Source organism: Castanea sativa, chromosome 4 (assembly GCF_040712315.1).
Source record: "Castanea sativa cultivar Marrone di Chiusa Pesio chromosome 4, ASM4071231v1".
NCBI classification, from domain to species: domain Eukaryota; kingdom Viridiplantae; phylum Streptophyta; class Magnoliopsida; order Fagales; family Fagaceae; genus Castanea; species Castanea sativa.
The window spans coordinates 16,448,734-16,520,822 of NC_134016.1; the positions used below are offsets into that span (position 1 = coordinate 16,448,734).

Below are 72,089 nucleotides of genomic sequence, written 5' to 3' on the forward strand. Positions count from 1 at the left end.
TAGAAAAAAATTAAGAATGAACCATATTTTCATTAGCCAAATAAGATGGGAGGGGATCCCATGAGGCGCAACCAAAGTCTTCATTGCCAATACCACCAAAAGCAAAGGCATACCACGGAGGACTGCAGAACTTTGTGGAATCACCTAGAGCAACTGGTTCGTGGTGGTAAGTTAAAGCAATTTTTGTATCACCCCAATGGGCAAGAAGGCCAGGCAGGCTCAAGAGCTCAAAGAGATGCTTCTTCTGGGTACAACTAGCGTTATTCTTGCCGCTTTGGGAAGGACTGGTTCCCACCCCTCTAAGGTACTATCCATAGCTCAACCACTCACAGAGGACTCGTCCCTTGAGCCGAAGAGGAGAAAGATGGAGGTTCGACCAGCATTGAGTTTTTCTAATGAAGATAAGGTTAGAACTATGCAACCGCAAAACGATGCCCTGGTGTTCACTCTTAGAATATGGGGCTATGATGTGAAGAGGGTGTTAGTGGATTAGGGCAACGGTACAGAAATCATGTACCCTGATTTGTACAAGGGGCTAAAGTTGAAACTTAAGGATTTGGCATGTTATGATTCACCTTTGGTAGGTTTTGATGGGAAAGTTTTTATCCCGATGGGTCAAATTAGACTACCGGTCCAGGCAGGTTCAGAGGTGGTCGAGGTGGACTTCATTGTTGTGGATGCTTACTCCCCCTATACCGCCATTGTGGCGAAACCCTAGTTCATGCCATGGAAGTCGTTTCTTCCACTCTGCATCTGAAAGTGAAGTACCCATCAGGGGACTGGGTTGAGGAAGTGGTTGGAAGCCAATCTTTGGCTAGGCAGTGCTTGGTGGTTGCAATTAGGCATCAGACTAGGATAAAGTCCTCGGCCTCTGCTGGAGAGGGCTTATAGCAACAAAAAAATTTCAGTGTTATTTATGGATGTAGCGATGGAAGGGCCAAAGTGCAAGAATTTAGAAAAAATTGTTATAGATGATGATACAAAAAAGTTTTTCCAAGTCAGAGCTCAGCTACCTCCTCGGGAGAACGAGGAGCTGATAGTGTTTCTTAAGAAGAATATTGATGTGTTTGCATGAAGTGCTTATGAAGCTCCTGAGGTGGATCCAAACTTCATTTGCCATCATTTAAATGCCAACCCAGCTATCATCCCCAAAAAGCAACAACCTTTGCGCTTATCTAAAGAGCATTTTGATGCTGTCAAGGAGGAGGTGATCAAGCCCAAGTAGGTTGGGGCTATTAAGGAGGTGTTCTACCCTGAATGGTTGGCCAATACGATGGTGGTGAAGAAGAAAAATGAAAAATGGCGATTTTGTGTAGATTTCACAGATTTGAACAAAGCTTGCCCCAAGGGCCCCTTTCTCATGCCTCGAATAGATCAGTTGGTGGATGCCATTGTAGGCCATCCTCAAATGAGTTTTTTAGATGCCTTCCAAGGGTACCACCAGATACCCTTAGTTTTGGATGATCAAGAGAAGACAACTTTTATTACTCCTACTGAAAATTACCACTATAAGGTGATGCCATTTGGTTTAAAGAATGCAGGGTCTACCTATCAGAGGATGATGACCAGGATGTTCAAGCCACAACTAGGAAAAAATATTGAGATTTATATAGATGATATGGTGGTGAAGAGTAAGGTGAAATCCAAGCACGTTGGAGACCTTGGGAATATTTTTGAAATATTGAGGAAACATAAGCTGCGCCTTAATAGTTTACAGCCTCCTCGGAAACCCAAAGAAGTTCAGAGATTAACAAGAATGACGGCCGCCTTGAATTGATTTATCTCTCAGTCAGCAGATAGGCGCAGACCTTTCTTCTAGTTGTTGAATAAGTGGAAATGATTTGAATGGACCAAGGAGTGTGTCCTAGCCTTCCAGCAGTTGAAGGAATACCTTTCTCGGCCACCCATCATGTCCAAGCCCGAGGAAGACGAGGTCCTATTTGCTTACATTGCTGTAGCTCCCCATGCAGTAAGCTTGGTACTAATACGAGTTGATGATGGGGTGCAGAGGCTAGTCTATTATTTGAGCAAATCCTTACATGAAGCAGAGGTTCGGTACCTACCATTGGAAAAGGCCATATTGGTCGTGGTGCATGCTACACGTAAACTCCCCCATTACTTCCAAGCTCACACGGTGGTGGTGTTGACTCAACTTCCCCATCAATCCCTATTTCGTAGAGTTGATTACACAGTAAGGATTGCCAAATGGGGTACAAATTTAGGGGCTTCGATATCAAGTATATGCCTCGCACCTCTATTAAGGGCCAAGTCTTTGCGGATCTAGTGGCTAAGTTTGCTAAACCTCCATTAGAAGAAGAAGGAGAAAAGCATAATGGTCTCCTTACAAGAACCTCTATCCTAGAGAGTGTATGTTGACAGTGTTGTTAATCAAAGAGGATCTGGGGTGGGGCTGGTTATGGTATCTCCTAAAGGGATCGTTATTAAGAAATCCTTGAGGTTGGGTTTCTCGGCAATGAACAACGAGGCTGAGTATGAAGCTTTGTTGGTGAGAATGGCTATGGTTCAGAAAATGAAAGGAAAAGTGGTGGAAGTGTTTTCAGATTCAAGGCTGATTACTGGACAGGTAGAGGGAGAGTTGGAAGCCAGAGATCTTAGAATGCAAGAATACTTAAACCAAGTTAGACATTTGCAATCAGGGTTAGAGTCTTTTGTTTTATAGCAAATTCCTAGGAGCAAAAATTTGCAATCACGCTGACAACCTCCTCCGCTCATATTTTACCTCGGGTTATCCTGGTTGAAGATTTATATAAACCTGTTGAGGAGAAAGGAGAGAAGTTCCAGGTTCATCAAATTAGAGTGGGACCTAGTTGGATGGATCTCATAGTTTTGTTCCTAAAGAGTGTCATCTTGCCCAAGAAAAAGGGGGAGGCAGATAGAGTGCAAAGAAAAAATCCTCGATTTTGGCTATCCGAGGACCAAAAATTGTGCTGTGTATCCATCTTGAGGCAGTAGAACCCCTCCTAGAAGAGCTGGATGAAGGGATTTATGGAAGTCATATAGGTGGCAGGTCACTATCTCACAAGGCCCTTACTCAAGGGTACAGGTGACCAGGTTTGCAAAGGGAAGCATAAGAGTACGTGAAGAAGTGTGACCAATATCAGAGATTCGCTCCAAACATCCGTCAGAGATTCACTCCAAACATCCATCAGCTAGGGGGTGTTCTCAATCCTCTGTCTAGTCCCTAGCCCTTTGCTTAGTGGGGGTTGGATATTGTGGGGCCCTTCCCAAGGCAATAGGGAACAGGAGGTGGCTTTTGGTCAGCACTGATTACTTCACTAAATGGGTTGAAACTGAGTCCCTTGCGAACATTAGAGATATGGATGCCAAGAGATTTGTGTGGTAAAATATTGTCACTCGGTTTGGGATTCCTCACACTCTCATCTCGGACAATGGGCTTTAGTTTGATAGCAAGGCTTTCATGAGGTATTGTTGTGAAATGGGTATTAAGAACAGATATTCAACTCCGGCTTATCCCCAGAGAAATGGGCAGGCTAAAGCTATGAACAAAGTCATAGTAAACGGGCTCAAAAAGAGGTTAGACGATGCCAAGGACAAATGGGTGGAAGAGCTGCCATATGTTCTTTGGACATATCGGACTACTCCTAGTAGGTCCACAGGGAAAACTCCATTTTCATTGTCTTATAGGGCCGAGGCTGTAATTCCTCTAAAGACTAGATTCCCGACGCTGAGGACAAGCTTGTTCACTCTGGATAGTAATGATGGGTTATTAATGAGGAGTTTGGATTTGATTGAAGAGCGAAGAGAAAATGTCATGGCTTAGTTGCCATATTATCAGCAAAAGCTTAAGCTAGGGTACGACTCAAATGTGAGGTCAAGACCATTAGCTCCTAGAGACTTGGTATTGCAGAAGGTTTTGGGCACTATGAAAAACCTAGCATGGGGGAAGTTAGGGCCCAATTGGGAAGGACCATACCGTATCACCTCAATGGCTGGTATAGGTGCATATTTCCTAGATGATCTAAATGAAAATGTTGTACCACACCTCTGGAATGTAAATAACCTATGAAAGTATTACTATTAATGAAAGGAATTTCTGTCATATTTTACTTATGACATTATTTGTTGTATTGATTACCTGTCTAAGTATTAAACAGAACATTGGTCGTGCTTGGTTTCTCAGACCACATACCTTGAGTAAATTAATACTTCTTATTATTTGTCTAAGTATTAAACAGAACATTGGCCATGCCTAGTTCCTCGGACCACATACTTTGGGTAAATTAATACTTCTTATTATTTATCTAAGTATTAAACAAAATATTGGGCATGCCTAGTTCTTCGGACCACATACCTTGGGTAAATTAATACTTTTTGTTATCTTCCTAAGTATTAAACAGAACTTTGGTCATGTCTGACTCCTCAGTCCACATACATTAGGTAAGTTAATACTTCTTATTATTTGTTTAAGTATTAAACAGAACCTTGGTCATGTCTGGTTCCTCAGATCACATACCTTGGGTAAATTAATACTTCTTATTATTTCTCTAAGTATTAAACAGAACCTTGGTCATGCCTGATTCCTTAGACCATATACCTTGGGTAAATTAATACTTCTTGTTATCTTCCTAAGTATTAAACAGATTCTTGGTCATGTCTGGCTCCTCAGATCACATACCTTGGGTAAATTAATATTTCTTATTATTTTTCTAAGTATTAAACAGAACCTTAGTCATGCCTGATTCCTTAGACCACATACCTTGGGTAAATTAATACTTCTTATTATTTGTCTAAGTATTAAATAGAACCTTGGTCATGCCTAGTTCCTCGGGCCACATACCTTGGGTAAATTAATACTTCTTGTTATCTTCCTAAGTATTAAACAAAATCTTGGTCATGTCTGGCTCCTCAGACCACATACCTTGGGTAAATTAATACTTTTTATTATTTGTCTATGCATTAAACAAAACTTTGGTCATGCCTGGTTCCTCGGACCACATACCTTAGGTAAATTAATACTTCTTATTATTTGTCAAAGTATTAAACGGAACCTTGATCATGCCTGGTTCCTCAGACCACATACCTTGGGTAAATTAAAACTTCTTGTTATCTTCCTAAGTATTCAACAGAACCTTGGTCATGCTTGACTCCTCGGACCTCATACCTTGGGTAAATTAATACTTCTTATTTTTTGTCTAAGTATTAAACAGAACCTTAGTCATGCCTGGTTCCTCGGACCACATACCTCAGATAAATTGATACTTCTCGTTATCTTCTTAAGTATTAAACAGAACTTTGGTCATGTCTAGCTCCTCAGACCACATACCTTGAGTAAATTAATACCTCTTGTTATCTTACTAAGTGTTAAAGAGAACCTTGGTTATGCCTGGTTCCTCGGACCACCTACCTTGGGTAAATTAGCACTACTAGATGTTTAACTAAATGCTAAACAGAACCTCAACCATGTCAAGTTCCCTGAATCACATGCCTTGGGAAAATTAGTAACCAATCTATCCTCATTGTGGTAATTTAAGAGAAGGGAAAAAATTGTGCATCACTTAAAGCATTTGCAAGTATGTCCACAATCAGTTTATAAGCTAATTGTCATCTATAATTCCTTAAATCTACTACTAAAGGGAAGATTATGTGGAACCATGGATGGATGGATACTCCACCATTCTCTGAGATCAGTAAAAGGTCCAGTGATATGCAGGGTCCCTTAAGTTAATTATGCTTAAGGTATGTTTTTTAAGTTAATGGTATATTTTGTTGAGATTATAAACTTGGATGGTTCTGCCAGATTTGTTATTGATTGTATGGGATGTGGCAACTACATTATCACTTATGCAAATAACTAAATCAAGTTATATTTCGTTTTTATATTGATTAAATATGAAGTAAATCAGAAGCTATGTTAGGACTCGTATAAATATCACAAGAGTAAAAGAAAAGCTCATAATTGTCATTAAGCTAATCCTTAAGAAAAAGGCAAATTGATTACAAATTTTGGAAACAAAGGCAATAGTAAAAAAAAAAAAAAAAACTATTCTAAGAATAATTTGATCTTGAGTACAAGCTTGTCTTTCGCTGGGGCCTTAGCAGGCTGGGCAGGGGTTGTAGTTGAGGATGCTGGATCTTTATCCTTGAGGTCCTCCTTGGTAGGCATAGGAAGAGTAGCCAGGACAATCTCCATGTTGTGAGAGGCCTCTTTCTCCTTGGAGCGGTTCTTAAGGGCAGCTAGAGGCTGGGTGGCATCAGGGGCCACTCCCATGGTTATGTCAGCTTCCTCTTTAGCAACTCCAGGCTGCCCTGTCTCTCTAGAAGGGCTATCAGAAGAAAGAAGGGCCTTGGCCGGGCTATCCTTGCCAGTATTTGCCTCCTTTGAGGCAGTGTCAGCCTTGGAGCCCGAGGAGCTTGAGGTGCGGATGGCAAGAGGATAGTATACACTCTCTGCCTTCCTAAGGGCAAAGGAGGCCTCAACCCTAACTTGGTTGAGGGCGTCATTCCACACTTGGAGGCAGTAGTGTCTACATACCTCCGAGACCTCAGCCTTGGGCCTTCTCAGTCTCTGCCACTCCCACCTCATAGTTGTCCTACTCAGCTTTGTCCACGGCTTTCTCGGCCTCCTTTAGCTTCTTTTTCAGAGCCTTTATATTTTCCTTGAAAACAGCCAGCTCCTCCTTGGCCTGACGCAGTTGCTTGCGTTGAGTCTCTGCTTGGTTCTCTGCCCCTTGCAGAGTAGCTTCAACACTCTTCCTAGCTTTGTCAGCCTCAGTGAGTTGGGTATTTAGCTCATAGATCCTTTTCTCCGCCACCTTGAAGGCGTCCACAGCAGCTATACGCCTGGCTCCTCATCTTTCATCTGCCTGTGGGTATTGGTCACTATTTCCTTAGCCCTATACATAGCTTGAACAGCCTTTCGAGGAAGAAAAAGTGCAAATGTTAGAGAGAGCAAATATAGCTCTAAAAAAAAGAAGAAACAAGCCAGTTAGTGGAGTTACCAGTGCAAGGTCCCTTTTCAAGCTGAGGAATACCTCATGCTTTCTCAGTGACCTCAGATCGACCATGTCCCTAGGCAGCAGCAGAGCCTGTTCCACGACATTGGCCATGTAGCCAGTCCTTCCTTCTTGGAACTCCCTAATAGAGGCGTCGACGGGCAAGGGAGCTCCATCCAACACTATGGCAGGAGCCAAGGCTAGAACCCCGACTTGGAAACCGCTTCTCTTATCCACAGCCGTCTGCGTTACTCTAGCTTGTTTGGCCCTCTTTTAGGGCTCAGCCTCCTTAGAGGAGTGGCTTTTTCCTCCCTCCACTACCTCTTTACCTCTCTGATCCCTCGTCCTCTTAAGGTCAGCAGGGTCAGGTCGGTGAGCTTAGGTGGATGGAGGGGTGGGAGGTTTGGTTTGGGCAACCTTTTTTGCCACATTGCTTCCTACTTGGGACTCTGTCAAGTCTCGAAGGCTTGATCAGGTTTTTCGCTGCAGAATCATAGCGTCCGGGATGGTGGGATCTTCTTGGCAGGGAGGGCGATACTGTACCGTATCGGCCGGTGCATCGGTACAGGTACACCCTCCATTCCATATCGAGAAAAATACCGGGCGTACTGGCCGGTAAATGAATACCGGACCGAAATTGTATTCTTTTTTTTTTTTTTTTTTTTGTAATTGTGGCTGTTTTTTAAGGGGAAGATAGTAATTTAATTCCTAATTCTAATCCTAAAAACACTATCCACCCAATTCCTAATTCCTAATTATCGCAGCCCTCACTCTCTCGTTCTCACTCTCTCTTCAACAAAAAATTAAAAAATTAATTTACATCAACAAATTCTTCGAGTTTTACATTGCATCGAGGTCCTTGGTCGAAAGTCGGAACTGGTAACTTTCCTTAATTTCCTCCAAAAAAAAAACCCTCTGTTTGCTTTTATGTAAATTAATTGTAATATATATAGTATCTGGAATGTATGTGATGAAATTTTATTCTAGGAGTTTCGAATTGAACTTGTGTTTAATATGATTTGGTTCTGTCATTTTTTTTTTTTTTTTGCTTTGTTACTGTACGATGAACCCTTGGGATGTCAACTAGTTAAATGAGTTGCTTTTTTTTTTTTTTTGGTTTTTAATGCATGTGAATGACATAATGTGTAAAAATCTATTTGGGTATGAGAGATTGTTTCATAAAATTATTTCATTTTTGTGGTTCAAGCATTTTTTTTCAATGCCTAATGCTAAAATCTGCTTGAATTTTTTCTTTTCATACTGTATCAGTGCTGGTCAGCGATATCTCATGTTGAACTCTAACTAGATACATAAATCTGTAAGGTTAAAATTAGTTAGTGTTGTTCATTTTTTGATGAGAAAATGGGAATGTAAACCTCTCAAAGGTATATCCGTATATGTTGATGGAGAGACTCTAAAAGATGAAGTGGATTTGGGGTATTTTCTCTATCTAATAGAATTCTCATTTAGTTTCCCTCTTCTTCTTTTTTCTTTTTTTTTTTTTGTATGCAGCTGTGTTTACTCTTGGTGATCTTTTTCTCTCTCAGTTGCTCTATGTCTCTTTATCTCTCGGCCAATTTGTCTCTCACTCTCAGGTAAAATTTTGCCTTAATTTTTGCTGTGTGGAATTATATTTCATGTGGAATGGAGATTCAGATGATGTGATAAATAACAAATTGATTACTGTGTTCATGAATTGTTGTTTCATTCTTGATTTTGGTTAGCTTGAGATATTGGGATAGTATTAGTAATTTACAACTTAGTATTATTATTAATAAAAAGGTAACTTAGAATTATTAACAAAGAACTAATGGTATATATGCAGTGTGAATTATAACTGAAAATCAATCAAGTGTAGCATCTGGCCCGGTTGTAAGATCCGAGGATCCAGCATGGGCTTATGGTCGTGCTGTGCCGGATGCGAGAAATAACACCCAGTGTATTTTTTGTTCTAAAATGATAAGGGGGGGAGGAATTACTAGGCTCAAGTATCATTTAGCTAGGATTTCAGGTGATGTTGAAGCATGTAAAAAAGTATCTGAAGATGTAAAATGGCAAATGAAACGGTTGCTTGAAGATTTAAGAAAAGTAAAAAGAAAAAAAAGAAGAATTAGTAAACAAATTGCAAATCCCTATGATTTAGAGGAGGATGATGATCATCATCATCATGATGAAGGTAATAATGATAATGAGAGAGGGGGTTCAAAGAGTCATTCTTCAGTTAGTAATTATAACACCAAAGGGAAAGAAAAAGTTGGAGAAAGGTCCAACATTAAATCCTTTTTTACTCCAAGAACAACTCCTGGTTTTCAACCATCTATAAAATCTTCTTTGGCCTTAAAGCAAATGGTTGAGAAGGCAAGAATGAATTTTGCAAGCTGGTGGTACCATGTTAATATACCTTTCCTTGCATCTCGCTTTGTGTATTATCAAGAAGCTATAGATGGTATAGCAGCTATTGGGCCTGGTTTTAAGGGACCTTCTTATCATGACTTGAGGGGGTCTTTATTACAAAAACATGTGTGTGAAATGAATAATTATCTCTTTGATGTAAAAAATGATTGGAAAGTTTATGGGTGTTCAATAATGTCAGATGGGTGGACAAATCAAAGGAACACTCCAATCATTAATTTTTTAGTGTATTGTCCAAGAGGTACCATGTTTCTTAAATCCCTTGATGTGTCAGGCCTAACAAGGGATACATATACATTGTTTAAGTTGTTTGATAAAATTGTTCAAGAAGTTGGGGTTGAGCACATTGTGCAGTTCGTTACAGATAATGATTCTGCTTACAAGTCTGTAGGAAAAAAGCTAATGCAGAAATATGGGTCATTCTATTGGTCTCCTTGTGCAGCCCATTGCATTGATTTAATGTTGGAAAATTTTTCAGATAGGAGATATTTTCCTATCATTCATAAAACCATTCAAAAGGCTAAAAGGATTACTAAATTCATATACAACCATGGCAAGGTTTTATCTTTGATGAGAAGTGACGTCACTAATGGTAGGGATTTGATTCGTCTAACCATCACAAGGTTTGCAACTGAGTTTTTAAGTCTTCAATGCTTGATTAAGTTCAAGAAAGAAGTTAGGCAAATGTTTACTTGTGATCAATGGGTTGAATCTCGATATGCTAGAGATGTCATGGGAAAGGAGGTGGCTGCCCTTGTTTTGGAAGATAAAAAGTTTTGGTTACAATGTCAACAAATAATGAAAATTAGTGAGCCTTTGGTTAGAGTACTTCGTCTTGTAGATGGGATGAAAAACCATCAATGGGATACTTGTATGAGGCAATGGATAAAGCAAAGGAGAATATAAAAGCAAGGTTGAAGAATAAAATTTATGCATATATACCATTTACTAGTGTCATTGATGCTAGGTGGGATAAACAACTCCATAGTCCATTACATGCAGCAAGTTGTTATCTTAACCCTAGAATTTTCTTTAGGCCTTCGTTTAAAAAGCAAAAAGAAATTACAAAAGGCCTACTTAGTACCAATACAAGGTTGGTTTCTGATCCTAATGAGCGAGACAATCTTAATTCTCAAATTGAAGCATACAAAAAGGCTTTAGGTGACTTTGGAATGCCTATGGCAATCCGCCAATGTGAAAAAATAAATCCACTTATACTATATGTATCTATAAATATATATATATATATATATATATATATATATTTCATTTGAAAGTTTGTTATTTGCTTTGTACTAAATTAATACTTTCTTTTATTTTTGGAAGTTGCTTGGTGGGAGCAATTTGGAAATAACACTTTAGAATTACAAAAGTTTGCAATTCAAGAGCTAAGTCAGTGTTGTAGTGCAACTGGTTGTGAAAGAGCTTGGAGCACATTTGAGTTTATCCATTCCAAGAGGAGAAATAGGGTTGAGCATAAACGTTTGAATAACTTAGTATTTGTTCGTTATAATCTATTGTTACGAGAAATGTATGTTTTTAAATATATTCAATTTTTATTTTGAATGATTAGAAAAAGTCATTAATGTATGATATTGATTTTGGTAGGAACATTAGAAGGACAAAGGATTACTTGGATCCTATAAACCTTGATAATATTGATTTAATGGAGGATTGGATAGCTGAGGAATCTGAATTTTTGTTACTAACTGAGGAAGATGTGAATTGGGCTAGCATTGAATAACCATTAGCAACAATGAATTTGGAAGATGATGATAATGATGATGATGATGATGATGTTGTTCTTGATGAGGATGATGGTGACAACAATGTTGTGTTGACAAATGCTAATACTCATGTATATTATGGTCCTGATGTAGATCCTTTTGATGGATGGGAGTAGATGATCCTATGCAATTTGTGTTAACTTAATTATTTGTATTATTTATTTTCTTTGAATGCAATGAACAATTAAGTTTTTTGTTTTTTATATTGTGTTTTTTTTTTTTTGTATGCAATGAACAATTGAAGTAATGTTTTATTGTAAACATGAGGTAATGTTTTATGGTAAATAGAGATTTTGTGTGTGTGTGTGTGTGTGTGTATTAAATATATAAAATAGCGGTAAACCCGAAACGGTACACCGGTATTGACCGATATCCGAAATATATCGTACCGATGGCCAACCCAGTATAGCCTCCGGTACAGTATTGATTTCCTTGCTTCTTGGGCGTGACTTACTTGCGTGAGAGGAATGTGGCTGAGGTCACCAGCTAGAATTTCTAGGGATGAAGGTTGGTTGAAAACTTCAAAGTCATCTTCGAAGTCTAAGACTTCAACTATCTCTTCCTTGTCCTCTTCCTTGATGGTAGGTTTGGATGGGGTGGCCTCCTCGGCTGTATACTAGAGCGGTAGGGGTACCTCTAGAACACCTTCTAGAGTAGGGCCTGGATTGGGGAAACCCGGAGCTGCAACATTTATGAGGTGTAAGCGCTTGTCTTTGGCCTTGATCACACACTTCGACGCATGGAAACTAGACGAAAGGGGGTTGTAGCCGAGGATGAGGTGGGCTGCTCTTAATTGACCGTCACTGTGAACGAAGACCTTGGCTTTAAGTATTATGTCTAGGTTTGGCTGGTTGACAAGATTTAGGTTCGGAATAGTGGCATACTTATCTGCAAAACCATTAAGAAAAAAAAATTGTAAAAAAAATAGCATAAATCAAAGAAAAATTCAATTACCAACATAAACAAAGAAAAATGGGTACAGAAGATGTCAAAGAGAAAAAATGGGTGACTTTAAAGTAATAAACCTAGACCTAAAAACCCCACTTGGTGTCCCATCTCTTGTCGGGCAATGGAGGCTATTGTGCCACTCCTATGAGATGATTAGAAAATCTTTGTTCATGCCTTTGTTGGACTCAAGGAGGCATGAGATGAGCCTAACCTCAGGAACCCTAGTTTTTAGGTAATATCCCTGCCCTTTTAAGTGGTGAAAGTTGTAAATCCAGTTGACGTCATGATGGGTGAGGTTTAAGCCCATCTTCTGGTTAAGGGCGTCTACACTACCTAAAATCCTAAACATATTAGGGGCACACTGGGTGGGGGAAAGCCTATAAGCTATGAGGAAATCTCATGACTCTACCCGTGGAGATTCTCATCCCTCCTTCTATAAAGGCACTCATAGGGATTATGACTTCTCCCTCCTGCCTCATGGTGTGTTACTCTCCCTATTTGCAGTACCTAATGAAAACCATTGGTGGGATTCGGTATAGAGCCTTGAAACTCTCTAGACCCTCTGGGGTGTCTACTAGGTAAGCAAATCTCCCCATGTGCAAAGAAAATTGAAGAAACTAAAGAGACGAGATGGAAGTGGATAGGCCGAGGAAGAGAGAGATCTAAATAAATTGGAAAAAAGAAAGGACCAAAGAGATGAAAGAAAGAAAAGATTGCTAAGAACAACTTACGGGAAGGAACGAAGGCTCCTCAAACTAGCTTTTGAATTTTAAGAGTGCAAAAAGTGAAGTAGATGAAGCTTTTGAACAGTATATATGAGAGAAAAAAGCAAGTGGGAAAATTCCCGCTCTAGTTCTCGTAAAAATCTCCAGCCATTGGATCCCCATCGTATTGTAGAACGTGAGGAACATGGAGCCGCAGGAATTAATTGCATGCGCGTCCCGGATACTGAAGCATAAGGAGCGTGCTTCTAGGCAGTTGAAAAGACACCTACACAGACAGAAATGATGTGAAGGAATAGCAAAATTGAAATTATGGTGTCAAAATCCCTTTCTTTTCCGAGGAGCAAAAGAAGGAAATTTTAAGGGACTATTGTAGGAATAAAGGGTCCAAGAGTATATATTGGGTCGTGCGCCTTGTCCGAGAACGCTTAGTTGTCCGATGATAGATAGACGATAGGGAAGACGTAAGAGTCAGAGCGCCACGAACAAACTATGACTGCGAAGGTTTAGGAAGGTAGTCTGAGGAGGAATGCCTCCTCAATTAAGCAAAGCAGATGTCAGAAGGATTGGTCTGCTCTTAAGGGCAACACTTTGAAAGGTTCTACTGATAAGGATAAATATCAGGGAAACTTAGGACAAAGGGAAGCTAAGAAATATCTAAGGGAAAGCTGTTACCACTGTATTGAATGTCCTGCAGCTAACCATCTGGCTATATTAATGTGAAGCTAATACCTGAATAGTGGCAAGCAGCCTTACAGCTACTCCTAAAGACTTCAAGAAGGTGTTGATGAGACAAGGATCAAAGCCAACAACTTGACCTACACGTGAACAATGGAGATGAAGAAGATAAGGGTATATAATAGAGAAAGAAGCCCCTTACAAGAGGAGCTAGCTGAGAATGGAGAGAAAAACACTGTAGTAATAAGAACTGGACTTGTATCCAAATTCAAAAGAAATATATACAAGAACTAGATGATTTTCTTTGGGTAAAACCAGTTTATTCTTGTTTTCTTGTCATCTGGACCTACTATAATTGTTATATAAATCATTAAAGTCTAGTTTTCTAACTCACTCTCTACAAATTCATTGTATTAGACTCTTTGGATTTAGATCTTTTTACCATTTGGGCTTAGGAACCAATATATATATAAGGGTACTTAAATTTCATTAATATGCCTTGGATTAATGCTAACAAGATTAACATATTTCAAAACCAACCAAACTATATTATTTTAATCTAATTATAATATATATATATATATATATATATATATATATTTTAATAATAAAGTGACCACTTGCACTGCACTTTGTCAATGACGGCAACTGGTCTTGCTGGAAACTTCCTACTCATTATTAAAGATTTAAGTGCTTCACACACTCCACTTTCGTGATCAATTTGTTTTCTTTTTCTCTAGTAAAAAAGACATTCTAAAATTTTCGTATCACATTTTATTTTATTTTAACTGAATCCTTTGTCCTTTTAAGGTCAAATTGTAAAAGAAGTCCTAGGTTTAGCGTTTAGGTCCATTGCAAACAGTCCTGTGCTTTTAATTTTGTGTTACTGACCCTCACTTATCAAAAATAACAAAATTGATCCCTCAATCATATATTTTGTGAATAATAGTAAGTTAGCAGTAGCTAATTGAAAGTCACATCAGAAAGAATACAGGCCACCTGAAAAATGTTTGTTTAACCAATACATTATCTATATCTCCATATATATCTAAAAGTGGAAGCTTAATATTTATTATTGTTATGCCTTTTTTTTTTTGAAAAATAATTACAACATGCTACTAACTCCGCAATTCGAACCATTTCTCCTTAGACCCTTAAGCACTTTATACATGGAGAGGTGTCAATTCACCCACAAGACCTTTGGCATTTTTACGCCTTTGTTAAGTCATATCATCTACCTATTTTCAACCAAATTTATATCAAAATATAATCTTAATTATGTATTTAAATGTCCTTGTCAACTATTTGAGTAATATCAAATGCAATTTTGTGATGAATTTTGATTTTCATAGTAATTTCCCTTAAGAAAATGATAAACAATATATTTAAAACTTAAAGAGTTTAGTTGTATTAGAAAAAAAAATTAAGAAAAATATAGATTACATAACAATCAAATACATAGACGGAGCCACCCTCGGACAATGGGGGGCAACAGCCTCCCACCCCCCAAATGTTTTTTTTATTTAAATTGTTAGTGTGTGTGTATATATATATGTATTAATTTTAGCGATTTTGTTCTATAAAATTACATTTTTCCCTCTTTAAATTTTTTTGAGAGTAATGCTACAATAAAATAAAAAAAAATAAAAACCCAAAGCAGCTAAGAATAGAGCCTTGAGTCCGAAGTGATAGCAAAGGCGCCCCTAATGGAATTTTTTGCAAAACAACACCATTTTACTAACAATTTTGTTAGTTAGCAACGTTTACAAATTATTTAGAAAACTAACATCTTGAGTTTCTTAGACCTGAGTTCACTGTAGTAACTAAGTCTTAGAAACTCGAATTCCACGGGCTGGCAGAGCTAATGTGGATTTTAAAATCTACGTGGAAATCAATTTTGTAAGACTCAAATTTCCTACTCTGAAAAACCCAAGAACAAACCCACTATCTACTTCCTTCCTTCTTCTTCTTCTCCAACCCAAAAATCATGATCTTAGAATCGGCACCAAAGCAGCTCTTAGAATTAAAAAAATAATAATAAATAAATAAAGGTAGAATCAAAGAAAAAGAGAGAAAGCAGAGATAGGCCTACACTAAGAAGAACAGCCACCTTCCCAATTGGGAGAGACACCGCCGATTTGCTACTGAGATAAGAACAGGTGGGTGGGTTTGGTTTTGTGGTGGGTGGGTTTGGGTTTTGTAGGTGACTTCACGGGGTGGGTTTGGTTTTTCCGTGGGTATGGGTCTCCTCTTCTTCTCTATGGCTATGAATAGTGTTTGTTGGGTTTTGGTTTGTAGGTTCCTATCGGGATGAGGCGGTGGTGCAATTGTTGGTTTTGGGATTGTGAGTTCCGATCTATATGAGGTGGTGGCATGTTTGTTGGGTTTGGGTTTAAGTTTTCGGGGTTTTGATTGGTATGAGGTATTACGTTTGGGTTTGTGAGGAAGGTCTTGATTGGAACGAATCAGACCTGGGTTTTGCTAGAGTGGCTCAAATCGGATCGGAACTGTGAGGAAGGTTTTGCTGGAGTTGATTGGATCGGATTGGACTTAAGAGGAGGAAGATTTTGCAAGAGTTGGTTGAAGATAAGAACTGAAGGGACGAAAGGAATTCTATGAGGAACTCGAGTTCCATGTGGATTAAAATTCCACATCAACATGGCCAGATCATGGAACTCAAGTATCTTATGCTTGTGAGAGACCCGGGGGAATATTTAGTGATGTGGACATATTAGATGTTCAACATACTTTGAATGTCATTGATTGAACGAAGAAAATACAATTTTGGTAAATTAACCTTACAAGGCTTTGGGTCCTAGTTACAATCTATGCAAAAGAATACAAAAATTTGGTCCTAGTTACAATCGACCAAAATTAAAAGACAAAACACTAATCTACCTATTCAAAAATCCTAAACTCAGGCGCTAGGTTACAGAATGAGAAGGTGTTAGGCATCCATTTTGCCCAGACAAGTCTAGTCTTCTAGACGCTAATGACTAATATACCCTTTTTGAATGATGTTGAATGATATGTTTTAATGCACATGACATACACTTCTCAAAAATTTATTTAAATAAATTTGCCTTATGGATGTGTCCTTTTTTAAAAGAAAATTCAGATCTGTTTTGAAAAAAAAAAGAAAAAAAAAGACTTGGTTTGTAAAGAAAAAAAAGATTTTGTTAAAAAGAATCAGATCTATTTTTTATGTAAAGTTAAAAAATAAGGTTTTATCAAGAAAAATCAAATCTGTTTTTTGTAAGAGAAAAAAATTTTGTTAGAAAGAATCAGATCTATTTTTTGTGTAAAGTTAAAAAATAAGGTTTTATCAAGAAAAATCAAATATGTTTTTTGTAAGAGAAAAAAAAAATTGTTAAAAAGAATCAGATCTGTTTTGTGTAAAGTAAAAAAAAAAAAAAAAGATTTTATTTGTAAAAATTGGATCTGTTGTTGGAACAAATAAAAAAGACTTTTGAAAGATGATCCACATTTATAAGACAAATTTATTATGCATGCATCACATATTTTTTTTAAAAAAAAACTTTAAACTAACTTTCAATCCCTTCTTTAAAATTTCAAAATCTGCACTTTTATAACCAAAAAAAAACTTTTTAAAACAAAAAATCAGATCTGTATTTAATGAAAATACAGATTAGTTTTGAGTTTTTTTAAAAAATCAATTTTGTATTTAATGAAAATACAAATTAGTTTTGTGTTTAGAAAAAAAAATCAGATCTGTATTTAATGAAAATACAAATCAATTTTAAGTTTTGAAAAAAAATCAGATTTGTATTTAATGAAAATACAAATCAGTTTTGTATTTAGAAAATCAGATCTATATTTAATGAAAATACATATCAGTTTTGAATCTTCATAAAAAAATTTTGATAGTCATTGCAGATTTTGAAGTCAAAAATAAAGAATTGAAATAAACAATTATCTAAAGTATCTAAGCATGACAATTATATACTAAGAACAAGACATAATAAAACATACTAAACATATTCATGCATCAAACAATAACATACTAATTAATGGAAGAACAAAACAAAGACAACAAAATGCCTCTTGCATGAGCATGCTCTTCTAATAAAAGAATATTTTAGAAATCAAAGAAGTTTATTCACCTCTTTGAAGTCTAAAATACTTTACTTACAAAAAAAAAGTTCTTAAAACAAAAGCTTCCAAAATGTCTTTAACATAAGGGGAATATAAAAGTAAAAAAAGAAGAGCCCTTAATTCTATTTTTTTTTTCCCCTCTATTTATAGGGGTTGAGATGCTTAAAAAATAAGCTGAATGAGAGTAGATACGAATTGGAACGTGTCCTTATCTCTAAAAAGCCGAACAAGATAAGTTTGATCTCAATCAGGGGGTTCCCGGGCTAGGCCAAGTGTTTGGGCCAATCATCACTTGCCATGTGTCGATCGGCACTCCAAGAGTGCCAAATGGCCCTCTTGGGTGCCAGGTCCGCATTTGAGTTTTGGTCCAATTTGGACTCCCTTTTAAGGATTTTTTTAGCAGGAATTTCACCTATACGCATTTTTAATCCGTATTTTAAAAATTAATCCATATTTCTTAATATTCAGGTCTTTAAAGTGATAATTATCTTGTAGATAAATTTTTTAAAAACACTTGATTATCCACAACTTCTTTGTTATCTAATTATCCACTTTGTTCTTATGCAAGCAGGTCTATTGTTGACACTAACTAATAACCAATCATAAAATTATTTAATTAATTTTAATTGTTTAATCAATCAGAATTAATTTAAATTAATCATTCATGATCGGTTCCACCCAAACAAAATGCATGCAGACCGTGCAAACTTGATCATGTGCTATCTTTCAATCTGACTATCCAATTTGAAAATCGGACATACCGTTACGATCGTTAGAACATCAAGATCATTTTTATGATACGCAATGAATGAATTTATGCATGTAATGCAACTTTAAATTTTAGGTATATGAATGGTCACTCTAGTTATTTTCCAAGATTAAATTATGGGTGTAAAATTGAGTGTCTATAATGCTCAAATTGTTAGTAAAATTAAGTCTAAGAAACTCAAGATGTTAGTTTCTTAAATAATCTGGAAAATATTATAACTAACAAAATTGCTTGAAAAATAGTGTTATTTTACAAAAAATCCTCCTAATTCCAAATCCTAATTTTGTCCCCGATCAAATATATCTAAAATAATAAAATGATATATTTAAAGATATTGATCAATGGAAAATATTTTTTTCTATGAAGAAGAAATTATATATATTATACCTCAAAACAACTTGAATCCTGCGTCAAAACACACGATGTCAAGTCTTTGTTTAATCTAATACCTTGCACAGTGACAGAACACCAGATGAAGCGTCCGGTTCGGTTCAAAATTACCTTTCAAAAGTAAAAGTCCGTTCATTACTTCCCAATTTCCACAATTTGAGTCCTGCAGTAGATATCTGACGGAGGAGTGAGGAGTCTCTTTGATTACTTCTTCTCCCATATTTCTTTTGTTCTTAGTTCTTACAAAGAAAGAAAGAAATTAACCATGTCAGTTATTGGAGAGCTTGCTCTATCCGCTCTCTTTCAGGTGTTATTTAACAAGATAACCTCTCCTGACTTGTCGAAGATCTTTCACAAAGAGAAAGTTGATGCTGACATCAAGATGTGGAAGACAACGTTGCTGAAAATCCATGCAGTTCTGGATGATGCAGACGAGAGGCAGATAGCTAGCAAGCTCGTGAAGGTGTGGTTGGATGAGCTCAGAGACTTGGCTTATGATGTGGAGGACATCTTGGACGAGTTTGCTACTGAAGCTTTGCGATGTAAGTTGAATGCAGAAACCAGCACAACTAATAAGGTAAGGAAGCTCATCCCTGTTTGTTGTGTGGGTTTGAATCCAAGCTCAGTTATGTTTGATGCTGATATGCGGTCAAAGATCAAAGATATCAATACAAGGTTGCAGGAAATTGTGACTCAGAAGAATGATTTGCAATTGAGAGACTTTGTTCGGGAAAGGACTGGAACATCAAGACCAAAGCTGCCCACAACTTCTTTGGTGGAAGGCCTTGTTTATGGCAGGAAGGAAGATCAAAATGCTATTGTGGACTTGTTGCTGAGCAGTGAGTTGCATAATGCTCAACTTTCTGTGATTCCCATAGTTGGTATGGGGGGGTTGGGTAAGACAACTCTTGCCCAACAAGTCTACAATGACGATGAGGTAAAGGGTTATTTTGATTTGAAAGCATGGGTTTGTGTTTCTGAAGATTTTGACATTGTAAGGGTGACCAAAGTAATTTTACAGTCTGTAACTACTGAGATCTGTGATGTTAATGATTTGAATTTACTACAAATTAAATTGAAGGAGAGATTGTATGGCAAGAAGTTCTTGCTCATTTTGGATGATGTTTGGAATGATAACTATAATGATTGGACTAGACTACGTTGTCCTTTTGAATTTGGGGCTCCAGGAAGTAAGATTTTAATCACAACTCAGAACGATCGTGTATCATCAATTATGGGCACTACTCAAGCTTACAAGTTGAAGGAGTTGTCAAATGATGCTTGTTTGACTGTATTTACCCAAAATGCATTGGGGACAACCAGTTTTGGTGCACATCCAGAACTTGAAGAAATCAGTCGAAAAGTTTTAGAGAGGTGTAAAGGCTTACCTTTGGCAGCAAAAGCCCTTGGAGGCCTTTTACGCACTATACCTGATTGTGATGAATGGAAATATGTGCTAAATAGCAAGATATGGGATATGTCAGCAGAGAATAATGATGTTCTTCCAACTCTTAGATTGAGCTATCTATATCTCCCTTCAAATTTAAAGAGATGTTTTGCCTATTGTTCACTATTCCCAAAAGACTATGAATTCGAGGAGAAAGAACTAGTCTTGTTGTGGATGGCTGAAGGTTTGCTTCAAGAAATAGGACACAAGCCAATGGAAGATCTTGGTGCTGAGTATTTTCGTGATCTACATAGGAGATCATTTTTTCAACAATCAAGCCGAAATAAGTCACTCTTTGTTATGCATGACCTCATCAATGATCTAGCACAATGGGCAGCAGGAGACTTGTGTTATAGGTTGGAGGACAAATTGGGTGGTGATAAGCAACTCAATATTTCTACAAAGTTACGTCATTTCTCCTACATTCGTTGTTATTATGATGGCATCACAAGATGTGAAGACTTCCCAAAAGATAAGCATTTACGAACCTTCCTACCGCTACCAATAGAGAACTCAGGCTACTTAACAAATTTTGTTCCTAATTGTTTGTTGCCACAATTAAGATGCTTAAGGGTATTATCTTTATGTGGATATGAAATTGTTGAGCTACCAAGTTCAATCGGTGATTTGAAACATCTAAGATATCTCAACATTTCATATACTTTGATTAGAAGTTTACCAGAATCAACAAGTTCTTTATACAATTTACAAACATTGATATTGAAAGGTTGTTCCCGTCTCATAAAGTTACCAGAGAAAATTGGGAATTTAGTAAATCTTAGACATCTTGATATTACAGAAACGCATTCAATCAAAGAGATGCCGGTGGGAATAAAAGAATTAAAGAACCTACAAACACTATCTGATTTTGTTGTAGGGAAAGATACTGGATCCAAGATAGGAGACCTGATGAACTTGAAGTCTCTTCATGGAACACTTCGCATTTCACATTTGGAGAACATGCTTGATGCTGAGGATGCAAGAAAGGCTAATTTAAATGGTAAGAAGAATTTAGATGCATTGGTGATGAAATGGGAGTTTGCCCATGATGATTTACAGGAAGCAGGAATTGCAATAGATGTTCTTGATATGCTACAACCTTGGACAACGGTGAAAGAACTTTCAATTGATGGCTATGTTGGTGTGAAATTCCCAGCTTGGTTTGGACATCCTTCATTTTCGAATATGGTGCTCCTAAGGATTGAGAACTGTAGAAAATGCACATCATTGCCAGCAATTGGACAATTACCATCTTTGAAAGACCTTGTCCTTATTGGAATGGCTGGGGTACGGAGTGTTGGTCCTGAGTTTTTTGGGGAAGGTTGCTTGAAATCTTTTCAATCCTTAGAGACACTTCATTTTGAGGATATGCAAGAATGGCACGAGTGGATTCCTTGTGGCCTAGAGTACGAAGAATTCCCACACTTACGTGAGCTTTTTATCTTTGAATGCCCCAAATTGCAAGGAAAATTGCCCCTTCATCTCCCATCATTAGAAAATTTATCAGTTTGTAAATGTGAGCAGTTGGTTGTTTCAATTCCAATCCTTCCAATGCTTCATGAATTAGAAATTGTGGGATGCAAAGAGGTGTTGAGCGAAAGTATGGTTGAGTTATCCTCGCTACACTCAATTGTTTTTTCTATTCCAGATTTGAAAAGCTTGACAGAAGAGTTCATTCTGGGTTTAACGAAAGTAAAAAATCTGACCATAAATGATTGTAAGGAGCTGACATCTTTATGTCCAGATACACTCATGTCCCTTGTAACACTAGATATCAGATTGTGCCCGAGTCTTAACAACATCAGCTTGACATCTACGTTAAGGACACTAAAAATTGATGGTTGTAGTGCTTTGAAATCCCTGCCAATGTCCAATTGTACATGTTTGAAATACGCAACTATTCGGAAATGTAATTCTTTGACATTCATTTCAAGAGGCCAGTTACCTCCAACTTTGAAAGGGTTATATATTTATAATTGTGAGAATTTGCAGTTTGTGGTAGATGAGGGAGAGGCTTCTTCACCTTCTTCATTGATGAATGGGGAGAATTTTAACTGCAACAATAACAATAATGCATCTCATCTTGAGCTTTTAGAGATAAGGGATTGTCCATCTCTAAAACACTTATCATCAAGAGGCAACTTACCTACCATGCTTAAACACCTTGAGATTTGGCGATGCTCAGAGTTAAAATCCTTATCACCAATGGACCAATTACCTACATCCCTTAAACACCTTTCTGTACGCTTTTGTCCAAAGTTGGAGTCAATAGTAGACAAGTTACAAAATAATGTGTCTCTGGAACAACTTAGATTAGTGTATTGTAAAAAGCTTAAATCCATACCGGAGGGCCTACACAGACTCTGCCACCTTAATGAGATCAACATACGTGGGTGTTCAAGTCTTGTTTCCTTCCCGGATGGAGGGCTGCTCCCCACTAGTCTGAGAAAGGTTTTGATTGAAGACTGTGAGAAACTTGAGGCCTTGCCCAACTGCATGCACAAGCTCAGCTCACTTCAACAATTAAGCATATGGGAATGTCCAAGCATCATATCCTTTCCAGAAGAGGGTTACCCCACCAATTTAAGGGTTCTTTCTCTAACAGGGGTCAATATATGTAAGCAAGTATTTAAGTGGGGATTGCATAGACTCACGTCTCTTACAGATCTCTCCATTTATGGTGGATTTCCTGAGTTGAAGTCATTTCCTGAGGAGGATGAGGATGGGAAGCTGATGATGATGTTGCCTACCTCTCTCACCACCCTAGAGATTGCAAAATTTCCAAATATAGGATTCCTGTCCTCTAAGGGCTTTCAAAACCTCACTGCACTTGAAGAACTGTGGATATTCTATTGCCCTAAACTCGCCTCCCTCCCAGAGGGCCTGCCTCCCTCGCTTCTAAAACTTCGTATTTATGAGTGTCCTCTACTGAAACAACACTGCAAGAAAGGCAAAGGGCGAGAGTGGTTCAAGATCGCCCACATCCCTCGAGTTGAGATTGATTGGAGGTCTGTCTATGAGGTGGAGGAGGAGCAGCAATAATTGTGTAAAACATAGAGAAAAAAGTACACAAGTGTACATATTTACTCCTTCCAGTCAGGTACAACACTATTTGGTTTCACAATATTTAATTTTAAGAATCAATACAAAAATTATTCTCATTACATTGTTGATATCGAAAGCTGAATACAACAAAATCTTGTGTTTTAGAATGCAATAAATGATCTTGACCATTTCATTAGAATGCAAGAGCCCTTTAGATTGGATAAGATCTCACTGTCAGATCTGAAATTATTGAATTCAAATTCCGTTACTAATTAGCTCTCTATTTGGATGGAGAGATGCTGTTTGGATGCTGATCTTTCTTATTCTGTTATTGTTGTTATTGCAGCCAGTCTTTGAGCTATTTAGAAATGCAGGAATTTTGCCATGCTTGAAGGGATGGCTGTCAATGCCTCTTAAGCTCTTAACTACTGCAAGCATATGGTTACAATCTGTCTAGATTTAATGGCTGGGAATCATTTTCTGAAAGGAGCTGTAAACCTCTTGTTTGCAAATGGACATGATTTGTTGATTATTGAGAGTGGAAAGTACTGATCTTAGTAGAAATTAATATCAGAAGAAAGACTTGCTTGTGAGGTGCAAGCTTTGTATGCCAAGATTGAATGGGAAAGCAAATTGCAGTAGGATGTTATCTCAAAAGAAATCCATTGGACTTTCTCAAACAATCCGTGAAGGCTTATTCTATGTAGCATGTACTTATGAAAGGTGTGGTGGCTGCACTTGTACTTACCAGTAGCTCTGAGGTTTGCATTCTTTGTTGTGGAAGGCAAACACCAAGCTGGAAGATACAAGCTGTTATGGGAAACATTTCCGTGCTGCATTCATGATTTTCTAAGCTCTGGTTTCATCAAGTCCTAGATAAATTCTCACTAATGCTTCTCAGCTTGCCAATTCAGCAGCATCCTCTTTTATTCATATGGTAGGTGTTTTGTTTGTTTGTTTTTTTTTTTTTTTTTGGCTTTGTATGTATAAAAAAGCCCTATCAAGACTACTAGTTTATAAAAAATAGTCAGGGATGTGGTTGATTTGCAACCAGTTTGTCCAATTTGTTGAAAATTGTTCTTTGAAACATTAGTTTCAGATTTTCAGCCATCAATTAATCTTGGCTTTAAGAATCATTTGGATAGAATTATACATTGTGCTAGAAATCATAGCTTTAAAATTTATTACGATGTTGAGTACTGAAATTTACAATCTAGTAATGCCATCATCATTTTTTTTTTTCTTTCAATATTTTCCATGACAGTGAAAGCAAAGAAATTTTAACATTCAATTTGTATTTTATAAAATTCAAGTTCAATTTCAGCTGCTTTATGATTGACCATTGGATGTGAAGTGGGCTAATTACCCATAATTACATTGATTTATTTGATCCTTCCTGATATTCTCACATTAGGTAAATTCAAATAATTAAAAAGTGTGTCATGGTTTCTTATCATTTTAACTATGAAGGTCAACTGCAATACACTGATTAATTTGATTGTGTGTGTGTGTGAGAGAGATCATTCTATGAAAGAAGATCCAAAAGGAAAGGAGGTTGGTTTTGTACCATAATTAATAAATGTTCTTCTCTGTTTGCACATGCCCAATTTCTTGTCATGTTACTTATATTTATAATCATTTTTTACTTCATGAATATTTCAGGCATAGATCAAAGATCCTACTACACCATCTGAGCCTTCAATTTTAACTTATTTAATAGTTCCATTCTATTAATGTATGCTAATATGATGGCCTTTATTGCAGTTATTGAATAAAATGAACCAGACTATTAGTAAGGATACTCCTCAACACAAGGTATAATATTGAAAAAAAAAACTCAAGAACTGAATTTATATCTTGCCAAGTATGCAGAAGTTTCCAGAACAAACACCATTAAGGATAGATACAAGTTTTAGATAGAAGTGGGAAACTTCAGCATCATTATACTACCTGTTCGATCTAGATTTAAGTTAATTTTAGTAGGGCAAGATGATTAACCTGACTGTGTTTCAACTGAAACAACATTCTGTACTAGTATATGATTTTTAGAAGCTTCATTGCTGATGATAGATCTGGAGGAATGCTTAAGGCATATTTTATTTGCTGACTGTGTTTTTTTTTTTTCCACTTCCCATTTATGGTCTGCTCAGCATTGTGGCATAATCCCCAGGGAACTTAAAGACCAAGCAAAGCAGGCACTCCAGTCTAAAAGGGTAAACAACTAATCGACTATTTATATTTGATCTTCTATATAACAAGTTCAGTGTCCATTTCTTTGATTTGTTTCATCTTTCAAAACATCAGCAAGTTAGAGATAATTACTAGAAATTAGTGATGTGTATATTCTTTTCTTTTTCAAAGTTTATCTCTTTAGTTTTGTGTATGCTATAGTATCTTCATTTCCATAAATGACACATACTGTTATAGCACAAAAAACCAAGAATCATAGTTGTCATTGAAATTTTCATTGTAAACTTTCAGGCAAGATTTCCATTGGTTATTCAAACTAAAGGAAGCTAACCACTTATTATAGATGTTTTGAACCATTGAGAACACCTCATTTGCGATTCTGGTAATTACAAATATGCTTCTTGTCTTTAATTCGTGTTAAGTATACATATACCAATGCTCTTCTTCTTCTGTTGGTTCCTTTCTTGTCTTTATTTGTTTGCTTCACTGCTTTCAGAACCTCACTCTATTAGAAATCCAGAATCTCATTTCCTTAGCTCACATCTTTTTTATAGGAGGGGATGACTCCCTCGGTTCTTATTCTTGTACTTGATACTTTAGCTTTCCAATGGTGAAAAGTGGTGCCCCATCACTTCTTCATCTATGACATATTGTAGAAGGAATGGATTGCATGATTTCACAAAAGAAAGATAGAAGGGTAGAAGAACATGTCTCTGTTTCTATCTTTTATTCTTATATATTTTAAGGATAATTTTTCTTGTATTCCCAAAATATCAATTTTCAGAATTTTAAAGGATTTCATTCTTCCTTACTATTGTGTCAGCATGGCACAAAACGTAAAACTCATTTTCAACAACATTGAGTCAAATGCTGCAATGACTACTCAATGCCATATACAGGACTCATTTTCATATGAACTATTCAGCTGCTCTAAAGTTGATGATTTGATGTATGGAGAATAATTATCTATGTTTAGTTAATAGTTAGCAAACTGTAAACTTGTAGTTTGTAAGACTCAATTTCATATGAACAAATCACTTTTCTATATTTGTTCAGCTCATGGGAAATATAATGCTGTTGAAGTTTGTAGTTCCAAGGTTTGTCATTGCTATTTAATTCACTACCATCAATTTGTAGGTTTTAAGTATCCCTTCTGAATTATAAACTTCAAGCTATTTGTTTATAATAAATCTAAAACAAGCTAATTACCTGCCACTACAAATTACAGAACTTTTGAGGAGGTGTTCAAAGCAACTCTCTTTTTGTATTTGTTTAAATTTTGTTTAAATTAAATTTGAAGGTTACAATAAAAGTGGGAGCGGCATTTGAATTTTCGCTTGGGTCATTGGGATCTGCCAGACACATTATTGAATACCATATTTTGATGAGAGATATATGTACAAGAGGCTTTTTGGGAGCTGGTTCAGGCCCTTTAACTAAGTAAGAAGAGCCATTACCAAGGCCCAACCTTGACAGGCTATTAGTCACTATTCCTAGAAAATGGTCATGGTTAGGTTGAAACAAATGCCAGCATAGTTACTATTAATTACTATTCTTGTGTTGCATTAAGTAGATTTAATGTTATGTTTTGTCCAATCTTATGTCAGCTGAACTTGGATTTGTAAAATTTACTATTTCGGGGTACACAACACATTGATGATAATAGACAGTTTTGGAAGTTGGTTATATATTCTTTGACTCAAAGTCTGAAATTGATGTGTTTCTTCTCTATTGGACCTTTTGCATTGGCATTACTTCTTCAAACGCCCCCTGAAAGTTGTGCTTGAGTTTTAATAATTTGATATGCAATGCAGTTTAATGGATTAGCTTGGCTCTTTTTGAGTGTTCCAAAAGGTAGCTCATTGCTCTACAAGGAGGTGAATATCCTTTGGAATTTCATTTTCTGATTTAATTTTTGGATTACTTTCACATGCTAGACTATAATGGAATAGACTTTCTTTATGTGATTGTGCTTGAAGACAGGAGTTTGGGAAGATGAACAAGAAACACCAAGTAACTTCCGAGATGATTATGCTGTGAGCAGATAACCAAAAAAATGACAAGGGTGAGAAGATGTATATCCAAACCCGAATGGCACAATATGCAGGGGAGCTATGGGAGTTGCTGAAAAAGATGACACCATTGTCTAATGTGCGTGCTCAATCAAATGGAAAAAAGAATTGATGACATAATGGTGTCTTTGGCAGCTAAAGATGGTAATCTGAGCAAGAAGTTTAATATGATGCAAATGCCTGAAATACGTATACAATACAACAAAAATAGTTTCTCTCTCTGTCCGAGGCATTGACTAGCTTGAAGAAGGCAGAGCATTGGAATGTTGAAGTCTATTAATTCTACTGGTGTTACACATATACACTAAGAATCTGAAACTATACCTGTTTGTATTTTGAAATTAAAATTACCTCTTATATATAGAAGAAAACAAGGTTTTGTATCTACTCTATGTATATATTCATTTTAATTTTTTGATGTGTTTGATTTTAACATTTGCCTTTCTATCTTCCTATGTTGAACAACATTGGTGCAATGAGAATTAAACATGTGTACATTGAGTTCATAAATTGTTGTAAGGCTTAGAACATTGAAGAAGGACTTTATCTTCATACTCATGAAATTCTTTTTTCTCCCCCATTTGATGTTATTGTTTCTGAATCAATCCAATTTATGTTTTATGATTTGTCATAAAAACTCGATAGAATATTATGTACATTATTACAAATCTCAACTCAATTATGTTCAAAATCCTAAAATCCTTAATGAGTGGCACTACCAATTTTTAATTTAAAATAAAGTAAAATTGGAAATTTTAAATTTGGGACATAAATCATGTAGCCCAAACAAGATTTTTTCTCTTTCAGATTCTGTTAGTCTTCAAAATTAGGCGTAAGATTTTGATTATTTTGTTGCTTAGTTGACTACGTACATTTCTTTAGTTCTTTCACTTTAGATTATTACTATTATTTAAGTCTTAAGATAAAACTTATATACCGTACTTTAAGTTTTCTTTTTAAAATCTAGTCACATGATTACTTAATTAACAAATACTTACATCCCATGAAAAAAATGCTACATGTCAAAACTTTAAAAGTTTTTAAAGTAGGTTGTGGCAAAGGTATGTGTGAGTTTTTTCTTTTGAGAAAATGGTATGTGTGAGTTTGAGTCATATTTTACTAAAATATGGCTAGCTAGATTACACTTTTATTTGAGAGAAAATTACAATCTTCCATCCTAATTTATTACACTAATTATATTTAACCTCTGAAACTATCAAATTGCACAATTAACTCTCCCAAAGTCATAACTCTTTTTCAAAATTTTAATGTTCTCTTTCCGTTTATTTTGGTGTTAAGTCTTTCCAAAACATACAACTAAGGGGTAAATTAGTTTTTAATACTAAATTCTGCTGGAGTTAACCACAAAATAGATAACAAGGAGCATAAGTGCAATATACTTTTAAGATTAGGGATCTATGGTGTGTTTCAATAGTTGGAGAAGATAAATGTAATCAATGTGATAGTTTATATTCCTATCCAAAAAAAAAAATGTGATAGTTTATATTGAAAAAAAGTGTGATGGATGTACTTCGAAATTGCAAACTGCCAGATTGTGATTAGTAAAAAATAGAAATGTTATTATTGGTGAGTTTACTCCCAACTTGTCATATCAACCATTTGTAATACAAGGTGAGTACGTAACAAAGTTATTTTACAAGTGAAAGAAAAAGACATTGCCATAGTTCACCATTTCAATTTGGAGAAAGGGAAAAAAGCTCCCTTCTAGACTAATCATTAATTAAGCAGCGGTATTAAGATTTGATTTGAGAGAAAGAGAGAGAGAGAGACAGAGGATTGCAAACTGGTCATTGCAGTGTCCATCATAGGAGACCGCTATTAAAACCGATGGGACCCCGATTTCATGTTTTTTCCCACCTAACCCTTACTTATTATTAGGTTGCTGCATAAAGATACTCAAACAGTCAAACCTGACAAGGAAAATTGTAAAAACCATCAAAATCATACGATTCTGTGGTAAGGTTCAATTTAATGTTAAATCTATTTAATTTTTATTTATTTATCAAAATAGTAAATGAAACAAAAACTTTTACAATCTTTCTCGCAAAATAGTTTTTATTTTTATATTGCTTATGAATATCAAAATAGTTAACATTGTAAGTTATTAGAGGGACATTGCTCTTTTATTTTTTATAATTCGATAATTACTTTTGAGGTAAAAAATAAAATTTGAATCTTAAACAATGAAATACTTAAAAATAAAAAATAAAAAAGAATAGTGAATATTTTCATTGAAAACACTATGAAATAGTAAGATGACAAAATTTGACATGATCCACAAACCTGACACGGCTAACTCATTTATAAACAAATCATGGTTAAGGCTAAATGGGTATTTTGATATTATTACTTAATTTATGGTTGTTTTTATATGTTTATTACCATATTTATGGTTGTAATTGTATTTTATTTTTAGATAAATGGGAATTGATGAAAATTATATAGGTTAGGTATGACATATTAAGTAAATAGATTATTAAACGAGTAATTTGTATTAACTTTTACATGTTAATTTTTTTTTTGTGGAGAAACACACGCCCATATAAACGAGTTAAATGTGTCGGGTTGGGTTGATCTGTTAAATAAATAGGTCGTATTTGGATTGAGGATTTTTGACACATTTACTAAATAGATCGGGTTCGAGTCAGCTTATATGGTCAAATACTCATAACTCGACACGACACGAACCCAACCCACGAACACGAATAATTAGCTAAGGAATAAGACTTTTGTTAACAATATTACTTTTGAATAACATTAATTGCAGCATATCAAGACTCTTAAAATTCAATTGATATTTTTTTATTTCATGTTTTTACCATTATTATATTTAGTATCAATAAATGTTAATGTTATAAAAGAAAAGAAAAAAAAATTTTAAGTACCACACTCTTGTGTCACAACAACCCTTGTATGCCATTACAACTCTAACGTAGTTAGTAAGTGGTAAAAAATAAATTAATTCATGTGAAAATAATAAAAAATTTATTGTTGTAAGATTTTTTTTTTTTTGAAGAAAAATTTGTTGTCGTAAAATAGTTGTGAAAAATTGAGGGCTAGTTTGGTAATATTATTCTAGTAACGTTGTCTATATTTTTTAAAAATATATATAAATAAAAATATGTATAAAAATATGTGTAATATTATTTAAAAATTAAAAATATATGTACCAGACAAACCCTAAAAGTAAATTACTTAGGTTTAGAAAACGGCCACATAAAGTAATATATTTGCAAAATGTGTAGTCCTATAATTAATGGTATAAAAATATTTGTAGTAAAAATTAAGTAAAACTGATTTGTCTGTCTCTCTTCCAACAAGCAAAGTTGATTTGGTTGACTGTTCAAGATCTCTCGTATGTCTAAGTATGACTTAAATAAGAGGTAAAAGAGAGCCTTCCAAGACCATCCAATAGGAAAGAGAAAAAGGCAAAGCAAAGATGCTCCCATTGAAGCTGGTACGCTCTCTGGTCTTAGGAGAAACCATTAACAACCCTCTCTGTTTAACCCAACAACACACTCACCTTGACCACAATGATACTGATGAAGATGAAGATGATGATGACGATGATGAAGCCAATAATGCCATTCCTCACCACAAACAAACAAGAAGAAGAAGAAGAAGAAAAACCAGCACTGACAAAAAGACTCCATTTTTGTTATTCTTACCAACCAAAGAGCTCATCACTGACACATACAGACTTGCCACCATAGCCAGAGACATGGGCATGGACTTACACCCAACCCCATCTCTCTCTCACATCATCTTCTCATACCCATCATCACCATCACCATCAACATCAGCTTCCTCTTCTTCTTCATCAACACCATCACCATCATCACCATTCCCCATATCATGGTCATGGTCATCCTCATCACTCTCATCATCTTTCTTACCAAACGATGCCGTTCCTCTCCCATTTCCTTCACTCACCACAGCTTCTCTGACCCATCTCCGCTCTTTTGCTGCTCTCTCCAAAGGGCTCTTCAAACTAGCCTTTGCCAACTTCACCACCAAAGCAACAATTGCTGACACCACTAGTAACTGGGACTGTTGCTCTGTCTCTCTGTTTTCCAGGCTCACCAGTGACCGAGTAGACACCATGGATGCGTTTTCTCGAGCTTTGGCTGGAATGGGTTGGACCCTTTTCAAGACCAAGCAAAACCCATCTCAGGATTCAAAGGAAAAGCGAGTTTGGGGTGGCAATTCGGTGTTTTTGTTCAGGAAGGTCGAGTCGAACCGGGTTCGGGCGGGTCGGGTGAATGAATGTAGAATAAGGGAGTTGAGGTTGCCCCCGTTGGATTTTAGGAATGCTCCTTTGAGGATTTTGCAGTACATTCTTCTAATGACTGATGATATCTTCTATCTGTCATGATATACCGGTATTTATTTATTCTTGGTTTTCTTTCTGTTGCTAAGATTTCCTTTTCTGTATATTGGTTTGTGCAAAATTTGAGTAAAGTTGGTGAATTTATGGTTTTTAGATGGCTGTTTTTCATTTGATTTTCTGCTATCTTAGTTTTGTTTTTGTTTTTTTTCCTTTCCTAGCTTGTGGATATTGGAATGTTTAAATTGGAGATCGAAAGTTTGTGAACATATGGTCTTAGGTGGATCCTTTTTAGCCAATGTAGGTCGATGGCTGTCTCTGGTTGATCTTTGTTGTATTCTAATTTGGGAGTTTTCTGGAATGATGAACTCCAGTTGCCAAAAGGAAAAGGAAAATACTTTTCTTACAAAACAATTTTATGAAATTTTCATACAGTTATTGAGTGAAAGTTGCCCTACAAAGATACGTTTACGACTCCATACTTTGTGTAGGGGGTAAGTCTCTTGAAAGAGGAACCACACCAAAACTCCAACCAAGCAAGGTGACGGGCAGGCTTCAAATTAAACAATACGGTTAAGTTAGGGGAAAGATCTTTGAAAATGAATTGTAGATTAGTGAAGCTTAGGAAAAGATCATACCTTTGTTTTTGGCTCAGAAGGGTGTATTCATGGTTTTTCTTGAGTGGAGTTGGTGATCAGTTCCCTGTAAAGCGGGGGGATTTTGACGACACACCATCCCCTCAGATTGGCTACTAGGGTGCTTGCCCCAACGATGTACAGTGACGGCCTGTTTAGGGGAGCTTGACTATCAAGCTCAGGGAGTTACTGGTTGAAGTTAGGAACTGTTGCCTTAGGGTCTTCAGCTGGACCTTTATCCAAATATCCTGCTTAGGGTATGATCGGTGTCCAAAGCATGCAGTTGAATGAAGGAATGAGTTGGGCTTACCACATTGGTGGGATTTTGGACTGAACATTCTATGGGTCGGGTGCTGGCCCAGGGGCTTTTATGGGGTTCAGTTGGCACTTGGGCCTCAAGGATCCCTTTCCCCCTCCACTTTGCATTTGGCATACGGAGCATGACTTTCATCATTCTGCTAGAAACTTTTGTAAGATTTTTCTGTTTAGTTTGTAATTTTATATAGCATTTGTCAAAGGATAAAACCAAAAAAAAAAAAAAAAGTTTATTTTCCCTTTAGTCTGCTATTGTGATACTGAGTTCGGATTTTTTGTGGAGAGAGTGGTAGAGACAGATAGAAGAGAAGTTTGAAATAGTTGGTGTAGGATTTGGATTTCCTTTTGCGGATTCAATTGAATTTATTAGTCTCAACAGGTGTTGACATTGAAAACCATTGCGTAATTCATTGATGTTATTGATCTATATTTATTTTGTCAGATATCCCCCAAGTGTGTATACATGTTTTGCCAGATTCCTTTATCACAACAATGATCATTACATGTGCATTATTTCAACACAAGTTCTTTTTGTAACTTTTTCCCCCTTTGGTTTTACCTTAGTTTCCTTTGGGGTTTTTTTTTTGGTTTGGCAAGCTCACATAAATTATAGAACAACATGCAACCCTGCTAGTGATTGATATACTCTGAGCAATTGATACATTGAATTAATACCTTTGGCTGTAGATGTGGACAAATGAAGCTGAGTTGCCAATGTGGTTTTTGGTTTGACATATAGGGAATTCTACATTAAAAATTAAATGGTTTTCCTTTTTATTTTTTAACTCCTGGATTTTGTTTAAATAATAAAGGTCTGGGGCATAATTTTATCATCTCCATTATTAAATAAATAACAAAAAACAATTTATCACCTCCATAAGTAGAAAGCATATATAATAAATTTCAATGATTTATAGGAATTTAGAAGATGGAAATGAGTTAGCAAAGATTCACATAATAAGTTAAACTTGAGATTTGCTTTGCATTCGGAAGGTAAGGAGGCATTAATTGACTAAATCAGATAGGCAGTTCCTCAAACGTCTACAGCTTACACTGCAAAACTATTAAGCAAGCTCAATAATATCTATTGTATTTACTCTATCAGTTTAAGTGAAAAAGTAGGATTCAGTGCTTGTTGAAGTTGTTGAGGAAAAGGAACTAGAATTGAGTGCAACATGGTTGGATTTCTTAAAGGACTTTAATGTGAGGTGTACTCTTGACAAAAACCAATTGTAGGAGTGTTGCACACCGTTAAGACAAGAAAAGGCTGTAGGTGCCAACCATGATCCTGATCTTAAATGCTGTGCATCAAGTGCTTTGAGCTACTAATATGTCACTTAAGACAAGGCCCAAATGCACTTTGGGCATTGTTATCACTCATCAGTGAACCTTAATTTTAGTGGTAGGCTTCCAGATTCCTATTTCTGTGCCGTGCTGATCTATTTTTACCATTTCCTTGGTTTCATATACGGACAAATTTTCCTCAATTGCCAAAGCATGAAATATACTTATTGCCATGCAATGCAACTCATCACATTTCTTCACATTGTGATATCTGTATGCTTCGTTGGCCTTCCCTTATCTATCTTTACTGTACTCATCATGCTGTGGCTCCTTCACATTTTTTCTCTTCTCCAAAGCATGAAATATACTTATTTCCATGCAATGCAACTCATCACATTTCTTCACATTGTGATATCTGTATGCTTCGTTGGCCTTCCCTTATCTGTCTTTAATGTACTCATCATGCTGTGGCTCCTTCACATTTTTTCTCTGCTTCACTGCGTCTATACTCCTTTTCTATTGCTTTGCCAATGCATGGGAGTTTTCCACTTTGCTGATGACAGAAGTTTTGTTCAAGCTATTACTTATCCCCCCCCCCCCCCCCCCCCCCCCAAAAAAAAAAAGAGAGGAAGCTTTGTCCAAGCTAGAGTTTTATTAATTCTTAGGAAATGCCAACAATGTGGAAGTGGAAATCTTCAAGGATAAAGGCGCTACAATTGATATATTGTCTGGCTTGTTTCACTTTCAGAAAAGGGATGGAGCCATTTGATATGAAAGCAATCCCCCACCAACTTTGGTTGGTTGTGGCTACAATTAAATGCCTCCTTCTAGAAGGTGGACTAGAATTGGCTTTGGGTCAGGCAGCTAAATGAAGATGAGCCAATGCCTGCTCTGAAACTAAGAAATTATTGAGCGAAGGTTGCCTTTTTAGGAATTCCTCAAAAGGACTTTGAACTGCAATTTACTTATAAAAATAAAAAATTGCATTAAAATTTTCTTGGTCTGATTCATATGCTTATTATATATTAAATAGATTTGCATCTTCTGCATTACTCTTTCTGGATTTTTTTTTTTTTTGCTTGCCTTGTATTTTTCATTGACAAATCCTGAAATAGTTTCATGGAATTCATTGTTTAGGTGACATTTTTATTTAACGTATGACCCTATTTTCTTTTGCTAAAAATAGCGAGGATTGATCTTGTCTGCATCTGCAATCCAGGGTTTCATTCTCAAGGGAATTTGATATGTTGGAAGAGTGAACAAGACAAAGTGGAGAAGAGATTTGGTTATATCTGAAATTTGGAGTAATTTCATCCTCCTACTAGCTTGAACTAGAGTAACTAACAGTGTTTCCTCTTCTCCCACTTTTATTTTTGTATATTTTCCCCCATTTATTTCATGTTAATGACGGGGGTTAATTATCTAATGCTTCTCAATCGGATGGGCTTCAGTACTTAACATTAACTTATGGACCTGTATGATGTATATATGTGTCTCTCTTTTTTAGTCATTTCCTAATCTTTTTCCCTCTCGTTTTTGACTATTGTATTATGTAAGATGTACAACTTTTTTGAGGCACATTGTCAATACAATTATGAGATGTCCGTTGAAAGTAATTTGTACAATTGAAGCTAGCAGACAGCTATGAGATCTTTGTTGGGTACTCCTCTGAAAATGTTTAATTTGATTAAGGGCAGTTAGGCTCTTCTCATCCTCTTCTCCACTCTCTCTGAGAGAGTTTAAACTGAAATACCAATAATGTTAGGAGCAGTTCTTTCTACAAAATTAGTAATCCCACCAAGTGCCTCCTTGCAGGTAATTCTCATTTTTGCTGTTAAACTAACACATCTAGTCATTTCTGATGGTGCAATCCTAATTTATAGGTGTTAGATTACTGCAGTTGAGTTTTATGTAATGGCCTTTGAGGTGGCATTTTTATTAACTGATCCCCCTTAACATCCCCCCCCCCCCCCCCCCCAAAATCTCTCTCTCTCTCTCTCTCTCTCTCTCTCTCTCTCTCTCTCTCTCTTCAATTTTTGATAAGTCTTATTAACTGATCCTTATATGGTAAGGGACTGAGACTAAGCAGTGATTACAAGTAACAGCAATCCACAAAAAATTATCTTAAGAAACAAGTCTCATTGGACCCTTCCCATGCTCCCCCAATGCTGAGAGAGAGTGGTGTCTTAGACCTTTTCATGAGATACCACCTTGAAATCCAAGAACCAGTCTAAGAACATTCTGATTTTACTTAGTCTAAGAACATTCTGATTTTACTTAGGGGTGTCAAATGGGTGGGTATAATTGAGTTAGGTACACAAAACCCATTTGCCTATTTATTGCTCAGTTAACTACATACTTCTAACCCAACCTCAACCCAACCCAATTATTATGAGTAAACTCTAACTTACTCAATTACCCAACAATTAAAATTATCAAAATGCCCCTAAAACTTGAGAATGACCAAAGTACTCTTAAAATATTTTAAAATTACTAAAATACCACCTAAACCTTAAAAAAGACCAAATATACTCAAAAACCTCTTAAAATTACTAAAATACCCTTAAAACTTAAAAAATGACCAAAATGCTCCCGAAACTTTAAAAAATTACCAAAATATCCTTGAAACCTAAAAATGACCTAAATACCCCCCTCCCAAACCTAAAAATAACCAAAATATCCCCTTAAACCTAAAAATGACCAAAACACCTGACAAACCTAAAAAATGATCAAAATACTCCTGAAACCTAAAAATTACTAAAATACTCCCTAAACCTAAAAAATGATCGAAATACTCCCAAAACCTAAAAATTATCAAAATGCCCCAGAAACCCTAAAATTAACCTAAATACCACTTAAACCTAAAAGATGACCAAAATACCCTTGAAACTTATAAAATGACCAAATACCCCCCGAAACCTATAAAATGACAAAAATGCCCCTTAAACCTATAAGATGATAAAAATACACCCTAAAACTAAAAAGTGACTGAAATACCTTCATTTTTTTTAAAGTCAAAGTACCTCGAAATCTTAATAATGACCAAGATACCTTTGAAACCTAGAAAATTACCGAAATAGTCCCAAAATCTAAAAATTAACGGAACACCCCTAAAACCTAAAAAAACTACTGACATTCCCTCGAAATCTACAAAATGATCGAAATACTCTTAGAACCTTTAATTTGACGAAAATACCCTCGCAACATCCAAAATACCCCAAACCTCTATTTTGGTAAATTTAGAGGCTTTAGGTGTATTTTGTTCATCTTATAGGTTTAGTGGTATTTTGGATATTTTAGATATTTTAAGGGTATTTTGGTCATTTTAGAGATTTAGAATTATTTTGGTCATTTTAGAGTTTTTAGGGCATTTTTGGTAATTTTAGAGGTTTCTGGTTATTTGTGATCATTTTAGAGGTTTTGGGTGTATTTTGATTGTTTTAAAGGTTTAGGGGCATTTTCGTCATTTTATAGGTTTAAGGGTATTTCAGTCACTGTTTTCGGGATATTTTGGTCATTTTTAGATATCAGAGGTATTTTAGTCATTTTATAGGTTTTGGGGGGGGGGGGAGGGGGTATTTCGTCATTATAAAGGTTTCGGGGGGTATTTCAGTCATTTTCTAGGTTTTGAGGGTATTTCGATCATTTTATAGGTTTAGATGGGTATTTTGGTAAATTTTAGATTTGGGGGGGTATTTTGGTAATTTTAATGTCACTTGTTAGGTTTAGGGGGCATTTTGGTAATTTTTAGGTTTAATTGGTAGGTAAATTCCATTAACCTCCCCTGAGGTTTGGGGAAATACCACTCAAGTCCAAAACATTTCAAAATTAACCAATTATGTGCCTAAAAGACATATTTGTCCCTAACACCTTAACATTGTTACCCCTCTGTCAGAACACTCTCTTTAGTCTCTTCTCTCTGGTTCCTCACCCTCTTTCAATCCCAGCCAAAGCCATAACAAAAAAACCCAAATCTTACCACAAAACTCAAAGCCAAAACTATCCAAATCCAAATTTGAGTTTTGTTAACATAAAATTAAAAAATCATTCACATTGTTTTTCCCAAAACGAACCGCCACAACAAGGAAAAAATGTATGATAAACTGTGATCTGATTCAAAACAACAACAACAAAGAACAAAAGTCACAAATTCATGTCATTAACAAATTCGAACCCACAAAATCTTTTCATTTCATTTCATTTCCACCATCAACACAAACAACACCTAAAAAACCCAAAAAAAAAAATAAAATGAGGGCAGATTTTGTAAATACCAGGGAAAACGAGGGGCAGTGAGTGAGTGAGTGAGAGTGAGAATTTAGATAGGCTTGGCAAAAGAATCGTAGGATGCGGTGGAAGAAGCAACAACAACAACAACAACAACAACAATAGGATCATTAGATTCAGAGGTGATGAAAGGGGCACGAATGTTGTTGTTGGAAACAGCGTCGTTTGGATCGTAGTCGGGATTGAGGGAGCGATCGATGGCTTCACGGCCTTGTTCAAGGCAAGGCTTGCAAGCGATCTCGATGGCAATCCAACCCAGGACCACTCCTGCTATTGCTATCAATGCGGTTGTTATTGCTGTCAATATGATCTTTCTCTTTCTCAAATCTACGTTTTTCTGAGGCCCTGATCTATTTCAATTGCAATGGTGTTTTCGGGTTTTTAAAATTTTATCTGTGAAATTCGCTCAATGTTGTTTATGGTGGTGGTGTTGTTGGTGGGCGTAAATCTGTCAAGGTAAAGTAATGGGATGGGGATGGGGTTTCCGGTGGAACCCACCATGTGTGACCCCAGCTTGATCCTGTTGGAATTTGGATTTGGATAGTTTCGACTTTGAGATTTGTGGTAAGATTTGGGTTTTTCTGTTATGGTTTTGGCTGGGATTGAAAAATGGAGGGGAACCAGAGAGAAGAGACTAGAGAGAGTTCTGACGGAGGGATAACAATGTTAAGGTGTTAGGGACAAATATGTCTTTTAGGACCTAATTGGTTAATTTTGAAATGTTTTGGACCTGAGTGGTATTTCCCCAAACCTCAAGGGAGGTTAATGGAATTTACCCTAATTGGTATTTTGGTCTTTTTAGTGGCTTTGGGTATTTTAGAGGGATTTTTTTTCTTCTAAATAACCAAATCCCTCAAATAATTTCATTAGTTAGTAAGGTTTTGAAACTATTTAGCAATCTAACAAATCGAGTGAAGAGGAGTCGAGTTTCAGTTGGAAATCAAGTGTTTCACACTCGAGTTTCATACTTGAGAGCGAAACACTTGAGTTCCATATTGAAACAAGCAAGCTAGAAACTCACACAACAACAAAGATCCCATAAACCCAGATCCCACACAAACCCAGAGCAAGGTGGAAACAAACTTCCTACACAAACCCAGATCCCACGCCCTACTCTGAACCCAAATCTCCCTACAGCAGCAAAACTACGCCCTCTGATCTTCAACAAAAACAACAAACCCAAACCCAGGCAAATCCAAAGGGACACTGTATTTCCGAGAGTTGAGAGACTACTTTTTGGTTTGTGAAGGTTCCAAGAAGCGGCGGCAAGGGCTCCTTCTTCCTCATGCGTTTGATTTTCGTGTTTGGTTTCCTCCATAGGTTTTTTAACGTGTAGAGCAGGAAATTGAGTGTTTCATACTCGAGTTCCACTTGAAACTTGATGCATACGGGCTCGATTTCAATGAGCAAAATTGAGTTTCTTAGATTCGATTTGTTAGATTGCTAAATAGTTTCGAAACCTTCCTAACTAACGAAATTGTTTGAGGAATTTGGTTTTTTTTATTTTATTTTATTTTAAAAAGAACCATATTTTAGAGTTGGGTGATTTGTAGAAATGATACATGGGTTATAATTAGGTCTTATTAGGTATCCAGTTAAAACCCAATAAATATTAATATTAATTGGGTTGGTTTGTTTATCAAAAAAGTGGGTGAGTTTGAGTGGGCAAATGAGTTTGGATTGATTTTGCCAACCCTAATTTTACTAGAACATGCAGTTCTATCATAGTCTTCTCCCCCACATAGGCACATACTGTACATCTTTGTACTGCTTGTATTATTTATACTTTTTCACAATCTTGGCATACAATTATTCCTCGTAACAACTAGTCACTGGAATGAATTCGTTTTGAACAAACAAAGATGCTCTCCAAATCAGAGCATCTTAAGATCCCTTCGAGTGGGAACAAAGTATCCTTTGCAGTATCTCAAGTGGCAGTTCCTCCAAAGTCTACTTTGGCAAATTGCTTTTGAAGTAGATTACTCAAAGGGCTCATCTCCAGATTCCCACTTTAGAGTGTAATCGAAGATAAGACCTCATTCCATGTGGTCCATTGAAAAGATACAGCAGCTTTGGAAGAGTGCTCTGTTGTTAACTCTGAACATGCAGGTTTTTTCAAATCAAGCCAACCTCCACGTAGGGTAAACAGAAGCTTGCCGTGCCACTAGATAAGATGAACCTCGTGGAACCCCTCATAATTCACAGAAAACCAAGTTTATGTATATTATTCATGCTGTCACAAAAAAGCATCCGATCTGATATGCTTGCACAAGTGTTTGCTTTCTTACAGTAGTGTACAATATACTCTCTGGAGTTGAAGCTACAACACAAGCACGACTTGACATATATCCTCACAAGAAAATCATTAGTTACCCAATGTTCATGCTAAAAGAAAAGTACGATATCATTGTACTATCAGAATATTGTGTAATTTTCAAACAATATATTTTCATTGCAATATTATCCTGTCGCGCATATATAAAGGCCCATTTTGGTTCCCGATTCCTGAACCCAAATAAAAATTGAGGCAATCCTTTCAGTGCCTGGGTTCGGACTTCAGAGACATACCTCAACTATAACAATAGCTTCACATTAAGCCCTTGTTTGGTAGTTTTAAGGAAGGAAATGAAAATTTTATTCCTTTATCTGTAATTTTTTTTTTAAAAATTCTTTATTTGAGAGTTTAAGTGAAAGGGAATGAAATTGGTAAGGGGAAATACATCTTTCTCTCTATTTTCTTAAAATTCAAATTCTCATTATCCTCAAAATTGAGAAGAATTAAAGACAATGGAATTCGATTTAATAAACTTTTTACTAGAACTCCTTTTTTTTTTTTTTTCTCAAAAAAAAAAAAAAAAATACCCCCATATAAAATTACCCCCATATATTTAGTGATTTATTTTAAAATAGAGGTCTAATAATAATATTATTATAAAATGATTCTCTTTTTCTTTTATGGTACTCCCTAAACAAAGTTACTTACATTTCATTCATTTTTATTCTTTTATTTTAAAACATCTAAACAAATTTTCATTCTTTTATTTTAAAACATCTAAACAAAGGTACTTAATTTCCTTCAATTCTATTCTCTTTTTTCTTTTTTTCTTTTTTTCTATTCCTTTCCTTTAAATACATATCATTCTATTCCATTCCTTATCATTCTTTTATGATTATTCCATTCCATTCTATTTTATTCTCTTCTTTGAAGGAAGTGCCACGTACCACTAGTAAACAAAGTACCCTCACAGTAACATTAGCCATGTGGCGCCAACTAATTATGTTTACCATACCAACACAATTTAAGCCTCCTAGGTTGCTGTATGTACTTCAAATAACTCCATTCACATTTTAAAAAATATCCAAGACATATCAATAACAGTGAATAGGACCATCACCATTGCTGGCAGGGTAGGTGTAATTTTTCCGAAAGGTACAATACCCGAAGCCCAAAGGTTTTTGGTTGACTCCCAACATTTCTAACTTCAATATGTGTGTATGGATTTGTTACTAACATACTATAAGCCCTCACAAAACTCTCAAAAGTCACTACTTACCATGCAAGAGTAAAGCCATAGACCTGAGAAAAACTTGCACATAAACAGTAATATTGCTCTTTGAAGGGCTAATTTACAACAATTGACTTCTGTTTATAAAAAATACAACAATTGACTTGAACACTCACGGAACACAAAATCTAAATGGTCTACCAGTAGCTGCTCGTTTTATACTTATCAAATAGACTCATGAATGGTATTGAAATGAAGTTCTATAGACGGCTTCTAATAACAAAAATCTCAATTAACATGGATAAACAATAATGCTAACAAAATCATGTCGAATGAGCATCATGAGTCCGTGAAGCCCATATACCAAAGACAAGAAACCAAAAGACGAACAAGATCGCCCAGTAGCGTGCAGGTCCATACTTGATTCTAGTAAGCACAAACTGCAAAATTCAAAAGAAAAATTATCATAGTGATCAGTACACAAGACTGAATGGAGTCCAAAGTAGGAATACACAATTTGAAATTCAGTAATAATTATTACTATTGTGCCGATGAGATATTAAGTAATAGTTAGAACATTCTGAGGATGTCCCAACTAATCCACAGAAATCCATGTAGAAGAAACTTATATAGAGTTAAGGGTTTGCTAGTGAATCCTTTCAGTGAAAAAAAATAAAATAAAAGTATATACAAAAGACAACATATGGCCAATGTTTGATTTATTGGTATTGGTATTGCGCATGCGCGCGCGCGCACACACACATAGTGAGTTTTGAACTCATAACCTCACCCGTCACCTTGCTCTTACAAGATAAGGAGATATCATTTAAGCTAGAGCTCATTGGCACCACATGGTTAATGTTATATATTTATTATGAATTGCTTTTGGAATTAGATTTAAGGCCCCACAAAGCAGGAAATCTAATACAGATTTAAAAAAAAAAATTGAATTTGTCTAAAAATTAGATTAAGAACTTTACAAAGATTGATCCTATGAGAAAACCCGTCAAAAGTGGCAGTGGTCTATAGGGAGAAGAAGGAAGAAAATTTAATGAGAAATAATATTACAAAAATATCTGTATTTCAGTTTCAGGCAACACATCAAAGGTAAACACAAGTTTTCAGCAAAACTAATAACATATTTTATTTTCTACTCCTTTGTACCAATAATTTAAACAGCTGCAAGCTTTACAAGTCTATTTCTAGTCTCTTTCAACAATATACAGCTTATCCAATTATATGTTCCTACGGCTTTTATACATTGTCTATAGTAAACAAATTGCCCAAGTGAGTTGCACATTCACAGGCCTGGTGTCATATTCACTTTGCATATGTGCGCGCAAGCACATGCATGTGTCCGTCTGTGAAGAAGCACCAATAGCATGGCTGGACAAAACATCTCTTTCAAAGCCAATGCCAATAAAGAGTATGAACAGAATGAATGAAATGAGGTTTTCTGGAAGTGACGAAGTTCTTCTAACCCTTCTCTAACTAATCTCCTTTCTCTCATCCCTCCCATCATCTAATCTTCAGAAACTTCCTTCCTTTAGCTAAAATTCTCAGCAGTTCCATGTTTGTACTGTTTCCTCAATCTGGTTAAGAAACCTAAGATATAGGAAGCTGATTGATAAAATGGAATGGAGATTGAGCAGAAACCCAAGGCAAACTGAAGGGGTCTTGAAAGCCTTCATATTTTTACTTATCCACAAAAAAAGGAGCTTTAGGATTTCAATGATTCCAGCCCCTTGGAATTTATGAATTTTTTTTACCCTTTTATAGGAATTGTACAACCTCTCTCCTCAGATATATCTAATTTCATAAACTTGAAACACAAATGTTGTTCTGTATCTTGTGGGTCAACCAAATACTTTTAGAAGATGGGACCCTCACCAGTAAACCATAATAAAATCACCAACCCTTGTGAAGGCTTCAGCTTTCTTATTTTTCTGCGGTATCAAGAGTGAGAAACACATTTTTACTACCCTAAGTGCTCATCTTTATAGGATAAACGTGTAACAGGTTGAGCTTTTGAGTAGATATTGATATATGCTTTTACAGAAAATAAAGCAACTAGAACTCCAAAACCAGAAGAAAATATTCTTCTTCTTCTTCTTTTCAATTTTATTTTGCTTGTTTTATAAGTGACAATATTTTTATTGAAAGGAAGGAGATACTTTATGCACACAGAGTTCATACAAAATATTCCCAAGGAATACAATCATTAATCTTTACGAATGAAAAGAGAGCACAAATCAACAAAATCTAACATAGATTGCAAACCACTATTTTACTTCTATTATCCTTATGACTTTCACATTAAACAATGTTCTCTAATGGCTACTTGCTTGTCAAGAAAGTTTGCAAACCCTAATCAAGTTTCTATAATCTAGTGCAACATATATCAATAATAAATTAAGCCAGATGCGGATGAGTGTGGTAAATGGATGATCTCTATTAAGGAGATACTTACAAAGCGAAAGAAAACCACAACTGTTAGAGCACAGATGCCTCCAAGGAGAATATGAAGACCACTTCTGGCAGTTTTCTGCACATCAGAGTGGTATTTATCAAATAAAGCATATAATAAAGACATTATAAACACAAAAAGAACAGATGAACTAAAAATAAATGAATATCCTTAAAATGTATAACAAAATATTTAAATGCAAGAATTTTCTTAGCATTCTGTTTAGTTGCTGATAATTTATGCAGAACTGCAATTTTCATCTAAATAACAAGCCAATATATATATTAATAGCTTATATGGTCATATTCCTATTGCCATTCCCCATTTTACTTGATGTCTTGCAAATGGGTCACACATATGGAAAGCTTCTTTTCTCAAGCAAGTGAAAATAAACCATATTGCAAAGATGAAGAAAAGATGATCAAATGGAAGAGGAAAAAACACTGCTGCTCATTACATAAATCCCAACCCACTCTTTAACCATTGAATCCCATAAAGTTAAGAGAGAGTAGTTCATCACCAACAAACCAGATAACAAATGATCAAGCCAGGAGCAAAATACATCCAAACACTTTAGATGCTTCCCAATTTGATGTCCACAATAGGAACTCTCCAACTCATAATGTTGAAATTATTCTAGTTTTTCTAGACTCTTCAACAAATCACATCACCCAGCAATAGTCAAAAAGTTATTGAAGATTATAATGCAAACTAGCATGCAATTTATACCTATTTATGTATGATAGTGAATTATGTACATTAATATGTAAAAAAAAGTCTAGAAATCAGTTGTTGATCAGTATGCTTGTCTGTATGCTATATATATAATTTTGTATGCATTTACATAATAAACATATCTAGGCACGATTTCCTTCTAAAATTGGTTAAAAAGAAATTATGGAAAATTTTACGGGAGAAAAATATAGTGAAGAAAAAGATGAGAGAACAGGGAAAAAAATTGGAGAGAAAAAAATGAAGGAAATTTCACAGTTCTCTCTTCCTTACACCAAACATTTTCTTCAGATCTCACCTAGTATGAAAAGAATTTAGTGGGCCTGAGAAAAAGTTGACAGATTTTCCTCACCTTCATTTCTTTTTTGTCCCTTTGACAATCCAAACATTGGAAAAAACTAAAAAAGCTTCTTTTGATTCTTTTCTTTAGCGGTGACCCAAATAAGCATTTAATGTATGGTTGTTTCTAATAGATAAATACTGATGAGACCACTTGCTAGTTACTAGATATTCTGCCAAATGAGAAAGAAGAGACACAACTTAACAGTCAAATGAGCTATTACATAGCAAACAATATTTGACACCTTTAGCTTTTTCTCTTTATAAGTAAAAATATAAGGTAATGAAAGAAGCAACAATATTTGGCACCTTTAGCTTATTACAAACTAAGAAGATTTTCTATGAGCCAAAAGTACATGGCAACACCAACCAGCACAATAAGGAATTGACATGTAATATAGACAAATGATTCTTCTTTTAGTTTTTATTTTTATTTTTTTAAAGGTGATATTTCATCCATTTCTTATTATTTCCATCACCTGCCATGTCTATTTTGAATGGTAAAAGGTGCCTAACATTTGTGCATGTACTTTAATCCTAAGCATAGAGTTAAATACTTCTACACATAAGATGAGCTAATAACCCTATAAACTGAATTGTCTGCACTGTATCTTAATAAACTTAAAAAGCACTTAATCTGACATACCTTCCCAACACGAGGGGCAATGAGCCATGCAAGAGTAACAGTAAGAAGACCTGTAGCAAGCAGAATCCCAGTACCTTCCACAGCCCACTTGGTTGCAGGATTTTCAGCAGGGGCATCTTCAGAGACGGTATTCAAAGGTTGTTCAGAAACAACCTGTGAAACTGCAGCAGCAGTATTATAATTGCTACTATTGCTATGTGGATTAAACCACAATGAAATCTCACTAAGTCGTTGCCTTCGGATAGCAGCAACAGCATCAGGATCTACACCTGTACTTGTATGCACCTGTGCTGGATTGGGTTCTCCACTAGCAGTCCTTTCCCTCAATGCTTCATATTCCTTCAAAGAACCCATCACCTTTTTGAAGTCTGCAGGTTTAATATTTTCTGCAACACTTCCACAAATTTCACAAACAGTGGATCCATGGTTAACAAACCATTTAAGAGCGCAACCATAGTGAACTAGAGCAAGGTCATTCTTGCAAGAACAACCAAGCTCTACCAATGTGTCTTGATGATGGTATGTACCCGTCTCCAAATCCGTATTACAAATGAAAACCTCTCCATCAGGGCCGATAAACTCAACAGGTCCAGATTCTCTTCCAATGTTCCTTTTGAGAGAAAATTTACTTTCGCTATCAGGCTTCACCTCCCTGTTGCTTTTACTTGCTTCATGTAACGGAGGAGTGATGCCCAAAAAGCCTAATGCAGCATCCCCTCTTTTATCAGATTCAACACATTGGCACACACGACAATTTGGCAGGCCGGCCTCCTTGTCTAGACTATGGCGTGAGTGATTCCCTGATTCTTCACTCTCAATATTTAAGCAATCCTCATTGCTGACTCCAACCTTAATTGTATCAGAGAAATCTTCCTTTCCCATTGAATTAGTTAAGTCTTTGGATTTAAACATGAAAGCTGCACTTCAGATTATTGCATCATTTGGTTTAGTAAATTCTAATTAATCAAGCTCAGGAGGCCAATGTCCCCATATGTTTCTATCAATAAGACAAGAAGCAGTACTATTGCAACATAAAGCTGACAAGTAAATAAAATTTTTGTTCCAACTTTGAAAGAAACTCAAGACTATTAGCATAACTTAAGGATGTGGTGTAAGTGAAGAACATGAAGAAATACACAGAGCAGAAGAATATAACCAACTTTCTATCCTCAAACTCCTGTTTTAGAAGTAGGATGACATAACAAGCCGTTTAATTGTGACTTAAGGCACATCAGTCTTCATAGCACCTTTATTTATAACTCCGGTTTATGCACTGACACAAGGAAACAAAGTTAACATTAGGAATTAATTATGAAAGCATTAAGAAATGACCAAAAATAAAATTAGCAAATAATTTTTTTTGAGAATAATATTCATCAAAACTATATATATATATATATATATATATATTATTAATTATCAAAACTGAACATTTTTTCCAAACAAATAAAGTAGTTTAATAGTTAAGTGCTTTCTGAAGCTGGAATGGAGCATGCTTACCGTCTTGAATGTCTTATTCCACTAAATTAATTCAAATTATTGGATTCTTACTCTTACTCCCAATCAATTTAATTGTTAAAAGCTGTCACTCAGGCACGCTTTCAGACAATAATATTAATCAAGATCAATTATGCAAGTATTATCGATCAAAAATTAAAAAGAAAAAGAAAAAATGGTCAACTATGCAATAATCTAGTTAAAAGCTTGCTGACTTTGAAGTTTTTTTTTTTTTTTAGAGTTTCAACCTATGGCGTTTGTTCCTGATGATAACTCTATATCATCAGACCAAGACACCAATCAAATTTTTGGTGTAGGCGGGGATTGAACTCCAAATCTTTTATACAACCATTAGAGACTTTATCAGTTGAGCTAATTGGAATCCACTACTGACTTTGAAGTTTAATGCAAAAAACTGGCACATAACAGAAAATCCAACATAAAATTAGATTTAGAAGTTTAATAAAAATATCCACCTTAGCAATGAGACTTCGTTTCTCAAAAAAAAAAAAAGCAATGAGACTTCACATCATCCTATTTGGCCCTAGACCATCACTTGGAACTGGAATAACTTAAGTCGCATCAATGTGAAACCTCAAAATGCATTAACAGCATTTAAACCAAGAAGAAAAGCATGTCAAATAATGGCCAACCCCTGGGTTCTAAGGAAGGTACATCTTCAAAATTGACATTGTTAACTCCAGTGGCAATCAATCTGAACTAAGAAAATGATTAAAAATTCAATTGATTTCCTCATTTCAATTATAAGATTTTGTTTTTAACAATTAATTTCTGGACATTAATATCTAATAGCATTGAGGTGAACGAGCTCAACGGCACATCCTCCTCCCATAAGAATAGGTGGAATGTAAGATTGTGATGATACATCCAACAAAGGGCTCAAGAAAACAAGATAAAATACCAATATATTCTAGAATTATGGTCTAGTTTCGATGTGGGACTTTCTTTGCACCTTGCATAAGCTACTTTAGTTATTATTGAGTCTTAGTATCAGGTTTCTTTAGGTTAGTTCCTGATTCAATTTTAATAAAGCTTTACTAAACTAGAGGCAAATTGGGTTTCCAAAATCTCTGAAATGTGCTCTATCAGAGGTGGCATTCTTTTTTTTTTTTTTTTTTGTGAGTCATTTTTCTATTTGGCTTCATTATTGGCAGTTTTAGTCTTCCTAGGAAAATGCTGTTCAGAGTCCTAATCTTTCTAGGAAAGGATTGGAAATAGGATTCAATGTCAGATAACAATTATGGAGAGATTGAGATTAATTAAATTCCAACAGCTTATTTAAACCTTTTTGAGTGTAATTGCTTAGGGGAACTAGGAGTGATTTCATAGATCTATCTTTCTTTGTTAACAGCCATCAAATTCCCTCAAGATTCATTCAAAATCCTATCATTTTAGTACCTAACCCTACTTAGTTTCTTATATATCAAACTCTATCCAAGAACCCTTCAAGAATTCATCAAGAACCCAATTTAGTGCTGATTTTTAAACGATCATACATCAAAATTGGTATCAAGAGCCCTCTAAAATTTCTGTCCTGCATAACGTGGGTTTAAATTCATTGGGTGGGTTTGTAATTTACCAATAATATATAAAAGGGTAAACTACGTATTTGGTCCTTATCTTATACATTATATTTCAATTTGATCCCTAACCTTTTAATTGTGTCAATTTGGTCCCTAACCTTTCAATACCGTGTCAATTTAATCCTTACAGTTATCTTTTGGATGAAAATTAATGACGTGTCTAATGGCCAAAATAAAAAATTAGCTTATGTTGTGACAATAAACTAAAATTTTATTTTGGTTGTTTGCTATGTAAGAAATTTTCATCTAATATATAATGGCAAAGACTAAATTGACACGACACTAAAAGATTAAGGACCAAATTAACACAATTAAAAGGTTAAGGACCAAATTGAAATATGGTGTAAAGGCTAGGGACTAAATATGTAGTTTACCCTATATATAATTGCACTAAAGAAAGGACCCAGATATAAAACATCCATATATGTAAGAAAACCTTTGGTAAACCATCCTTAACCTTTTGAATCAAATAATGTGGTAACTCAAAAAGTTCTCAGAAATGCCAAATTATATCTTGCTAAAAGTCTAATTCGTCTGCAAATTCTGGAAACATCATTCCACTTAAACTATTGAACAAATTCAGAGAAGATATACAAATCTTAGCAGCAAAATTTAAACACATAATTGAAGTATACAAGCCACTAAAGTCTCAAACCAGATTCACACTCTTCAAAAAATCCCCGTTCCAGTCTAAGGACCAAGAATTCCTACTGTTTACCACTCGGACTTTACCAAACACAGGCGCAATCACAAGAAAAAAACAAACACACACAAACAATCTCATTACAAAGCCTCAGAAAATAATACTTGCAGTTTGTGATGCATACCATTACAGCATAATCAATCAACATAATCAAATGCCTCAAAATTCAGGAAATACAATTACACAACTGAAATGGGCAAACAGCAATTTTTGTTTTTTATCTTAAAAAAAAAAAATGGGTAAGGAATCACAATTGTAAGGAAACCCATACCAAAACCCAGAACCAGAAATCAACGCAATGAAGTAAAAAATCAATTCTCAACCAAATTGAAAGAGAACAAACCTCTCCCAATACCCACTTGGCTTGAAAGAATTAAATGGCATAAGATACCCTTCAGATCGTTCGCCAACATAAAAACCAAAACCGAAGCAAGCACCTCGCTCTTTCTCTCTCTTTCCTTTCGGTCACTCACAAGTCACAACACAACCACACACCAAAGAATACGTAAAGTGTGTCTGTCACACATAGTATTATTCATTCTAATAAAAGCATATACACTCACTTTATACTTCAATATAGGTACTAGAGTTTACTGTTCTGTTCCTTCCATGTGAGTGTTTTTCAACCTTACTAATCCACTTTACAGTTTTACACTTTACAGTTATGCGTTGATAATTTGATACTGATTACTGACCACATACGCTTTGACAATTATTTTGACAAATTGGGTGAAATGTTATTTCCAAATAAATCGGGTAAAAAGACTCCTGTTTGGTCACGTTACGTATGGCCATAAATATCTTAGGAACCCGCTCCACTTCGAGACTGTATATCCCATTGATGTATGGGTCCAGAGTATAAATGATGTCACCTGATCGAGCATGAAATAATCATGCCGTGTCGTTCAAAATCCAATAAATAAAAGATGTGGAATCGTCATGGGCATATAGCATGCCTGAATGAAGGAGATTATTTAGGTATGCCTGCGTGCACGCAGGTATGCATAATGAGCTATCATAGATATACTCAAAGTAGGTTATTTGGACATGCAAGTGAACGTGCTACGAATTTGGCAATGTGTATGCAGGGCTTCCATAGGCATGCTAGTATGCCCAAATGAGGTTATTTGAACCGCGTGTACTCTGCATTGTCTCACCCAATTTATGTTCCTAAATTCATTCTATGATTTTAGGAAGGGTTCCAACAATCGAGTTGGCATTTCAAGCATTTTTCTAATTTTTAGGATTTTTTTCTAACTTTTGGCTTTCGAAAATCATAACGTAAAAATAACTACACGTTAGTACATGTTAGACTAGTAGTAGAATGCTAATCTAATTATTTTGCACGCATATTTCTTAGTTATTAGATTTTAATAAGACATGATACCATTTAATACTAAATACTTTTTCACTTGATGTCACCTCATGTATGGAATGAGATGTTATAATTATGTTTGTAAGAAGCATTGTACTTCAATGTAGGAAAGAACTATGTTGAATACCTCACATTACAACAAAAAAAATTAGAATACCCCATCTCTTATTATTGTAACTATAGATTTATAAAATATATATACATTAAAAAATTCAATTGTATTGAAAAAAATAGTTTAGAAAATCTTTGTTTATATTTAAAAAATGAGATAAGTATTAAAAATTTTCAATAAAATACTTTATAGAAATATTTCAACAAATAAAAATGTATGTGATGGTTGAATTATAACTATAGAATACATTTTCAATAAATTCCCCATCTCTTATTATTGTAACTACAGAATTATAAAATATATATATATATACATCAAAAAATTCAATTGTATTAAAAAAATAGTTTAGAAAATCTTTGTTTATATTTAAAAAATGAGATAAGTATTAAACATTTTCAATAAAATACTTTATAGAAATATTTCAACAAATAAAAAATGTATGTGATGGGTGAAGAGGTCGTGCTTCGGTAGGTTGGCGATGTGGGACTCCCCCAATATTGCCATTATCTTACATTGTGCACTTTTTCAGTTAATTTGTGAATATATTTCGAATGAAATTCCAAAATTTATGCATATTTTTTGTCATTAATTTCAAATTTTCAGTTGTCTTAAACTTTAAATTCAGTTTTCTTTGAAGGATGTAAATTCAAAAGAATTATTATTATTTTGAATATGGATCATTGGATCTTCCTCGTTTGATTTACGGAATGTAATCGTGCAAGGTTTGGTGGCATGCATGTATTTCGAAGAAGAAAAAAAAGATATATTGTTAAAATTTTTTAAGTGAATGGAACTTATTAAGGATAAATGACAATTTGTATATTATCAATTAGTTATAGGAGATATTGCTCAATTATATAATTCATAGTTTAAGAGAAGGATTGAGGCTGCCCTCATAGTTTAGAGGAAAAGTGCAACTAAACCGAAAAAAAAAATATTTAATAAAGTATTAAATGCATATTAAGTTGTGCCCTCAAGCCACTTGTAAATAAAATTCTTTAAATTTTATATTAGAATTAATTTTATTTTAAAGGATATAGTAGATTTATTTTAAAAGTTTTATTTTTTATGCAATTTTAAAAATACTTATGAAGAGTCTTATAGCATAATTGACATTTTTTCAGTATTTCTAACGGAAATATCTAAAGTTCAAATTCATCCTTCTTTGATTATTAAACTATTAGAAAGAGTTTTTTTTTTTTTTAATTTGTTAATGTGGCTATCTAAATTCTTTAAGTACTTGACTATTCTTAAGTGTGTGTACGTAGTCCCTGTCTCAATGGCAATTATGGAAAGAATTCCTTAAAGAAAGACCTCCAAAAAAAATAAAAGTTAATCGTTACTGTAGACTATAGTTAGTATAGTCATAAAATCTCTTTGAGAAAATTAACCACCATACAAATAAATGTATTGCATATAATAATCCATCCCTATTCTCACTAATCACTATAGAGTATAGTTACTGGATCATGTGAAGGACTGTACCTTCCAATACAATTCATTCTTACAAACCTGATGTAAGACATGATACTCAGTGCCATTATTATTTTATGGGCCGCCTTTTATTAATGTAGTTCTCTTTTTGTTTTGTTTTCTTTCTTTCTTTCATCGAATGGAATAATTAATCCCAAACTAGAAATGTCTTATCTGACACAGGATTGCATTAACTTTGTATAAAAAAAATAACCATTATTATATCATATGTTGGTCATGTACTTTTCCTTTTGCTCTTGATAAGCATATTCGAGCTACATTGGTGTCTTTTTACAATAACAATGTTGAATGCCAATTAAGAGCCCTTTTATAAAGAAAAAAGGAAAAAAGAATACCTGGCTTCTTGCTTCATGTATAGCAGAATATTCATTGAGATATACAATATATATTTTATTGTATGAAATTCTCTGGATAGAAAAGTACTGGTAAAGTTGGTTTGGAAAAGTAGCAGTATAATGCCCTAAATTACATCTTCAAACATTTCCATGTATTTTCATTAGTCTATAATAAATTATAAAGGATCTTAATAGATTTTTTTTTTGAGTAAACTTAGTGATAAAAGAATACCTGGCTTCTTGCTTCATGTATAGCAGATATATTCATTGAGATATATATTGTATTGGAAATAAATGAAGTTCCTTATGAAATTATTCATAGAAAAGGTCTCAACTTTTACAACTGATTGGTACTTTAATGAGTTATGATGATGCTTAGTGACTTTTTGTTTTTATTTTCTATTTTGCTTACTAGTTAAAAAAGATGATGATCAAATGGGCTGACTAGAATCACACAATTTGCTTAGTCAAATAAGGATTTATTTTTGGGGTGGCTTTAGTGTGATAAACTCTGAGATAATTGTTCAATTTTTTCAATATAGATACACGTGTCACATTTTGATATGTAATCAGTTGGATTTTGAATTGTTGGGATACTCAAGTCTTAAATTCTTGCCAGTACATCACTTGTTGGCTGCTAGCTAGCTAGCATTGTATTTCTTTAGCCGATTGAAATAACATAATGACTTCTGAAATGAGAATTATGAGACAATTAATAAATGGTGTGGAAACGAGTAATAATGTTCGAAATATAAAAGAAAGTAGAATTAATATTGCACAAGACTTATCTTTTAGTCTTTTTGGTTTGCATGATATTGAAACGAGTCGTGTGATCTTTGGTGTAAATGATATTACAAGCGTGATATACCCAACAATGGTGGATATCATTGAAATGTTAAGATATTCTGCTGTGTTGGAAGGTATTTTAGCAGTGACACCTTAAGGTAGTCAGCAAATAACAATAACAATATGATGCTTTTTGTGGTGCCACAATGAAGAATTCAACAGTGCACTTACTTGGAGACTTTTGAGTCATTTAGTGGTGCTTTGTGAGATATTCGATGGCATATTCTTGAGAACTTATTTTGTAAATCAGTGTTTAATTGAGATGTTAATAAAAGTCATAGAAGTTTAGTTTACGAGAGCACATTTAGCATGGCTAGAAACCTGGTTCACGAAACCTCCTGAGTAATTTCGAAGGGATTGCCCAATAAAGAACTTAGGGAAACCAAGCTTGTCAAACTCAACAAAATTAAGCGTTGCATAAATCAATATTTAAATCAGCAAGGTTAGATATTGAGCTAGTATGTATATTTTAGTAAAAAAGAGGCAAAATTTAATATGCATAAACATGCAAAGGGATTTCAAATCAACAAATCCAAATCTATTTTTCAAGAGAGAATTTGCAGGGCTCAAATCTAATTTGCAAGAGCTTCAAAAGAAACTTAACGAGGTGTGAATTTTCACATAAAATAAATTAGCTTAAGTTGAATTGAGCTTTGCCAATTGGTGTATTCACCCTCCTGAGGGCAAAATAACCAAAACATCTAGCCATACAGAAGACATACCCCATGTTGCCAAACCAATCCTCCCTTAACAAATTGTCCAAATTAGACCATGATAGGCTTGGGCCATGAATTGGATCGCTTTCTTGTCAGTTTGTGGGTCTTATATTCTTATTTATGGGTGGCCATCTATTTTTGTGGCCTGTATCATTTGTGGTTGTATTGGTCGGAGGATCCCTTCTCGAATTGTTTGTGTTTGCAAAAAGTTTCATGACTAGATTTTGCTAGTAAAAAAAAACCCTTAAACAATAAGAAAAATGGGTCTCAATCATAGATTGTTTTTTCTTGGATGTTTTTACTAAACAAAGAGAGCATTTAGATATTAATTTCAACAAAAAATTTGTTATCTTGTGGTTTTCTAGTGTTGAAGGACTTGTATCTTATACTTTCAATTAATAGAGTCTAACAAAGAATGTATATCATGACATCCTAAAGATTATCAAATGAAATTTGTAATAAATAAAAATTAATTCAAGGAACCTTTCCCATATCTTCAACCTTAAATGAAAGCCCAAGTGCCAGCCAAATCATCCCTTAAATTATTAAGCATGAAGTTGCACCTGTCCTAAAAAGACCACATACTCCTACCTACTTCTACTTACAGTCTTTTCTTCTTATGGAAGAAAAAGTGGTAAAAAAAACAACTCCCACAACTTGGGAGAAATAGATGTTAGCTTCAAGAAATATAGGGAAAGAGGGAGCAATGAGTTGAAGGAGAAAGGGATACCCTTATTTGTGTAGTTAAGAACTCGTAAACATGCTTTTTACACTTGCTAAACGTAGCTGGTAGTTCCATATGATGCATGAGTGTTCTAAGGCTGAGTTTGGATAGGGTGGCTGCGTCTGGCGTTCGCGTTTTTGACCTTCTTCTTTTTTTTTTTTTTTTTTCTTCCCTACGCACATCTTCCAACAGGGGACAGGTGCACTGTGCACCACTGTGCGTGAACAGTAACCGCACAGTGGTGCATTGTTTATGTACTTTTCAGATTTTTTAAAATTAAAAATGGGACCCGCGTCACTATTCACCCATTTAAAAATTATTTTGCTACAGTGTTTTCAGTTTTCAGTTTTCAGTTTTCAGCTGTTCCAAGCTTATTTTATCTGTTAGATTTTGGGTGGGCTCAAGTTGATGCAAAATATGGCCCTTTTGCACTCCAATGAGTCCAATCCACTGCTCCTATTTTTCCTTTGCTGACTCATTCTCAATTGTGTAGGCTTGGTCGACAAAATGAAGAATGAATATATTTAATCTTGCCTTTTGTCCTAGCCATACCTTAGGGATTTTTGCGAGCCCAATTCAAATTTCAGGTGTTCATTCTCACAGGTAATTGGCTGTAGCTACCGGGCATTGGACTGACTTTATGGGCTTTGGCCTTGTTGTTTTGCTGTCTAAAAAATTTCCTCCAACAATCAGCAACACTAGATTACCACCAAACGAAGAAGTCCAACAATTTGTGGAACTTAGTTTCCATGAAATAGTCACGAAATTAAACAGCTTCTACGTTCTGGGAAGGAAAAAGAGTTTAAAAAAAAAAATTATCATCTTGGAATTTAACTAATTAAGAACTTGTTCTCAAAAATAAAAAATAAAATAATAAATTAACTAAAAAAAACTTAAAGCTAAATGTCCATTCCACACTCATTTGCACACAGTAAACGATTTTTTTAAAGTATATATACTATATGTGGGAGCGAAGGTACGAAATAGACATTACTTAAAAAAACTTAAAACCATGCATGTTTCCAATGTGGCTATGACTGGCTCTTCATCTCCTTCTCCAATACTCATCATACCCGTCCAAGCCATCACCATCTTGAACCTCTCTTGTGACCTTAACAAGCACAAAACCCAGCATCTCCTGGATCCGGAAGGACCATAGCTGCACTACTGTACCCACTCTCAGTTCATTCTCAATCGCTACCTTGTTCCAGTGCATGCTCAATCCATAATTTGTTCCTTCATGCTTGCTCAAAGGGTTACGACTCACCGATATGATTGGCTCGATAAACACCGTCTCTATCTCTTCTCCATTGTTCAACAACTCCTCCTCTTCTTCTGTTAAAAAAGACTCCTCAAATTCGATCAAAAAGCTGTTGTAATAGTTCAGGGTACAATGATCTCTATGGGACAGTCGCTTTTGCATAACCAGTTTAGTGTTTGTACCCTTAATGAACTCGATGGTCTCCTTGAATATATCAGGCAAGTCAGAAGGTTGGTCTTTCTTTGTCCTATTCATGGAGTTCCAATCTGGTTCTTCGTCACTGTCGCTTTCAGTTTCTTCTATGTATCTTCTATTATATCGATAGAGACGGTTCATCCTTCTTCTTGATTGAAAACCCCTTTTTTCTCTTATGGGTTTGCTTTCAAACTCCATGGAATTGCTCTCAAACTCCCTGGATTTACTCGATTCTCCAATTTCATCACTCTTGGTTTCATATTTGTATTTTTTCTTTTTGTTGAGACGCTTTGATTCTTCTCTGCTTGTCCCCTCCGCCTTTATAGCAGAAGCCATCAACTTTTCTCCCTTGAAATCTTCTTTCTTGGATTCATCCATCGACTTTAACATAGGCTTCTTGAGTGCTTTTTCTCTCAACAAACGTTCAAGCTTAAACAATCCACCATATGGGTTTGCCTTAGCCTTCTTGAAACTCTTCTCTCCCAGAAACCTTTCATTCTTGGAACCCATAGTCTCTTTCTCAATCAAAGTTTCTTTCTCTGAGTTTTCTAGCTCGAATTTCTCGGATGGAACATGTGAAGCCTCTACTGGAAGGTCGGAAAAAGACCTATTTGGCTCAACATTGCGACCCCCTCCATCAAACTTGTTCTCTTCCTCTAAGGCTGAAATATAGAGAGGCTAGGGTTTTTGCTAGCTGTCACAGGTATTGGTATGAGATTTTGGGTTACTTATATATAGGGACAATAAATAAAGTAGAGTCCTAAGAGGTCTTTAACTAGGGTTTCCTAATCAATGAAGGAAACGGAGGACTTAAGTCGGTTTTGTTTATATGGAATATTCCATCTCTTAGGAAAACCAAGAGAATTCCAAACTAGCTCATCTGGAGAAACTAATCACTCTCTCCTACGTGTTTGGATTCCATATATATATATATATATATATATATATGGAATTAGTAAATTTATGTTTATCTAGCAGAAGTTGGGTTAAATAGAAAATAATTAAGCTATGTGACCATCAAAAAATAAATAAATAATAATTAAGCTATGTGATTCTCTTGGTGCTCGATATCTTAGCTCTATAATGAAAGTTATGGCTCAATGGTGCTAACAATGATTAAATGTGCTAACTTATGTTTATGCACCCTATTCATAGATGAATGCACCACCCTAGGCAGCTGGCATTCAGTACTACTTGAACTACCTTGGGAAAAATGGTGACTCTCTCGGTGGAACTGGATGGAGCATGAGTGAGTTCAGTTGGGATAAATGTGAATTCACATGTTTGTGATAGATAAAAAATTAAATTAGTTAGCCATTTATATATTCTTGTTCTGCACGCTTTTTCTTTCCTTCGTCTTACAGCTTTACTACTGATTTAGTTGAGTTAAAGAGAATTTGAAGGGTTGTTTGTTTTTTTTGTGTAGCTAGTTATTTGTATATACTTGTTGTGCACACTTTTCCTATCCTTTGATTTTAGTTGTGTCAAGAGTATGCCTCATGTTTTGGCTGTTAATGCATATGCTACAGATCTTCACTCAATTGATACTTTGGTTCCTTTCCTTGGTTACCTGAAAAACTCCCACTCAAATCTTCGTGCAAAGGCTGCAGAAGTTGTAACAACTATTGTCCAGAACAATCCCCATAGTCAACAACTAGCCATGGAAGCAAATAGTTTAGAACCTCTCCTTTCTAATTTTACTTCAGACCCTGATGTGACTGTTCGAATCAAAGTACTTGGGGCAATATCTTGTGTTTATAATAAGGATGGTGAATTGTGGCTTAAAAAACTGTTAATTTAGTTCTTCAGCTAAATGAATTTATCTTCTATATTTGTATTTGGTTATAATACATTGGACTTTTGATGTATTTGGTTGTATACATTGGACTTATGATGCATTTGGTTGTATTATGTGATTTTTGTGCATGATTGTGATTTTTTTTTTTAATAAAAGAAAATCTTATTTTGAAGGTCAAGAGACCCTTAAATGATCTTATTTATCAAGGGTTGTACATATAAATCTTTTAACCCTTGGTAAATAAAGTTATTTATGGATCTCTTGACCCTCAAAATAAGATAAAGCACATATTTTATAAGATAGAGCACTTGGTTTGAGGGCCATGAAGGCCTTCATAATTTCATTTTCGACGGTATAAGTTTCGAAAATTATCAAGGTTCAATTAGACTTTTAAAATAATTTTTCTCGAGGTTTTTTAATACATTTTTCAAGAATTTTAACCCTTGAAAAAAGTCATCTTTGTTGTAGAGAGGAAAGAGAAATGATATAAAGTATTAACAACTCAAAGTAAATAACAATATCAGTAAATTCTTAAACAACATCACAAACTCACTTTAACAACAAAAAAACAAATTGAAATTGAAAATTAATCTCCCCTCCCTCCCTCCCTCCCTCCAACAATATCATTGATTATTTTAAGAGTAATGCTATAGTAAAAAACTTTTATACAATATTTTTACAAACTATTAAGGTAGTAAATTTTTATTAGTTTGCATTTGAGCCCCAACACTTACATAACTTTTTTTACTTACTAATAACCACTCATCACATTAGCAATTTGTAGAAAAAGTTTATATACTCTAACATTTTCCTCATTTTAAAGGCCATAAAAAATTTATAAATCTAAAACAATATATACAAGCTCAAAAATATTACTCCAACAAAAAAAATGACCAATAATAAAGCTAAAAAAATTAAGCTTAATTATTCAATTTTACCAAAAACAAACAACCTGTCCCTTAAAAAAATTTAAACAAATTAATTTTGTAATTAAATAAATAAATAAAACCTCTTAGCAAATAAGGAGTAGAATTAGAGGTCAGAACCATAGCACACAACCAACAACAAAGTCACCCCCTAACTTTAAGTTCTTGCTCCATCCTTGTTGACAAGGAACACTCGACTATCATTTACAAGACCTCTGAGCTCAACACACCATTGGTCCACCTAAGTTGGAGTAAGTATGACCTTAGCTAAGTACATGGCCAGTGGCCACTATCATTATGAACAGTGCCATCTGGACATTTGCTCTACCACTCTACTATCCCAAATTAAACATCCCCAAAATCAGGCCAAAATGAGCATTTGCCCCTTTTGCCTAAAACAAGTAGCAAAATACTTCTGTTCTGAAACTATTTAGCCATATGCCTCTGTTTTAAACTCGATTTTCTAAAAAACGAGTTTCAATGAAAAACTAGATTTTTAGAAAATCGAGTTATAAGCAAAAAACTTTTAAAAAAATTACATAGAACTCGAGTTTCATGTAACATTTTGCAAGTAACTCAATTTTCAGTAAATCAAGTTTTTCATTGAAACTCGATTTTTTTAAAATCGAATTTCAAAACAGGATTATTTTCCTAAATAGTTTCAAAATAAAGACATTTTACTACTTGTTTTGGGCAAAATGGGTAAATGCCCATTTTAGCCCTAAAATCACTAATATTATCCAACAACAATAGCTGCTACGATCTAGCAACTTGATCGATCATAACTCAACATCATTTGCTATAATCTAAAAGCATGAGTTTGTAATTCACAACATAAAATAAATAAATTGTAATTCACAACATAAAATAAATAAATAAATAAATAATATAGTCGCATCATCTATTGATAGAATGTATGCCGTTTGTTGCGATCCATCGACATCGTCTATTAAAGAGTCTAAATTCTTATACAATTTAATTTCCATTTACAATCATAGATATTTTTCAAGGAAATATTAGACTTTTATTTTGTAGATCATATATATTTTTGGAGAAAAATATTAGACTTTTTATTTTTCTGAGAAGAAGGTGAAAAGAAATTAATTAAAGAGGTAGGAAAGTATAGATGTGAACTACTAATTGGGAGCAGTCCTAAAAGCTATAGCATATATCCTACTTAAATTTTAAGTTTAAAACACTATCATAATAAAAAAATAAGACTATGAAACATGCATGCATATTGATCATCAGAACTAGAATCACTTCATTTAAGTTATACAAAATCGAATTATAAGAATCTATAACAAGAATGCTAGATTACCACCAAAAGAAGAATTCATACAATTCGTCGAAATTAATTTCCATAAAATAATAGAGTCAGAAAATTAAACAGTATCTACGTTCTAGATACTGTTTAATAAAATAATGAAATCAATAATCTTCGAGATGAACTAACAACTCAAAACCATGCATGTTACCACTCTTCTAGAAAATTAAATAGCATCTATGTCTAACCAATCATCATCTTCAACTTCAACATCTCTAGCGACCTTAACAAGCACGAAACACAGCTTCTCATGGATCCGGAACGACCATAGTTGCACTTGTGTTCCCACTCTCAGATCATTCTCACTCGCAACCCTGTTCCATTGCAAGATCAATAAATAAGTTGTCTCTGCTCTCAGTTCATCCTCAATCACTAACTTGTTCCAGTTCACGCCCCATCTAAAAGTTGTCTCTGGATACTTCCTCAAAGTTACATGACTCACCAATATGATTGGCTCGATAAACACCACCTCTATCTCTTCTCCATGGTTCAATGCCTCCTCCTCTTCCTTTGTTAAGAAAGACTCCTCTACTTGGATCGAGAAGCTTCTGTAACAGCTCATGGATAAATCGTCATAGGACAGTCTCTTTTGCATAACCAATTTAGTGTTCTTACCCTCAACAAACTCGATGAGCTCCTTGAATATTTCAGGCAAGTCACTGTCACTGTCACCTTCATATGTGTAGGTTCTATTTAGGTACCGGTCCATAGGGTTATTCATCTCTTTCTTTGATCCAAAAACCTCTATTTCTCTTCTGGGTTCTCTTTCATAATCTATGAATTTCACACTCGATTCTCCAATCTTATCACTCTTGGTTTCATGTAGTTTGTTTCTTCTTTTTCCTCTGATTGGCCTTTCATAGCAGAACCCATCAACTTTTCTCCCTTGACACCTTCTTTCTTGGATTTATTTACCAACTTTAACATAGGCTTCTTGAGTGCTTTTTCTCTCAACAGACGTTCTAGCTTAATCAATCCACCATGTGGGTTTGTCTCAGCCTTCCTGAAACTCTTCTCTATCACAAACCCTTCTTTCTTCAATTCCATACTCTCTTTCTCCATCAAAATTTCTTCCCCTGAGTTTGCATGCTCGTATTTCTCAGAAGGACCCTCCAATTCAAACTTGTTCTTTTCTTCAACTTCTTCCATTATGCTGTAAAGTAGCGACACTGAGATTCAGAAAGGTTTAGGGTTTTTTCTGTTTCGGTTATTGGTATGTGAGTTTGGGTTAATCACGTATATATAACAAATAAAGTGGAGTCCTAATTGGCTTATACAAGGTTTCCTACTCAATGAAGGAAACGGAAAACTTAATCGGTTTTGTTTGTTTATTATTATTTTTTTTCTTAAAAAAAAAGGAGTTTATAATATTATTTATATGGAATATTCCATCAATTCCATAAACCAAGAGATTTCCGAACTACCTCATAAAGTACATTGGTTCCAATTTTTTCATCGAAAATAATGAGTTAATTAATGACTGCAAACTTTTTGAATGGTGAGACTTTTGCTAGGAAAGTTGTAAATTTAATAAGCAAAGGTTGGGTCTAGTGTTTACAGGAGCATTGGACTTGAGATTTAGACATGTGGCAATTAGACTCAAGCTATTTCCAAATTTGAATTCGATTGATGAAATTATAATACTTCCAAACTTTTTAGAATACTGATAATATGAATTTTCAGAATCTTCTTTTTATTACACCATTTCAAATTTTATATATATATATATATATATATATATATATATAAAACGTGGAATGGATGATTTTTCACTAATCCATTGTGTGGTTAATTGGTTCATAAAAAATTTACCTATATTAAATCATATGATTTATTAAATAACAAATTTTGGTTATAAACTTGCTACAACCAATAATAGAAAGATGATATGTGTTCATATCATGTGCAATAAACAAAACTTATTTAGTATGTAGATATATATTGTCTTCCTATTAGCAAATCACATGTCTATTAAATTAAAACTATGTGTGGATACTGAGATGACTATTAAGCACTATATCATATATACATATCGACCAATCTCATATCGTATTTTATGCATTAGATGATACATAGACATATGGGTTTAATTTGGGTTTTTGTTTTCATTAATTAAAATTTGTACTTGGGCTTGAGTCCAAAAATGACAATAATTATTGGTTTACTTGTTTGAAGCCATTAAAATAGCTTGTCTATGAGTTTTTTTCCTACTCACCCTTGCAAAATTTGGATCACCCACTTGACACTTTACTTTCACATTTACAAATTTATTTCCTATATTATGTATTAAACAATTACTCCCCCCCCCCCCCCCCCCACCCATGTATATTCCGAGAAACTTAAATGCCAACAACAAATATAAAGAAAATGTTATTGAAATAGATGAACAATAATAGATAATAAATGTTAGAGCTAATGAAGAAGATGTCAATGGTAAAATGATTTTAGAACGTGATGAAAAATGATGATAATATTGACTTAGATTATAAAGATGAAATCAATTGAGCAAAATGATAAATAATATTAGACGAATTATTATTTTGGCTTTATATGTCATGAATTGTTACTTTTGAGTTTGACTGATATAAATAGGGACGTTATAAATATATATGTTTTATATTAACTAATTTATTTTGTTTTGTTGAATATCAATATATTATTTGATAATTAAGTTAGTGCATATTGAATGTATTCTAAATATATGATAAATATGCCTTTTCTTTAAGTATACCTATAATTTTTTATAAAATTTATAAAGTTTTTGTATATACCTTATAACACACTATACAAATTAATTAAAATCAATTTAGGATACGATTCATAGTTTGACAATTATGCACATAGCTCGAGCTTCAATTCTTACTCTTTCCCCCTTTACCTCATCATCTCCCCCACTAGCTCTCCCTCATCAACCACCATCCTCAATGTCTTCAAATTTTTTGTAATTTTTGAAAATTTCTATATTAATGTTTTATTTCCTTGCTTTGGAGAGTTTTTAAAAGTATATTAGTCAAAATTGAATCTTTACATAATAGTAAATTTACTATAATTTTTTTAATATATATTAAAAAATAGTATAAAATGCAAATTGAATACTTTAAATTTGACTGAAATTCATTTCAATCCTCTAACTTTGCTTTTATTTAATTGAGTCATCTAAGTTTTAAATTTATTCGATTAAAGCATTTTCATCCAATTCCATTAAAAATTTTCCATTTAGTATACAATTTGATGATGCGAAGAAAATCAATAGGTTGGATGCTCAGGCTTCCAAGGGCTAGCGATTGTTTTGAAGGCGTGAAAAAGAAAGAACAAAAAAATGATCAAAGGTGACCGGAGTGGACCGGCCAAGAACCCTCCGATACCAAAGTTAGTTTTGCTCTCAAGTTATGAAGTTCCAACTTTTTAGGAATTGTAAAAACCTACATTTATCTGATCTGAATGGGTGTTTATATAGTGCGCCCAGGAAACGGTTATTAGATTTGTAACTTCCCATGTATTTGAGGAGGTCAGAGGATCCAAGGATAACTTCCACAACCGCTATAAGAGTTATATATTTTTTCATATAACTGTCATTGGAAGTTAAGTATTTAATAAGGAGTTATAGCAATGAACCTAGATCTCACTCATGCCTTGGAATAATAACATGTGATTCCATCGCCAGCTCTTGTAGGCTAATCCACACTTGAGAATTCTCTAAGTGTTAGGAGGTCGTCCAGGAGCCTTCCTGATGAATGTACCTCGTTCCCACGGACGGTCGTCCTTCCATGGACGACCTTCTTATGAGGGATGTCCCTTCTACTCTAGATGCCTCCTATGGACAAGTTAGAGTTAGTTAGATTTTTAGTTCACCATCACAATGAACTAATGGAAAAAAAAAAAAGTTTGAAAAATATTCTCCCATAAAAATCTATAAAATATTTTTATTAATTTTATAGATTTTTTTTATGTGAGATTTTTTTTTTTTTTTTAATGACAAGCTCTAAAGGAATTTCCCTGCCTATTCCAACTGGGGAGAATAAGCCGATAGGAAAATTTTGAAATTGCGGAGGCTTGGTTCAATCAAACCACTGAGTATTAGAATTAAGGCACAGAATTGGTTGAAGATCACAAGACGTTTCGAATAGGAGCACTCTGTTTATTTATTATTTTATTTAATTTAGTATTAGTTATAATAAGTTATATTTGTTATAATATTATTATAATAAAATAAAATTGTTTTGTTTGTTGTTCCCCTCAGTCAAAATAGAAGGTCCTCCGGAAAGAACCAATCAAAGAATTTCATTATATCCCTTCTAAGATCGTTTTCTATTTCGTCCGGTATCTAACGAAATTGGAATGAATCGCTGAATTGAATAAATTTGAAATTTAGAGAACTTAAATGAATTTCAGTTAAACTTAAAGTGTAATATTTAATAATTCAAAAGGGTAAGCCTAGAATTTCTTTGAGTAAGATGGTCAATTTTTTCTTTCCCTGTGATTATGATGAGATATTATTTTTTAGAGAGAGAGAGAGAGAGAGCAGGTTATGGGTTAAGGTTTAATGAGTTCGTATCATATTTGAGTTGATACGACTGATCCGTTTAATAAGCGGGTTGAGTTAGTGTTCAGCCTATGGAAACCGTTTGACTCGCCTGACTCATTTAATTAAATAACATTTTACCAATATACTCTTCAAACCCTAGGTATATAAACTTATTAGTTATTATGATTTATTTTCTTTGACATATTGTGATTGATTATTTGTGATATTGAGATATTCTTTAGTTTTAAATGATTATTTGTAATGCAGTTACTAGTTAGTTCTAAATTTTATATTAAAAATATTTATTTGTTTGTTCATTCGTATATTTTTTTTTCGTTTTGATAAAATCTAATAAACAGGTCGACACAACTGACATATTTAATAAATGGGTTGTGTTACCCCTTTAATAAACATGTCGTGTTAATATTGACCTATATAGTCGGATACTCATGAGTTGACACAACACGAACACAAATTGCCGCCCCTACATCAATTCACCAAAAATTGAAAATTCTAAAATTGAAGCCAATTTTGAAGAAATTATTTGAGATAGTGAACAAGATCGACTTTTTATAGCAGGTTGATAAAATTGAAGGCTGAGGATGATATTTTCAAAAAGTTAACGTCGAGGAAGTGATGGAATTGTTTGAGAAAGTTGAGAACATTAATTAAGATTCTATTAAGAAAAGATATATTAAATAAAGAAATTGGAAAAATGAAAGATTTGCAAACCCAATAATACAATTACTCTTTTTTGCTACTTTTATTACAAGCAAATCAATATATATATATATATATATATATAAAAGTAGAGGTCTCTTGCGAGTGAGCATGAAGTTCTGCCATGTAGCACATTGTATGAGTAGTATTTCGTTTAGTCTTTCATTTCACCTCATCTTCTTATCAATGACCAAATTAAGTAATAAATCCAGAAAATTAAGAGATTTGGTCCTACCCCCTTTTCCAACTTCTTGAACTCTTCCACTTTTAATTAAATTTCATTAATCCATTTAATGTTAGTTTTTCATGTTATAACACCTGCTATTTTATATATTCCAAATTCACAAAATATTGAAGGGCAGAGAGAGAGAGAGAGAGAGAGAGAGAGAGAGAGAGAGAGAGAGAGAGAGAGAGAGAGAGAGAGAGAGAGAGAGAGAGAGAGAGAGAGAGAGAGTCAATGCCAAGAAGAGTATGACATTGGCATTCGTTTTAGGTGCATATGATTTAAATCTGTCAACAACACTATCAAAGCTTGATACAGTGCTTCAACGACATTTAGGGTTTCTAAAAGGTATGTTTATGGAAGACATAGATGTGTTATTTGTTTTTATTTATATTTTTGGGAAGTGTTTAATCTTTGTAAGTGATTGAGATACTTAGATGTATCTAAAATTAAACTTAAAATATGAAATAGTATAATTTATATTTCTATATTCAATTGTCTTTATTTTTTAATCTCTTGATATGTATATTTAATTTTGCAAATTAAAAATCATAAACCTTAAATCTTAGATGTTCAGCCTTCAAAAGTTTGTGTTTTCTTTATAAAAAAAATAATCCTAAAAAAAAAGAAATAATAAGAATTTTTATATTGAAAACGTCAAATATAAGAACCAAATATACATGTACACTAGATTATAAAAAAAAATCAATAGGCATGTGCATGTAGTGGCATTTTTAGGGTTTAATTAATTATATTACTTTTATATGGATATATTGTATATATTACAATTTTTTTCTTCATTATCCTAGTGACATATAATACACAATCGATATCAATTTTCTAAACACTATAACACATGCATATGAATATTATAAGATAACTAATAATGAACACACGCATCACATGAGACATCCGTTAGTTAATTATAATCCTACTTGCAATAACTTTACTTGTAATACAAATAAAGTAATCCTATGTTTAGTTCATAGTTTAGTCTATTATTTACCTTTCAATGGGTTCATTATAACAAACAATTCAAAACATTAAAGATATGGCAACTCAAAGGCTTTCTACTATTGACATAGACTATCAAGTTGAACCATGTTTATCACTTTGTGCTTTTACTTTCTCTCTCTCTTATTCACTCTCAAATCTTAATTCCAATGTCAACATAGATTCTAGGCTAAAATCTATTTACACCCTTATTGAAAATTTAAAATTTACACCCTCAGGTACTACAACAATAATAACGTGTCCCTTCATCATCCATTAAAATCTTACTGTCAACCCACCCTGACAACATTGTTTGGGACACAAATTTTGTTTTCCTGTCCTTTTGTTTTAAACCAGGTTAGTGGCAAAAAATACGACATATTATATATAAAAGGTGCATACTTTTTTTTTGATGAACAGAAAATTTTTATTAAAGAGGAGAAAAGCACTACAACACCCTTCTGACCTCTTCCAAAATAACGGAAGAGAAACAGTCAGGCCAAAAACCACAACCAAAAGATCCAAAAAAATTACAAGATAAGCACCACTTAGCTAAGGAGTGAGCAGCCTGATTACACAACCTAGGAACCCAAAAACAAATATTATCGGAGAGAGACAAAAGGGACCTTACATCGGCACATATAAACTTGATTCTCCAAGGAGGAGGCATTTCCAAATTCGAAAGAAGGTTTGGACGCAACTTGAGAATCGAGACTCCACAAGGACAAACTTCACCACCCAAAGCGGGGGCAATGGAAATCGCCCAACTAATTGCTTCTACTTTCACTTGGAGAGCGAGGGTGGTGTTCGGTTTCATGGAGACAGCCAATACCAACTCCCCTCTCCAGTCTCTCACAACGGCAGCAATGGCAGAGAAGCGAGGACCCACTGCTGCATCAACATTTATTTTTATATCCGGCCTTGAGGGAGGAATCCAAACCTGAGGGGGGGCCAAAACCAAATGTCTTAAGTTGGAAGCTCTAGAATTTTTATGCTCAGCAAAAAGACTAGAAATTCTGGAAGCTACACCATCAAAATTAAGTGCAACATTTTCAAAGAGGGAAAGATTCCTCTGCTTCCAAATAACATCACAAAGGATGGCACCAAACAACAAAAATTCCTCTTTTTGACTAGGATTCAGATTGTCCACAAAAGGAGGGGATATGAGGAAACAAACAAACTCTGATGGGGACCCAAACTCAAAGGTTTCCATTCTCAACCCCCACATACTTTGAAACCAAATAGCTTTAGCAATAGTACAAACAGTAAAGAGATGAAGGGTAGACTCATCTGTTGAACAACACAAAGGACAACATCTATCTATACTCCCATTAAAATTACTGATTACCTCTTTAGAAGGCAGCACATTAGCAGCAATTCTCCATAAATGCATCCTATGGCGTTCATGCAGCTTGGTTTTCCATATTTGACCCCTAATAGCATCAATATTCGAGGGGGTTGCGACTGCCCTGCACAACCAATAAGCAGATTTGACTGAAAAAGACCCCGAGTTCGTTACAATCCAAGACCAACTATCCTCAGTTTGGTAAAGAGGGATGGAGATTTCCATAATTAAATCAACCACTGGCTCTTCAAAGAAATTGTTCAGTTTGGGAATATCCCATCTACTGTGATCCGAGGATAGAAGCTGTGACACTACCAAGGCTAGGTTAGGATTAGCATCAACCTTAGGGGAAGGGATAAAGCCTGGGAGATCGGGGATCCAAGGATCAGACCATATTCGAATAGAGTCCCCATTGCCTAGTAGAATGCAGGCTGCCTTAGAGAAGAGGTGCTTAATGCCCAACAAGCTTTTCCAAAATAGGGAAGCACGGCCAGAATAGGAGTGAGTCAGCCAATTATTTCGGATCTTGTATTTCTCCCTCAACACATTAACACAAAGACAATCTTTTCCTGTTAAAATCCACCAGCCAAATTTGGAGAGGAGAGCTTGGTTAAAGTCCCAGAGATTCCTGAAACCCAAGCCTCCCTCCTTTTGGGGCCAACAAAGAGATGACCAAGACATTGGAGTCCAATAAGAACCCGACTTAGATTTAGGATTCCACCAAAATCTACGAATTAAAGCATCAAGTTGATCACAAAGACCTTTCGGGAGCTGGATGGCCGACATAGCGTAAACTGGAATGGCTTGGGCCACCGATTTGATAAGAGTTGCTCTACCGAACCTAGACAAATTTTTGCTTTTCCATCCACTAAGCTTGCTATCCAACCTCTCTTTAATGTATTTAAAATCTTGATTCCTACTCCTAGAGAGAAAGAGAGGAACACCAAGGTAGGTGGTGTTATGTGACAAAATATTAAGGCCCCAACTACATCTCACATGACTGATAAATTGAGAGCTCACCCCTTTAGATGGGAAACAACCAGATTTTTCCTTGCTAATTAACTGGCCCGACCAAGAACAATATTTCTCCAAGCAGGTTTTAAGGGTGGCAAGTTCAAACGATTTTGCCTTGCAGAATAAAATGATGTCATCAGCATAACATAGCTTAGAAATGGGAGGAGCGGTGTTGGACACTTTAACACCAGAAAACTTCTTTAGAGCAATTTCCCTATTTATAAGCCTGAGGAGAACTTCACTACCTAGAATAAATAGATATGGCGATATAGGGTCTCCTTGTCTAAGACCCCGGGTGGGGGAGAAACTTGGGCATTGACCCCCATTTAATAGAAGTGAAAATTCAACTGAAGACATACATTGATGAATGAGATTAGTAAAGCTGCTGCTGAAACCAAAGGCATTAAGAACCGCCACCAGAAAGCTCCATTCCATTCTATCGTAAGCTTTTTGGAAATCTAGTTTGATTCCAAGGTAGCCCTTCTTCTTCCCTGTGTTTTTGAAACTGTGCACAATCTCATGAGCCAGAACCACATTTTCGTTAATCCATCTATTAGGAACGAAGGCCACTTGGGCTGGATCCACCATTTTATTTAAAAGAGGTCTCATTCTATTTACAATAATTTTCGATATCACCTTGTAGCAAACATTACATAGACCAATAGGACGAAAATGATTAAAATTATGCGCACCTTTCTTTTTTGGAATAAGGGAGATGAAGGTTTTGTTGAAATCTTTTAGAAGCCAGCCATTACGAAAGAAGCTCTGAACAGCAAGAACTAGTTGATCACCCACAATATCCCAGTAATGCTTATAAAAAAGGGCTGGAAATCCATCTGGACCTGGAGCTTTAAGGGCTTTCATCCCAAACACTACTTTTTTTATCTCATCTCTAGAGGGGACTCTACACAGCTCCTGATTTTCTTGGTCAAAAACACAAGGTTGAATGAGATTCTCAAGATTCTCAGGGAATTGAGGATGGCTAGAATTGTATAGAGTGGAGAAATTTTCTAAAAAATATCTTTGGATATCCTCCCGGTCTCTAATCCACGACCCATCATCCAACTTAATCTCTAAAATGCAATTCCTCCGCCTTCTAATGATGGTTGAGAGATGGAAAAATTTGGAATTACGATCCCCCTCTTTAACCCACAACTCTCTAGACTTCTGCTGTAATCGCAGGTCTTCTCTAGTTAACCAATCATCTAGCTCTAAATTTAGAGAGGCTTCAAGGTTCAAGTTCTCTCTCGAAGGAGCAGCTTGTTGAATCTTCTTAATTCTGTCTTGGAGAGATTTGATTTTTTCTTTTGTATTCCCAAAATTTTCCTTATTCCACCGTAAGAGATCACGAGAGGTCACTGAAAGCTTTTTAGCTAGCTTAAAGCCTTGAGAACCCTCCACCCAAGTTTGCCAAGCATTTTCCACCACTGCACAACTTTCCATCTCCTTAGTCCACATAGCTTCAAAACGAAATGGGCGCGATAATACCTGAGTATCTAAATGAGTATCAAGCATGATTGGATTGTGGTCCGAGTTGGAATTGCACAGGTGTCTGACCCCAGCTTTGGGGAATAAGGTCTGCCACTCTTGATCACACAAACATTGGTCCAATCTTTCTTTTATATTGGCCAAGCCTTCCCTTCTATTAGACCATGTGAAGGATGGACCAATAAATCCAAGATCAATAGAACCTGTATTCATCATAAAATCCTTAAGGCAATTCACTGAGCTTTCTGCCACTACTCTGCCACCACATTTCTCTTTTGCCCGTTTAATACAGTTAAAATCCCCAATCACAACCCAAGGCCCCGAGAAGGAGGATACCATATTCTCTAGCAACTCCCAGAATTTTTTCCTTTTGGACCTTTGGTATGGACCATAGATGACAAAAAGAAGCCATGGGGCTTCAGGGGGGTCCGAAAAAACTAAAGCAACTATCATATTCTTACCAGAGAAAACTACTTCTAACTCAACACCAAGTCTCCAAAAGAGGGCCAGACCACCAGATTTCCCATTAGAATCAACACACCACGAGTCTACAAACTTTAACCTATCACAAATCTTATTTATCTTTGGAGATTTTATCTTTGTTTCAGAGAGGAAAACAATATCCGGATTTGATTCTCGGATTAGCTCCTTAAGAGCTCTAACTGTCGAGGCTCTACCAGCACCCCGACAGTTCCATGCAATAGTCCTCATGGCGAGGTGGGGGGCATGATAAGGCCCGCCTCCTCGGCCATCGAAGAT

General features: G+C 35.0%; 4 protein-coding genes across 10 annotated transcripts; 3 read left to right on the forward strand and 1 right to left on the reverse strand.

Moving 5' to 3' along the window:
• Positions 1 to 8,930: 8,930 nt before the first annotated feature.
• LOC142632529 (uncharacterized) lies at positions 8,931 to 11,130 on the forward strand. Its single transcript, XM_075806914.1, has 3 exons — positions 8,931 to 10,257; positions 10,713 to 10,917; positions 10,995 to 11,130. Exons 1-3 carry the CDS (start codon positions 8,931 to 8,933, stop codon positions 11,128 to 11,130), a joined length of 1,668 nt encoding a protein of 555 aa, XP_075663029.1.
• A 7,700-nt stretch (positions 11,131 to 18,830) lies between these two features.
• LOC142630325 (putative disease resistance RPP13-like protein 1) lies at positions 18,831 to 28,081 on the forward strand. Of its 6 annotated transcripts, none has more exons than XM_075804306.1 (6): positions 18,831 to 23,343; positions 23,635 to 24,225; positions 25,439 to 25,501; positions 25,770 to 25,860; positions 27,293 to 27,355; positions 27,431 to 28,081. In XM_075804306.1, exon 1 carries the CDS (start codon positions 19,062 to 19,064, stop codon positions 23,283 to 23,285), a length of 4,224 nt encoding a protein of 1,407 aa, XP_075660421.1. In that variant the 5' UTR covers positions 18,831 to 19,061; the 3' UTR covers positions 23,286 to 23,343; positions 23,635 to 24,225; positions 25,439 to 25,501; positions 25,770 to 25,860; positions 27,293 to 27,355; positions 27,431 to 28,081. The 6 variants fall into 6 exon arrangements, with proteins under 6 accessions (XP_075660421.1, XP_075660422.1, XP_075660424.1 ...); XM_075804307.1 differs by having other exon boundaries at positions 27,458 to 28,081; XM_075804309.1 differs by having other exon boundaries at positions 27,462 to 28,081.
• A 2,887-nt stretch (positions 28,082 to 30,968) lies between these two features.
• LOC142630746 (uncharacterized) lies at positions 30,969 to 35,642 on the forward strand. The gene is made up of 2 exons (XM_075804787.1): positions 30,969 to 31,953; positions 35,352 to 35,642. The coding sequence occupies exon 1, from the start codon at positions 31,011 to 31,013 to the stop codon at positions 31,944 to 31,946; it is 936 nt and encodes a 311-aa protein (XP_075660902.1). The 5' UTR covers positions 30,969 to 31,010; the 3' UTR covers positions 31,947 to 31,953; positions 35,352 to 35,642.
• Positions 35,643 to 41,997: 6,355 nt separating this feature from the next.
• LOC142631565 (uncharacterized) lies at positions 41,998 to 50,526 on the reverse strand. 2 transcript variants are annotated; one of them, XM_075805751.1, is made up of 5 exons: positions 50,257 to 50,452; positions 47,270 to 47,382; positions 46,110 to 47,026; positions 44,396 to 44,470; positions 41,998 to 42,365 (listed from the first exon to the last, which is right to left on the reverse strand). In XM_075805751.1, exons 3-5 carry the CDS (start codon positions 47,019 to 47,021, stop codon positions 42,249 to 42,251), a joined length of 1,104 nt encoding a protein of 367 aa, XP_075661866.1. In that variant the 5' UTR covers positions 47,022 to 47,026; positions 47,270 to 47,382; positions 50,257 to 50,452; the 3' UTR covers positions 41,998 to 42,248. The 2 variants fall into 2 exon arrangements, with proteins under 2 accessions (XP_075661866.1, XP_075661867.1); XM_075805752.1 differs by having other exon boundaries at positions 46,110 to 47,382; positions 50,305 to 50,526.
• Between the last annotated feature and the right edge of the window lie 21,563 nt (positions 50,527 to 72,089).

Coding starts and splice junctions, on each gene's coding strand:
- LOC142632529 (XM_075806914.1), top strand. CDS start 8,931: ATGATAAGGGGGGGAGGAATTACTAGGCTCAAGTATCATTTAGCTAGG. Junction 10,258..10,712: donor AAACCATCAATGGGATACTT/GTATGAGGCAAT, acceptor TATTTTTGGAAG/TTGCTTGGTGGGAGCAATTT. Junction 10,918..10,994: donor AATCTATTGTTACGAGAAAT/GTATGTTTTTAA, acceptor TGATTTTGGTAG/GAACATTAGAAGGACAAAGG.
- LOC142630746 (XM_075804787.1), top strand. CDS start 31,011: ATGCTCCCATTGAAGCTGGTACGCTCTCTGGTCTTAGGAGAAACCATT.
- LOC142631565 (XM_075805752.1), bottom strand. CDS start 47,021: ATGTTTAAATCCAAAGACTTAACTAATTCAATGGGAAAGGAAGATTTC. Junction 44,471..46,109: donor TTGCCCCTCGTGTTGGGAAG/GTATGTCAGATT, acceptor TCTGATGTGCAG/AAAACTGCCAGAAGTGGTCT. Junction 42,366..44,395: donor TTGTGGTTTTCTTTCGCTTT/GTAAGTATCTCC, acceptor TGAATTTTGCAG/TTTGTGCTTACTAGAATCAA.
- LOC142630325 (XM_075804306.1), top strand. CDS start 19,062: ATGTCAGTTATTGGAGAGCTTGCTCTATCCGCTCTCTTTCAGGTGTTA.